Here is a 72,089-nt window from a genome sequence, read left to right on the forward strand (position 1 = left end):
CTGGCCTCAAAGAGGCAGATTTTCTTGCATTGTAGAAGTCCTTGGCAAATTATATAATGTTCATTAAATTTAAATGGAAACCCTTGATGTCTCCTGTAAAGATGTCCCAGGGAGTCAATTTTCAAGGAATTCATAATGTAAGCACCAAGTTATCGGAGAAGGAGACATTCACTGCCCAAGAAGGCCCTGAATGAATCATTTAGAGGTGGCAGCGATATGACACATTTTGGCGGTTATTTGTTAGACTCCATGAGCCCCTGAGCCAGACACCTACCTCAAGGAACAAATAAGGCCAGCCCCGTGCTGTGTACACCTGATTTCTTCAGGCACTTCCCAGCTTTCCTAGGGAAGTCGTTTGTTTAATCCCTAAAGTTAATACTAGTGTCAGAGGGCCCCAAAAAGGAGAGGTGACAGCAGCCTAAAGCCCTGCACTCCTGCCTGACACCAACCTTGGGAACTAATCCTTCTAAACTCCCACTTTTTTTGGGGGGAATTCACCCCCACACTGGTCTCGCCAGGGAAGGATGCCGTGTTAGCTCCTCCTATTACAAAACTGATCTGGCACATGCTGGGCAAACAGATCCCTTAAAATCTGAACCCTAGTCCTACCAACTTTTTGTTGTTGGGTTTTTTTGGATCCCAACAGTGGAATCTCCTCAATGTTGTTTCTACTCACTCCCTCTGTGCCACACAGCAGATACAGTTAAGGCTGAAACAAAAGACCATCCCATGAAGTTTTCCCCCTTTTTAATGTTTGGCTTCATTTTAATGGTGCATCTCCCTAAAACCTTTTTCAGCTGCTTGCTTTTAAAGTACACACATGTCAGTATGTAGCCACGGAGAGTAACTTTTCTGTCCTAAATCATTGTGCATTTATCAAAGACTGATCTACGTTGCTAAATGACGTAAAAACATATTATAAATACATTGCAATAATCTCCATGTAATAGCCATTGGCTTCCAGCATTGAATTTACTGTTATTTATATAAACATTGCCCAATGCCACACAGTTTTCAAATTGGGCTGTACTTAGTGTGGTAGCCTTCTGTCATCGTTACTCAGTAAGCAGACCAGGCAAGAGAAAATAGCTTCTTTTAGCAGACAGTCTTACTCCTCTCTCTCATAAAATGGCACTATTACAGAATAATCCAACAAAATAACCCAACATTTTGTTAATGCAGGATAAGAGACAGGATTTGTTTTTCATTGTCGTTATTTATAACTTTACTAATGTGCCCCGTGTTACACAAAAGGGCAATGCATCCCAAGTGCGCTGCAGCCAGAGCTTGCACAACATTCCCATAAAAACAATTTAAAACATGGAAATGAAATCCCGGGTCTTCCTCTCTATGGTTCCATAAAGAATTAGCTTTAATAAATGTAACTGGAGAGAGAATTGTCCTTAATAATCCTTCTAGTTTACATCTAAGTGTTTCAATAGCTTTTAACTGTTAAAGTATATTTAAAATATCCTTGATAACTTTTATTATGGGGTTGAGATGTTAAATAATGAAAACCCCAAAATCAACTCCATGCTGAGGAAACAGGAAACTATTTAATCAAGCTGGGCTCTTACATTGACAATAGAATTACGGTTGGTATCAACTAACATACATTATGCCTCTGAGGCAGGGAAATTGTGCTGGCTCCACTTTCAGATGGGCATAGGAACTGAGATTAGTTACCAAATGTGAATTACAGATGGAAACTGGTATTTAATATGCAGCATGGTGCTTTCAGAAACCTGCCTTCCTCCTCTGTCCTCACTCCTCATCTACTCACCCATCAGGACAGTTGTAAAGTCAGTGAGACACGGCATGAAACAGCTGATGGAAACCTGCACAGCAAAGCATGTGTAAGTACAGGCACACCTCAAAAAATTACACTGCTTTCCCATATCCACCACATTCCATGGATACCTCAAAGAGAAGAACCCTTTCTCATTCTCCCAAGTTCAGAGCTGTACAACAAAGGACCCAGTCACAGAGCAAGTTAACTGCAAGGGAATTGCATCCCAGGGAAATTCAAGCCTCCAAGTAACGGGGTGAACTACTCATGGCGTTCTTCTCCTGGGTCAGGACCACTCTGCATATCTTCTTAGCACCCAGAAAACCTACTACTGTCAGGGGACAGACTTTGCTGCCTTGCTGCCTCAAGGAAGAGGAAAAGATGACAGGCGAAAGCATTCCTTTTCTGAGAAAAGCATGCTGAAAAACTTCTGTGAGCACTGGAAAAAAATACCTATGGACAAGGGAGAATGCTCTGGTTTTCTGCCATTCTGGCTGCATTTTATTCTGTCAAGCATGAAGAGAAATACGCATCATGTTTTCCATATAAAAAATTTGCAGTGTTTGTCCTCATGCTAAATGCAGTTCTGGCCTGCAGTGCCGAAGAACTCCTAGTAATATTTACACAACCACAGAATCAGAGGAATGGTGCATTTAAAAGGACTGCAGCTGTCACACAAAAGACGACACACATAGTAGTGCATTTAAGAACATGCCATTTTTTTCACTAATTATACATTTTGGACACTACTGAAGAGATTTCTCTTAATGGCTACCCTGCAAACAGCTGGGATATTCATTTAGAGCTGTTCCTAAGGAAATACACTTCTCTGGAGTCTGAGAGTCTTCACAGCATGGTTCTTTCAAACACATATTTAAGCGGAGCTTAAAGCGTTACATGCTTTGCATAACAGATTAATATCACAATTCGAGAAATACTGCGGTAGTGCATTGTGGTGCTTTATTAGTGTTAGACATGCAATATTTATTTAATGAACAGAAATGAAAATATTAAGATAACATTTTAATCAAATTAAAGGAGTTGAAGTTGCAACAATGAAACAAAAAAAGTTTTTCATGCATTCTAAGTTTATAGTTTTCACATGTGCATATAGTTGTGATTCTGTACCATTATTTAATGTAGACAAACTACCATTGATTGCACGAGACGAAAATCAACTCTTAAGTTATAAGTAATGTTCATATCTTTTACAGACTTCCTATATAACCTGGATCTTCAGCTTTTTGGAGTATGTTGTAATACAAGACATCTGGAAGCTTCTAAGATGAATAGGAATGGCTCTACCATTTGTAACATCCAGTGGCTTCCTCCATGTAAAAATTATGAAAGATAAAGCAAATGCCCACCATGCCTTAGGAGACCCACGACTTCAGAAACAGATCTCAACAGCCTTCATAAACAGATTAAAGTGCTACCTATTGCATATTAAATACTTCCAGTGACTGTATTTACATTTAGAAGTTATAAATCCCTGAAAACAGGGTTTCATACTGAAAGTGCTGACAGACCCTTAAATCTAGCATCATCAACACAGCAGTGCTATAATCCTTCACCGTGGACTTCAAACAGAGGAAGTTAGTCAACATGCTTTAAATATCATCATTTTAAAAGCCCACAGCTAATGCTTCTATCGTATCTACAACAGTAATGGATACATAAAGAGCAAAAAAGCATGAGCTTACTTTACATACTTGATATAGGACAATAATTTTTCTTTAAAGCTGGAAGTGTAAACAAACCTCCAGTGCAGCAGTAAACATATTAAGACAGCAGTTCTGTTTGTTTTAAGATGCATGTAAGAAAGGGGCATCCTGTACAGAAAGAATTGCAGCCTAGTACCTAATGAGCATGATTTTCATTAGGTCCCCAAATCATGAAACCTTCCTAAATGCAAGGCAACATTTTCACAGCTGGAAAATTACAAATAGTTCTTGATACAGAGCCAGCAGCAATAAATGTAGTTATGTATAATCTAGGGAGAATGCTACATTCATTAGTAGGTGGAAAACCAAGCTAAACATAAAATACAGCAGCAAGAGGTAACATACATAAATATTAAACATCCTTCTGGAATGGCAGAAAGTTTATATTACTTACAACATTAAAGTATGGCCATGATATTTGTTCTTTAAAGTAAGTAAAATACATGGCTATGAGCAGAGGTGTTCAAAGGATAACTTCAAAGTACAGTGTGTGCATGGATGAACTTAAATGCTAATTTTTGAGAGAAGAAATCAAAATAATGTAGAGGTATCCAAAAGTTTCATCCCTACATTTCAAAGGGCAAGAAAGACTGACTGTAAGTGGCATGTTATTGTGGTTTTAAAATGATCTACAAGAAAGTTTACAATTTTATCCTATGGCAGAAACAGAATTTCCTTTGTTTGCAACATATAAATGACTCTGTATGAAATGTTTTCATTCAAAAGCTGCATGGTTCAAAAAATACGCTTGGGGTGAAGATGCTTTGCAAAAATAATCTCAAAATATAGAAAAATGTTAAAATTTTCTTTCTAAGCAGAAAATTACATGCATGTAATCTTTCCAGAATTGCTCCAAAAGTAGCCTGTATCTTTAGTTGTAAGAACTCTATAAAAATATTTTCATAGTTGTAAATGTCCCATTCTGCCTCTCTTAGTAACTTTACCTTGTCCTAAATTGCATTTGTCATTCTCCCCTTTTTCTTGACAAACTGTTAGAAACAAAAGGTGCTTTTATTCACTTACAGATCAGATAAAGACTAGATAGCACATTCAAAGCTTCACTAAATTTCTCCACTAATGCACAAAAATTGATCTTTTCGCTACCTTTAATCTGCTTATCATTCCTGGTATGCAAATATGTCAAATGATCTGCTTTTAGTCAATTATGCAGTTTGATATTCTACATTTACATTCTAAAAGGAGTGATTTCAGAGGTGCTAAATATAGTAGAGTTTCATTTTAATAATTATAAGTTGGCTCGCAAGTGAAAAGTCATTGGAGCATATTCTCTGGTTAGTTTATTTGTTAAACCCCATTGGTGTGTATGATTCAATCATCGGAGATACTACAGATGGTCTCATACCACTTAGTTTGAAAATGACTGTGGAATTCAAAACAATTGCACAACACTTCCCCATTAACAATATGAGAAAACCACTTGCTTTGGCCAAACATTTGAAAATGTTTAAGATCTTTTATGGAAATACTGAGTAACTGAAATACATCTTGGTGTAATTAGGAAATTAAAATCTAATTGAGTGCAAAACGTAACTTCCAACAGTAAACGTACCATAATGTAGTACATAACCTTTGGCACTTTGTATATATTACAATAAATTTACAGTAATTTAGATCTTAAGTGGGTCAAAAGAACATTCACGTGGTTTATGAGGTACTGGACTTGATAAATCCTTAGGTTGTCAAAAGAAAGGTTACCTGATAAGTGGGCCCGTTGCTGCGCTGCAAATGTCTAAATGCAGAGCACTACAATTAGGTGGGGCTTGAATCACTCAGGCTCCATCCAGGCACAATGATCTATGCTAAGGGATCCCAACGGTGGGCTGGGAACACTCAAACTGCATATGTTTTAGGGACATAGCACTAGGGAGATGGGAGGTAGTTGCTAAAAAATAATAATAATGATAATAAAAAAGAAAATAAAAAGAAGAAAGAAAGAAGAGAAGAAGAAAAAGCCAAGTATGAGTAAATGAAATCTGAGAACAACTGTACAAAGATGTACTTTTTTCTAACAGGAATAATTCTGTGCTGTCATACAATACTAACATTATCAAAAGCATTCAGATAATAGAACTTTTCCAACTTCTCCAGGTCATAATCATTCAAGATATTACTGTTTTTTGTGGTTTTAAAAATGAAAACATATTTAGATCTTTTACAACAACAAAAAATTGGAATTTAATTTTAGAATTTTTTTCCTGCCCAGCAACAGTGATTACATGGTGTTATAAGAAAAAAACCCAAACAGATCAGGTGTAGAAAAATAAGAGGAGGAAAAGACAGACAGTTCTCTATTCTCTGTACCTTATTTTAATATCATCTTACTGTTTCACAGCAACAGAGAATCCAATTGAGACTCTCAGGAAGAAAATTAAAATATCTATTTATGTTAATATTGTGAGGATTCTTCTCCTATAGTATTTTCCCATTATACATTCATCACTATATTTTGTCAATTTACTGAATAACAGATACCTTTTTCATATGTCATTTTACAATTATTAAATGATCAGGAAGACATTTACTACATTCTTTCACTTGCCTCAGTGAAAACTGACTTTTAGAAGTACTTACACACATACAGATTTTTTTTAAATCAAAAGCCTTTCTAAGTACTTTGTATGTCTTTAAGCAACATAGCCTATTTCTAAAGGCATATACTTCCTTGTCATAAGATTAAAAAAAACTAAGACAGATATGTATCATGTAAAACTCAACCTTAAATTGAGTCAGTTATGTATTTTTTGAATTATGTCTATTTAAGTCACTCTGTTCATTTCTCCTACATTTTCACTGTAGCAGACTTTGATTGAACAAAGTATTCATATCTTTATTCCATACTTTCCTCCAGTCCTACCTCCGACTCTATTAACACTGTTCAAAGTACTTTAACATATAAAAAGGCATGCAATAACTTCATATAAAAAAGATCCTCAAAACAACCTTATGTCATGAGCTCACTACCAAAGTTCAATAATTATACACAAAATTCAGCATTTAAGTGTAAAATAACTAACTCCAGCATGTGCCATTACTGGAATGGCATGGTATTTTTTACACTGTTATACAAAAAGCACATTGTATAGAACACAGCATTTACTCTGCAAGGACTGTGCATCACTGTTTTCCTCTAATATGTGTAGAACAAACTACATTCCATTGCAACAAACCACATGTAGGTTTAGTGAAGTGTACTACACTGGCTTGAAAACAGTGGTCTTGATGGCATGCTGTAATATCAGAATCGATATATTTGCATAATACCAATAATCAGTCAAGAAAACATTCATAACAGCACAGGCTTCCCAGTTGAAACTGCCACATGGTGAACACTAAGCTATTACATAAACTGCATGAACATATTTAATGTGTATTATTAACTGTACCATAACCATTCTGTACCTAAAGGTGTTCTCAAAAAGGAAAAATAATAATATTCAGGTAATCTAACAGAATATTAATTTTGGCAGTCCCTGCTAGTGTCTGGAGTAAAAAACAAACAACCCCCCGCCCCGTGCCATAGTCCTGTCCTCCCTTGATTCCTGAAATTTCTTAGGAGAAAAGAAATAAACAGAAGTTGAAAAGTTAATGTGTGATTTCCTTCCACTACTGTATTCAGCAGAAAGTACCATCAAGTATTGCTGTCTCAGCTTTTGGAAAATTTGCCAGCTTTTCGAGAAGGTTCATATGGCACTCTGAGAATACTAGGTGTTTCTTCCATTACTCGTACAAGAAGATTATCAATGTAATCCTCAAGTTCACGAATATGGGTGTCCTTCTTCTTAAGTTGCTCTTTATGCTTCACCAGCTCCTGCAAAACCTCTTCGTAAGTAAGGTTACGGTATCCTGCAGTGGCGTCAAAAGGATTTCCATCCTACAGGTAAGTTTAAGAAAAACAAGAGATTTTATTAAATAGTTCAGTGTTCTGGACAAATTGATGGGTTATCGCTTTCCATATGTTTCTCACATGCACCTCTGGACAGAAGCAACTTTCCTTAGGCAACACACCTCCATTTGCTCTAGAGCTCTTCCCTCCACTGGAGCAGACAACTGGAGACAGGTTGCCCAGTTCGAAGTTTCCCAAACTGTCATCTCAGAAAAAAATACCGTTCTCAGTGAGATGTATACACTGTCAATGACCGTACCGATCAGTAAGCACAAGAACAATTAGCAGGTTCACTTTGGGAAACCTTCATTACAGAAGAACAAGAGAAAGAGCCCTGAGAATTCAAGTCCCGCTGTAACTCTCCCAAGTTCTCGCCTTTTGAGCGTATCACAGCAAAACATTTACTTAGCTTTAAATGACATCAGCCCTCATCTGTCTTTCATATTGTATTTTTAGTCATCAGTGGTTCTCCAGGCCTTGGCCAAGATCATGTAACAAAACTTTTCGATTTAAAATTTTAGGTGAAACTAAAAGGCTGCATCTTGTTTGAACCAGAGCACTTACGACAGAAATGTGTACTACTGAAAGAGCCTGCTTGCCTGCTTGGATGCAGGAGGGGCCCAGAATTAAGCAGTAGGGAAAACATAATTGTTTCTGTAAAAATTTCTGACAACTCAGCAAATGCAGGTATTAGCAGAGATGGACAAATTAGTCCCCTTAACAAAAGGCAACAAGTGATCCAAAATACTATAAACTACAATGTCTTATTCTGTGTCAAGATTAGCTATGACTTCAAGTAACCAGATTATGAAAAATTTGGAAATGCTTAATTGAGAAAAAGATTGTGAGATTTGGGTTATAAAAGTACTAGCACAGTTAGACATGCTAAGCAAGAAGTTTTATCTGATTCAGAAATGGAGACATGTGGAAGATACAGAACCTCTAATTAAGAAAAATAATCTAATCTTTCAAATTCTGCACCTCTAACAGGGCAGAAGAAGAACACAAGATAGCTTTTGTTTACAGTAGAAACTTGTCATTAAAAATAATAAAGCTTGCACAGCTACCAAGCACAAACAACACAGTAAAGTCATATTAATTCCCTTTCCATGCTCCATTCCTTTTCTTTCCATGCAGCTCCATATTTGCACATTGGCATATGCTGAATCATTAAAATACACGTGAGCAAAGTTTTCAAATAAGCCTAATTAAAGATGATGGTGCAATAGGCTGAAGTACGACAGCTCAGTCAGCCTCTCTCCATCAATTATAGTACAGTAGGTCTCAAAAATATGTGCTTTTAAGGGTTTCTCACTACATTTGAGATATTTAATGTCACATTTATGTACCTGTATTCAGTATTTGAAACCTACCAAGTTACAAGACTGTAAGTGATCAATAACTCCCACTTTATTAAAACAGTTAACTTGAAATTTATAAATTGGTAATTGATTTCCAACAAGTATAGAAGAGATAACTATACTTCACTTTGTGGTCATTGTATTTTTAGCACACTTTCTTCTACAAGATGGAAATAAAATTTTCTCTTTATGGTACTAAATTTTTAAATAAGATTATTAACACTTCCATGTCTAAAACACAGTGTTTCCCTAATTTTCTGATTTGACAAAGGAACAGGAATTAAGAGGCAATGATGTCTTCGATTATTATATAAACTTTACTGGAAAATTGTGCGTAATACATATGCTTTAAAGATGTTTTGTCATACACATGCTCCATATAGATCTTAAGGGGGGGGGGGGGAGGGGGGAATAACCTATCACATTAATTACACAAGAAAACTCCAGTTAAAGGATGTTAGGACTTGGAAATAAAGCTTGTTAAAGAAGATTTTAAATGTTCCGTTTGAGCAAATAAGCGATACTTGAATGTGCAAGGAACAACTATATCTTTACAAAAACAGATACTAAAATTTTGATAAAAAACATTAATCTTATAATGAATTATTAAGGGAAAAAAATTCTGAATCATAAGCTGTGCGAAGAATGACTGTCTCAGCTACAGAATATTACTGGGGTACACGCTGACAGCCAGAGGAAACGGACTTAGATAAAATGAAGGCTTGGCAATTTCTGATCATCTCTTTATTGTTCTAATGAGGAATTCTGCTCTGGGAATACCATCTAAGCTACTTTCACATCTTTTGTCCTACTTAGTTCATCTTCCTTTCAGTTCTTAATTAGGCCTTAAAGAGCTCACACCGCCCTTTCAACTGGCTACTGCTCCCATTTAAACACTGCTTTCAGAGACAGGTGTTGGCACCAGAGTAGAAGACATACAAACATAATTACTAAATGTGATGCACAAGGAAGAAATATAATAACTTGGTGAGGGCTATTATTGCAGAACCTAATAATAAATTACTTCGAACACCTTAGAAAGCAATCTTGAATATTTGAAAAAATAATAATCAAATGGTTTAATTCAAAACTATGGCTGAGATATATTTTCTTCTCCACCTAATTTGTATTTTGTATTAAATGAGCACCACCTCATAATCCTACAACTGACATTTAGGATAGCTGGTATTGCAAAACAAAAATCATCAAGGATTTCTTTTATCACCTTTAAATCCTTTAAATAAAACAATTCACATCTTATTTCTTAAAAGAATTAAACAGATGCTTTTACCAGCAATAAATTACATGATTTGAGGTAGTGTATTTGCAAGCACATAGAAACTGTAATTATGGTTACTTTACAGACAATAGCTGCTAAGTTGAATCAATTTTTTTGATGTCGCTTTTTGTCAGAGATTAAGTAACCGCCTGGTAGAATTCAGTTTACTATCTGATCAAAGGCAGCCTTCATATACTCTGACATCTCCCACCAGTTAGTTACATTATAAAAACTTGGGCATTTACAATAACATCAAATGTTATTACAATGCATTTACATAAACCAGAAAAAAACCCAAACAGTACAAAGTCATATTTGCTTGTGAAACTTGTTTTCTATATATTTTAAAGATTGAAAACAAACCCACTTTTAAAGATTTTATCTATTCACAGAACAAATTCTAGTAAGACTGTATTTTCCTCCAACAAAAGACGCTGCATAGGAAATCTGTGGATTTTTTTTTGTCTTTTCTTAGTACACAATTTATTCTAGGTTCTTTTAGAGTCAAAAAAATATTTTGAGTAACAACTTCAGGTATTTCTTTTTTTAGTGTTTACTGAGAGGCTGTTCATTTATTATTTTGCATTATTACTCCTATAATGTATGAGTTCATTACTTACATTTTGATTTGCCATTTAAAGACTGTCTTTAGGTCTCCAACTATAGTGACAGAAAACTCCTGTTAGGTCAATTAATACATCACTGCCTAATGCAGAGTTCCTCACCTGACTACTACCTCTAGAGTCATCCGAAATACCCCAAAGCAACAGTTCTCTTTTTTACTTTGTGTGCAAACATCTGATATTTCCCTTCTTCTCTACATCATCATACCAGAAGTACACTAGATAGAGTGTAAAACTCTCCTTTACTTCCAAATTTAAATTAAGCCTGTAATTTCCTAATTAGATTTTCTGGATATGTCAAAAGAAAAAACAAAACCCCCAACATTTCCTTATGAGAGGTTAAACAAGATTAATAGCTTATCCTGTGTCAAGTGCCAATTAGTTGGCATTTACTGATGGCTTTCCATAATACCTCATAACTCACCATTGTTTTCCTGAGGTCTTCAATGCCGGAAGGATTTGTATTAAAACTGTGGAAAAAAAACCAAAACCCCAAATATTAGCGGTGCATACTTAGCTGACGAAAACATCTACCAGAAGACACTACTGAATGAGGCACATAGCTGTAAAATATTTAATATGATTGTTTTCTTGACTTGTTGAATTCAGGAAAAGTAGGGAAATATTCAAAGTTAATGGAAATTTTAATATATTAGTTGTTCATACTTTTTTGTATTTTCCATATTCTTTTTGTCATAAGATTTTAATAATTAAGAAATGCAAGAAAGGGTATTACTGATTAGGCTTCCCTAGCTCTTCTCTTATCTCTAGACTTACCTTGAGCTTCTAAGCAAAAAGTGGCACTTTAAATGAAATAGACTGGAAACAGGGATGAGATTGTTAACAAAACCCCTGCAGACTAGCATGTATTCCCAGCTTTCATGGCAGCTGCTAGAGGAGTAAGGTTTTTTAGAAATTCCAGTGTGATCATCAGCTCAAGCCAGAGCTGAAAAGCCATCTTAGGACAGCACCATTTGCTCCATACTTCAAACTGAGTAAATAATCTATTATTTTATAAACCTAGCAATTATCCCACATATCCAAAAACCAAAGCTGTTTCACGATGTTGTTGCGTTGAGATTTTTTTCTTCCTCAACTGCAAAAGTGCAACTGATATTGATAAAAACAGCCATTGTCTACGTGTCAGGCCTACTGGTGTCTCAGGTCGCTGTAATTATTAGCAAGTATCTTCAAAAATCAGTGCTGCTATGCTCTTATGTACTTGCTACAGCAAGTTTGGAGAGAAAACAAACTCTCAAAATGTGTTTAGAATTTTGATATCTCCCACAAATACTATTTACTTGGTAGCATCACAGCAGACATTCTTTCACACGACAGAAACTACTAGGCAGATTGCATGTACTGGCTGTCACGGGTGGCATTTGACTGAGAATAATGCAAAAAGTTACAAAAATATATTTACACTTTCTTATTATTTTAAAGGCAGTTTAAAGTAAGGAACATGTATTTTGTGACTGTTCATCGCTCTGCTATCTGAATTTATAAGCCATATATTTCATGGTATAGAAGTGGAAAGGACATAATTTACAAATGCATATTACATAAAATATAAAACCTGATAAAAAATGTTTACAATTTTTTTTTACATTAGAATTTTTATTCTGTACATTATTTTTCATTTCCAAAGAAGGCAGTTTTTTTGCTCATAGAAAAGTCTTGGGAACGATCTGCTGGACTGAGGATATTGGATAAAGATTGGATTACACCAACAGTCACAACTAGAAACCAAGAGGTGTCTGACAAATCAAGTTCTGGCTAATTCCCATTATACCTGTTTGTAACAGTGATCCGCAGCAGCCTGCTTAGTTTGCTGGAGACCAGTTTTGAATGAGGGGCCTCTTTCATCGGGTATTGTCTAAAAAGCTAAAGGCAGGAACCCTCCCTCACAGCCCGCCTTTTAGTTTCACACTGATGTGTCAAACACATGATGAACTTGCTTCATTCATGACTGCCTTTCGTGATCCGAGTACAAAAAAAAAAAAAAAAAAAAAAGAGTTAACTGAACTGGATCGAATTAGCTTGGTGAAAACCAAGAATGTCTCTATTTAACGAAGTGTGGCGTTAATTTGGGATATCTTTCTTTTGGGACTGTTTCCTCATGTTAGACAAGATATAGAATAATACAGCCTGACTGCTCAACTGAGTGACTTTCTGAAAGGTTAAAAAAGCAAGAACTTTCATTGCCTTGAATGACTTTATAGTTTCTGTGATATAAGTTCTAGGCCTCATTTTTCATAGCAGCAGCTTAAAAGAAAAGCAGCAGTTCTGACTATGAAAAGTTACGTTTGAAAATTAGAAATATAAATCACTGGCAATACAGCCTAATTTTATTTATTTTTTTTTTCAGCTAAAAAACCTGCAATTGTTTCTCTAACGTGGACATTTTAACTGCAATTACGAAAGAGCACATCTGCGTATTTTACATGAAGCAATTTGAATATACTTGCAAAAAATGAAAAACTATTAAACCAAATATTCCCCAATAAAAACCCAAACCCCATGAATACCTTTACTCATAGTTTAAAGAGATACGTGGAAAATTTACTGTTTCTCAGGGAAGAAACAGGTGCTGAGATTGCATATAACATTTTTAAAAATCAGATTGTCTGCCTGTAAGGTGGGAGCTCCACGGCCCCACTGAGCCCCACAGGGTTTCCTGCCAGTGCTTCCAGACCGAGGTGAGCGTGAGCAGATGCAGGCTCTCACTGTTGCACCCATAACTCACTGTCCAAGGACCATGTAATACCTCAAAAGAAAATACTGTAAAATTATGAATGCGTACATTTGGGGGAGTTGCATGTTTGGTGTACTGAAATTCATGAAAGTGTTTATGTTTTAATTTAAATTTCATCACAATAATATACCCCTAAAGCTACCATCTCACTTGATTACTGGTAACAGCTTACAGAAAACATGCCTCTAGGACTACAGCCCACATGCTGTACAACCATCGTAAGCCTCCTTTGAGCAGCCGTTTTCTTGACTTCGTAAAAGCATTCCGAAATCACTGATCTAAGCAATTATAAAAAATAATGTCATTTTTTTACTGTTACAATCACAGTTCATACTGATAGTGCTAGTTATAGTCCCATCTCTGTTTTTTCCCCAGGGTTTGATAAATTGGCAGGGAACTTTTGCTATGGAAGCGCAAAAAAACTATTCATAGCTTGGGAAAAAAAGTTTCTCTTTTTGGGTGTTGGTTTTTTTTTTTTTTTTTTTTTTTTTGAGTGCAGTTCATTGTGAACAGCGATTGCAAAAAACTGGCACTGTGGGATTCTACAATTATTGTTTCTCAGTTATGCCCAAACTAAATTTGCTCAGTTTACAAGTAAAAAGATTTTTCTTTTCTAACAAATGGACTTTCTGCCAACTCACTCTGAGAACTACAGTCAAACCGAGTTTCTCTGGCTCATCGTCATTAACGCTGTGTAACTCCCAGGTGCGGTTATGTCTGAGTCTAACACCCTCCCACGGACATATCTTTCAACCGACACAAACTGGCCTGACTACTCCTCCTCCTGCTCACTGAAAAGAGTTCATCCACCTTCCTGCTTCGGTGTCCCTCATCATCTCAAGAAAGCAAGCATCTTCTACCTTTCCCACTTACCCAGACAGCACAAGCAGCCCCCCTCTCCACCACCACCGAGTCTTGTATGCCTCAAGGTTATATCCCAGGTCCTATAATGATTTTTAACAGTTTTGTCTCTTACAACTACTAAATGTTCATTCACTCCAATCACCTTTGAGAAAGTTAGGAAATAGCCACAGGGAAGTAAATCACACCGGCACAGATTCAAAATCTGCTGCAGTACAACCAGGGAGGCGACGCTGACCATGCAAGCCACCAACTCCTACATCGCCCCCCTACCCCACTATAGGTAGAACCGACTCCTTCGATCTAGTACAGCAAACAGTCACATCCCCCATTTCACTCATCTGGAAATTCAATTGGTTTCCTTAACAGTTACTTTATATCAGATATTTTTACCAGATTAAATTATATCCATTACTTAGTTGCTTGGGAAGTAACTTCCTTTATATTACATTTTTACTGAATAATAAATAAAGTTTGTCGGAATTTCTGGGGTTTTAGTAGTTTGGATTTCAGTTTAGGTTATCTGAGATGAGAACCCTTTCCTATGGCTATGTTGCTATGGGGAAAAAAGTGATGAGAAATAAAAATAGTATAAGAATAATGAAGACAAACATACTGCAATGCTGATTCTGTACAGTGTTTTGAATGACTATTTCATAATCATAGCAAGCATATTATTTTATACTTTCTTATTTTCCCTATTTAAATATATTTCATTAGAACCACATTAAACTTACTTTTTTTTCATAACACCTATTTTTTATGAGGCAGCTAAATACTGCCGTTACGTGTCGATTAATTGCAGCTTGTATAGAAACTTCAACACAGTGGAGACGAGCGTAGGATGTATCACAAGCTCAAGTTTATGAATGCAGCTTGTAATTTTGTCTTTTGAAGTTTAATGGTAGTTATCAACATTCAAACATTAGGTCTAGTGGTTGCTTAAATATTTAGCTTCTAAATGCCCAGAGATTAAAACAATGTTTAAAAAAATCTCTGCTCTAAGTGATTTAAATGTTTTAGTGCCTGAACCATTTACTCTGACAACATTATGAATGGGAGTCACACTCCTAAATTATGCTGTATGGAAAGCATAGTTTCTTAAGGAGCAAAAGCATTTTACTTATCTTTTGCTATTCATATCAGTTATATGATCATTGTACCGTATACTAATAGAAATTAAATCTAGGATATTTGCATTAATCATTACTATTCAAAGTATTGAAATCTTCTATGTTAACTTGACATCCTGTAAAATATCCACTATATCAATAAGCTCAGTGTGAGTTTTTAGTTTTTTTTCCTTTAATATGGAATGTCTCTGAACAGGCAATTAGCAAAGCTCTACCATGTTCATTTTCCATCGGAGTTGCAATATTACTATTTCTCAGTCTTTGGACTGATTCTTATTACAGTGCTTATGCATTTTTCTTTGAATTCTCACAACACATATCAAAACCTTAAAATATTAGGATGCAATTCGAGTTATTACCAATGTACTAGAAAAACAAAAGAAATTAATAAAATCAGATACAGTTAATGAAATTCAGAAACTTTGCTTTCCATAGAATATTATTAGCCTGCTGTGTCTGGCAATGCAGACATCACTTTATACTCTGAGAAGGAATGACTGTCATGTCTGGCAGCTAAGCAAGTATGGAGTAAGCATATTACCATTTATTTCACAATCAGATTCTGGGGAACATCACTTAAGACACTTCACTATATAAATTGTCCTGCTGTCAAGCCATGTTCCATGGCCTTCTGGAGTTTGTGTAACCCCAGGAGGACACAAAAGGAGTATCAGGTTTTGTTGCTATCACTCCATTTTCTTAACATTACCATAAAGTCTCATGCCAGGAGTTAAGAAACTGGACCAAACCCGCTGAACTTTGAACATAAGGCACACTTCCCTTGCAAATAATTTTCTCAAACTACACATGCTTTACACAGACTTCTCTGGAAATGGTCTGTTCATGAGTATACTGCTGCACTCTACAGAGCCCTTTAAAGATGGCAGACGTTTCCGTGAGATAAAGAACGTACAGTCTCAGAATACAGGGCTTGATAATGGTCCTGAACAATACACACTTCAAGGAAGCAGCCTTTTCTCTTGTGGCTCACATATATTTCACATTTAGTGCAGTAGAAACACAACCATGCAACTACCTAGAAGCACAGCAGCTTTGAGTTAAAACAACTCAAAAGAATTTAACAAAATTTTAGCTTTATGTATGAACACCTTCATTTTGAAAACAGATACGAATCTGAATCCACAACAAGCTGGTGACCAGTTCTGAAGCGGAGACAGATCAAGGGAAGTGGAGGCATAGAGGGCTGCATTCATGAGCTCTATCAGAATGCTAGCCTTTTCCTTCCAAAAATATAAGTATCTTAAAATAATGGCACTTGTACTTGCACACTGCTGGACGCATTACTTGTGCAAATTCTTTTACTATTCAGGACTTACAAGACATTCTAAAATCAAAACCGATCTCACACAGTGTACTCAACTGAATTTTAATTAAAGTTTCTGGAAACAAACAACAACAGTTTTACATAAAATGTTAATATTTTAAAGCATATAAATATTCCTCCTTTCACTAGGCTGTTGTGCTGTGGTTAAAAAACTAATGAAGTTTTATTCTCAAGAGACCACTAAAGAACTGTTATACTAAAAGTTGTGCCAGCACTTCCATAAGAATACCTTAGTATTAGAGATCTGTAAGTCAACCAAAAAAAAAAATCACAGAATCATTTAGATTGGAAAAGACAATCAACCCTAAAGTAAAATTTTATATTGAAATTTCCAGAAACGTTTTTAAATGCTTAAAAAAAATAGCATTAATTTTGTCTTCTTATAATGAAATAGGAAAAAAAGAAGTGCATCGGTTTTACATAGCTTCTGCATTTATCAACAAAGAGGCTGCATATAACTATTTAATATTTTTTTTCTTTTAAGAAAATAGAACAGGCAGTGCACTTCGCATTGGTAGAGATAATAATCTTTGTGCATCCACTCAAAAAAAAATTCACATGCCATAATGTGCACCAACAGACAATGAAAGCTTGAAAAAAACGTTGTCATGCAGCCAGCAGGATGAACTTTGCAACTTTGAAAACAACGTTCCTGAAACGGACAACTAATTAGGAGTAAGTGATTGCTGGTGAAGAGTCTGCAAAAGTCAAGATTAATACTAGGTATTCCTATAATATCTATCTAAGAATGGGTTGTTCCAACCCACTCCAGTAATGTCCCAAATACTGTGACCACTGCTTTGTAGTAGCTTTGCAAAAGATTTCATTCTTCTCTCATGACATGCAGCAGTCCTGGCAGAACAGACTAAGAATCCTTTCATGACTTCTGCTTGTTCTGTAGTTCCCCCTTACCTTTCACATGCCAGTAATGTGTTTATTTTGCTGAAATAACGCTTTACTGACAGCTTTACCACACTGAATTAACAAATTTTAACAGTCTACAGTATAATTAAAGCACTGTCATAGCCTATCAATACTGTACCTAGACTATAGATAATCACAGTTGACTAGACATAAGTCTAGTCAAATTTCAGCAGAGAACTGACAAAAATTCATTTCAGGAAAAGCAATGCAGAAGTACACTGCTCTTAAAGACAGGCTAACACAGACAGGAGCAACAAAATTCTGAAAATATCACAGTTCACCTGTTGTCATTTTTTCACTAACAGAAATAAATACACGTTAAAATGTCAGAATAGACTTTATTACTCTAGCAAACAAGCAATTAAAAGTTAGAGATCAACATTTTTGAACAAGGCACATGAAAATTAAAAATAGGGGAAGTTGCACGGTAAACTGGAAAAGGATGACCTACTTGATAAAGAAATACACAGTCATTTCAACCCTTTGATCTGACCAGGCAACTGCTGGGGTTCACTCCAATGTAGCCGTGGCCAGTAACTATGTCTCTGGCACATTGTATGGAATAGGTGAGACTGAAACCATTTAACAGTCATTTATCTTTGATGAAGTTATTGCTCTAATAACTTCTCTTCACTGTGGTTTAAGCTAACAGGTTTTACTTTACAATGGCAGTTGACTACAGACAGGCACCTGCTCTACTAACAGCTCAACAGACAAGCAGTAACCTAGAAAGTCAGAGCAAAACGATAATTTTGCAAAAGCTTTTCTAACTAGTTAACTGTCACACATAGAAGATTTTAGTATTTGCTGAAATGTTAACAGATGTCAGCTGTTCTTTCGACTTTAATACGATCTGAACACACTGCGGTTATCAAGAGCCTCATGTTTTCATGGCACCTCACTTGTTTGTTTTTTTCCAAATCTAGTAATGAACATATCAAAATGCAGAGACATTGCTTATTTCAAACATTACATCCATAGGGAAAAATGAAACTGCAGATACTAATTTGTTTGGAACAGGCAACATTGGAGAGGCAGGCAGCTCTAACAGCTACGTGTGATGACAGTATGAGGGAGAGGCTGAAGAAAATAACCACATTCAGAAATGTATTTCTGAATTTGTAGACAAAGCAGAAAGATCCAAAATAGGTGAGTTTGAGGGTTGGATTGAGTTTTTGGGGTGGTGTTGGTGTTTGTTTGGGGTTTTTTTAGTTGCAATTTTTAAAGTAAGCTGAAGCAATAAAAGAGCACAGAAAAAAATAAATACTATTGTTACATAAATAAATATTGTTACAGTGAATCCTAGTAAGATACACGTCACTTTCTCCTCCACTATTCCATCTTCCACACTGCTTAGAATGCAACATACTTTTTGCCAGATCTTGAGATAAAAGCATAACCAGTATGTAGACACAAGCTTTATCTTCTTTTCTGTAAGTTTAACAGTACTTAGGTCATGGAAGTGCCACTTTAAAGGTTTTTTAAAATGCATTTCTCTGTATATTTATACATATATGTATACACAGACACACGCTTACATATAAAGTTTCTTAGAAAGCTCCCAAACATCTATCAATTCAGTTTCCCAGATCTGGAACTCGATCAGACTAGTAACAACCTGTCAGCTTTAAATATTGGACTATTTGTTTCCCTGTGTCCAGTGCCTAAGATCTTGTTAATTACCTAAACTCTCTTTCTGTAGGTCTTGTTAATTACCCGTCTCCTGTCTCAGAGGACCTTGTTAATAACTTGTACAATCTCTCTAAAAAGGTCCTAATAACACATTAAAATTAAAGATGCTTTTCTTTTAGCACTTGTCAAGTGGTGTAAATTGAGAAATTTTCACATCAGTTTATTAGCCTACTGTAGTGTATTTTCCTAAACACAAACAATTTCAGAGAAATGATGCACAAGGTTTGGTCGTGGCACAAAACAATCTTTGTTTTCCAGGAGTACCCTCAATTTCTCTAACTGTGTTCAATACAAAAACCCACGTGGCTCCTGATTGCAAATTAACCTTGAGAGCCATGACAACAGCAGTAATTGTAAGAATGAATGCAATTTAAGATAATATTAGCTAAAAGTTTCAAAGCAGTGGATTAAGAAGTAAGAAGACAAAACTATTATTAGTAAATGCTGGTTTAAAATACTAGACATATTGTGTGCTTAAAAATTCTTCATTGGCTGTATGATATAAATCCTCTGGAACAGGTTCTGTAATATTTGCAAAACCAGCAAATTTCTGGTTTCACTGTGAGACTGAAGCATTTTTAAATTGTCAAGAAATCAGCTCATAAATATCTATATTACTCCTACACCAGACAATAACACCCCCCCTAATCTTAACACTTATGTAATACTGAAATACCATCTCTATAAACCCCTTAAAAAAACACTAATTTCTCCACTTAGCATTCGTAAGAGGTAACAAAATATCATCCCCATTTTACAGATCAAGAGCAGGGAGACTAAGAGATTTAACCAAAGCCATAGACAAGCTTTTGCCAGAGCAGAGATTAATAGAAATTAGGGGGCCATATTTTGTGATTTCCTGACAACTAGTATTATACACAAACCAGGCAGGTTTATTTTGCTTTTCCAAAATACTTTTTAAACCTGCCTGAAGTAAAAATAATAGATAATATTAATGAAAATAATAATTTTCAGATAATCCTGGGACAACTGTTGCTGAACCACTTCTATGTTTTCTGTACCAGCAGCTGAGAAACACGTGGAAGAGGTATTTATCATTCTTTCAATTAATAAGTAAGAGTAATTAGTGCCAGAGTATGCATACAGCCCGTCAGCACTTAATGACTGGTTGGGTGAAGGGCTCTTCAGCAACTCTATTCTGCAACTCACCTAGCCATGAGTTAGTGATGTTGTTACGAGCTGCTGCCCTGCAAATCATTACTGCTTAGTCAACATTACCAAACAATTAATTAGGATGGACTTGAGGCTAACCCAAAGCTCACTAAAGTCACTGAAAAGACTCCCACTCACTTTACAGACATAGGTTCATTGGTGCTAAGAACCTGACCTTCACATTACGCACACGGAGGAGCCGAGTTTGGTCAATGTTTTTTGAGGGTAGGGAAGAGGGTTCATGTGGGGTTTCTTTTCTTCCACTTTGCATTATCTCCAGCCTGGTCCCACAGACTGAATGCCCTTTTGTGGCTACAATGTGCTCCTGGAATACATCTTCCAGTTGAGTTTCATCAGGAAGTAATCCAGTTCACATGCCTCGGGACCATTCCATCACTCAAACCAAGTGGAGTTAACTGGGAGAACCACCTGCAAAGCAAACTCCTCATCCACAGCAGAACACTAATTTTGGACACACATTAATAAACAGATACTGCCTGGTTTACTTTAGAAACTGTATCCATCCAAAAGAGCTTAATAGCATGTTGAGTAAATAAAAAACAACTCAAAACCCAAATTCCCTGTGTATGCTTTCTGCATGCTGAATTTGTTACTCAACCTCATTTATTTTGTGCCCACAGATTTATACAATTTTTTCTTCACAGCATTACTAGTTTGAAAAATTAAAAATGGATTCTATTCAACAAATCCTCCACAGATAAAAGGTAAACTTAAACTGTAAACTTATTAAATATGCACATTTTGTATTAGTTTCTACTTCAAAAGAAAATCATTGTACAAGACGTATTTGAAAGAAAGTGAACTTATTCTAAAAGGTTCTCACAGAAAATAATACTGGAGCATACAAAAATCAAGAGCTTCTAACTTAAATTATTGCATGCTAGATATTATTCCATAATAGTTGTTTTACAGAAAAGGTCAAAATGTTTACTGTTTTTGGCTTTGTGAAAATAACAGAATATCTGTTTGTCTTATCAAAAGTTTATGTTTACATAAAAGTCAAGAACTAGTAAAAGAGGCTCATACAAAGAGGGAACAAATGACTACAGTCCTTCTGAATGGGCACTGTGATGAGCTTTTTAATTACAAAATAAAGAAAAAAAAAGTCCATCATGATTACCACTAAAGATTTATATTTATCAAGATCTGCTGCATGCAAGAACTTCAAAAGATCTCACTACTTGTATCTAGCATCTGTCTGAATATTTTTTCATTTAAAATAAAATAAATGCTATGTAATTTTAATTGTTATTTAAATGGCTTCTCTTTAAAGGAGATTATTTAAATGGAAGTTTAACTTCTGACAAACCAAGCTACATCCTAACCTTACTCTAATCTGGATAAATCATTTATTAAATAAATAATATTCTAAGACTCTGTCTGTAAACATGTTATTTAAGACACTAGGAAATGACTTGACTCATAGAAGACTCTGAGAAGATAATTCACTGAAGTCTGTTTGAGCTTCTAGCAACAAAATCTTTTCTATAGCAGTTCCATTTCAGTTCATTTATCAAATTCACATTCATCATTAGTTTTGTTGAGAACATGATATAAGTTTAAATCAGGAGTGCATGCATTTTAACTTAGGAATAAAATTGGGTTGGGATACAATAAGATCAAACTGTTCTAAAATCTTAAAGAACAAGAAAACAAAAAGCAACTTTTTTTTTTAAGAAAATACTACTGTGTCATTAAGGAATTAACAGACAGAAAAAGCAAGTTTGTTAGAATCCTGTTTTCCATTTAAAACTGTGATTTATTTTAAAACCTTAAAATTCAAGTTTGAAGCATTTTGATTTTAAATTAAATTTCTACCAAACTTAAGTCATTAAATAGAAACATGGACTGTTAATTTCTGGCATTAATATACAGGGGGGAAAAATGCAAATCAATAAATGTTAAATAATTAACTGCTTAAACATTTATCTATTGGGAACACCATATGTAAGGGGTGTGTGTATATGTTTATATATATATATATACACACACACATGTATATATATAAAGAGAGAGACAGTGTATCTTCCTGACTAGCAAACAAAAACCAGAAAGGAAACTAACTGTGGGATACAATTTTTTTTTTTTTTAAAGGACAAGTATACTTTGACAAACAAAGAACAAAATGGATTATTTAAATCAAAGTTTCTTATCAGCCCCGTAACCCAATTCACTCTGCTTAACACAAACTGCTGCCTTGTACGCTGACTTGAATACATAGCAACTCAGCAAAGCTACAGTGAACCAAACAAATTCAAGTGTGGTAACTGCCCATGTGGGTGCTCCCATTTAGAAATACAATGGTTTTTAATTCTTGTGCTCTAACATACAGACTCTAAATGTTGGGTTTTTTCCCAAATAGTGATATCCAAAGGATTTGTTCTCATTATTCACAGTTGTTTCACCCTTTTATTTATTCCATTTCATTTTTCTTTAGCCTTGAAACCTTTCCCTCTAAAAACCCAACTTAGGGCAGTGTAATAATTAGCAATGAGTGTTCAGTGAAAGCGGACAACTTTCAGGAAGAACCTATCCTGAAGCATGAACAAGGTCTTCCACAAATGCAGGTACCCAAGAACATTCACAGTACATATTAATAATACAAACGTGACTTCAAAATGAATAAAGAAAAGATCAAGCTATATATAAAGTTCATAGCTTTTACTTAGAAAGATAAGCAATGATATAAACGTATATAAATCACAAAGGCTGTGTTCCTCAACACTTCACATTTTCATTTATATAACATGTTCAAGATACCAGATTGAAATACAGCAAAAACCTACCTTGAAGATGGCAACATGCTTGAAGGCTTGAAGTTTGTCATAAACGGATTAGTCGAATCATAATCAAAACTCTCCTGATGAGTTTCACCAAACGCACTAGGTGATTTCAAGTCAGTAGAACTGTCTGATCCCCCATTGCTAAGTTTATCTGACCTCCTGCTATCTTTTTTTCCAGTCACTCTTTCAAAAAGGCTAACTTTCTCTTTTTTCTCTTTTTTAATTTCTTTCCTGATTTCGACAGGTTTGGAAAACAGACTTATGTTTTGATCCCATGTTGCTGGGCTTTCTTCAAATGGATTCTTCTGTCTTGGCAGTGTAGCAAATTTTTGGGGTAACGAAGCACTCACATTGGTAAATGGGTCATTCTGTGCTTCAAGTGCAGTTTCATCAACTGTGCTGTCAAGCTGGTTCATTTTAGAAGTATCAACACTTAATGTTCTTCTATGTGGAGATTTCAGACTCCCTGCAAACAATCTGTCATTAGTATATTATCAATGAGACACTATATCATAGTTTATGACATGCAGAGAACCCATTTTAGCTTAGGTCTAGAAGCTTTGCAATTGAGTCTCAGTTCAAAACGCTGCAGAGTAGCTATTTTAAAAAAAATGAACCGCTGTGGCCTTAACTTTGTAGTTCAGAAATTATTATGGATAGACACTACAGCAAATTGTCATTTCCTATGTGAAAACTTAAATTCTACGAAGAAGATAGATATGACTAGTGTGCCATTCCAGAAAGCGACAGTAGTCTATCACTGCATAATAACTTCGAAAAATGTAAAGTATTTTCAGTTCTTTGTATAAATCAAGTTTAAAACTTTGGTGATTGTTTTCAACTTTTAAAATAGATTTTCATTTTTCACAAGATGTTATTTTGCCTAGAGTTCCTTCTAGAATGCAGTGCTTCACTACAACATACTCTCAAGTGAGGACGTAAGATAAATGCTGAATTACCCCACATTATGACCAATATGCTCAAAACCAGTAATTTATGAGTTATCACCAACTAATGGAAGTGAAAACCAAAAAAAAAAAGCAAACCCACCACCAAAACCGGGCCAGCAATAATTCTTAACTTTTTGGCCTTGTAATTGCTTCATAAACTAAAGAAACAGACTTTTGAATGCTCTAATAGCAGTACGCTGTAATTATAATGGTCACGAGCTTTACTTACCACCTTCATCAACTGAACCAAAAGATTCTAGCTGACGCCTGAAAAGATGAGAGTAGCCAACAGTACTGGATTTCATTTTTTCTGAAGAGACATGCGATCCCGTTAAATCTGACATCGAATGAGCTGAGGATAGCCGCTGAGGTCCCAAAAGGAAAGGTTTTTTTGGTTTTGACTTCATTTGTACTTCACCACTACATAACTCAACGTTTGCATCGGGTATATGAGTACTTGGGATGATTGCAGAGGATGTATCCAAAAATGTTCCATCGGTTTTTCGACCCTTCATTTTGTCTTTTAGTTTAGCAAAAGGGGATTTGGTTTTGTCCTTCATTGACAAATCAAACATACTTGCTGTCATGTTATTTCTCATAAACTGAATATTGACCTTTATTTCTCCTCTGTCTTTAGTTCTCTTCCCTTGTCTGGACTCAAGGTGAAACCACCTGAAAGGAGAAAAAGAGCAAGATGTGTTTTCCAGAGGCTAGCCATTAAACTTTGGTTAGTTGTTTAACGTATCTGACAAGTATAATTTAAAATATCAAAACCAAATTCCATATAAAAAATTAAAACATTCCTGTACTGAGAAACTTTTTTGTCTGTATATGTTTTTGAAGAGAAAACTTAATAATTAAGCAAATGTGAAGCTCTTTGCAGTGTTTACCTCTTTTGAGAGCCAAAATCAACTTTGTGGAAACTCACTGAACTTCATCAAAGCTTGGGCTCAGCAGAATTTGTATCCAACGTTGATTAAAAATACAAATACATCTTATTTTGCTATTAAAAAGAACATAATATTTTTCAAGTGGCCTTTATTTAGCAGTTATGTATATTACCTGAATGTATACTGCGTGGCAAATATTTCATCGAGTAATCTTTTCTCCTTTGATTTTGCCCAGGTTTATACGCTAGCAAATATTTTTCCCCTGTCCCTTTCTTCTAACCACTGGTTAAGATTTATGACAACTGCACTAGCCTAGCAAAGAAATATCTGAGAGCCCTGAACAGTCAACGACCATTTCAGTTCCGCAACTGGTAGCGATGTTGATGGTAACTCCACAAGCACCGTTGGCAGAACAGGAACACCCAGGTGTATCTAACAGCCACCCCCTCTTTTGCAGGTCACCAGTAGGATTAACTTCAGGAGTACTTCCACAGGCTTTGGAACACTGACATAAACCCCCACTCCTTGAAAAGAGGTCAAAGGTGTGATCATATGTTTCAAAAACCCAAGTGTGTGTCTTTGCCAGGTCCAACAAAGGCTTTATCATTAATCAAGAGTCTTATTCGTTCTCTATTGTGCTCTATTGTCCCATGGAAGCATCTCCAGAATTACTGCTCAATCTTCCTTCCACAGCTTCACCTAAATGAACAGCCAATCCCTTCTCCACACCCACCCTCAATAGTCTTTTCCTATTTCAAAAAGGGCAGAAGGGCATAATTCAGATCTGCCAGCTCCGCTGAAGTTCTTTAAACCCACTGTCAGGAGAAATGCATGCACACATACTAACACAACAGTGCATTATCATGACGAAGTAGCTTTTGAACTGGAGACTAAGAAATTAAATTGCCTATCAACACAGATGCAAAATTGATTATGCAGTTATGAGTACATTATTCAATACTGCCAAATATAGAAAACAAGGTCAGGAAAGGAGAAAAATAACCCTCAATTTCCTTTCAGATTTCGTAAGTATTTTTAAAGGTGACAGCTGAAATCAAATTTTCAGGCAGAGATACTATTTTTTGAGTTGAGAAAATACTTCTAAAAGTGACCTGCCAAAGAAATAACGAAACGATAAAGAATATTATGACTTTTGTTGCTTTGTGATGTCCAAAAGGTTTTACATCCCATACTAAACCGGAATATTAAAAAATATCAGACCTTCTCTGTCCTGGCACTGGACAACATGAATCTAGACCAGTAGATCAAGAAGTTTGAACTGGCAGGAGGACAATTAAACCTTTAGGAAGAAAGTTTTTCTTCTGTTGTGAGGTAACTTCATTTATGTATTTTAAATGAAATGCAAAACCTGAAATATGTTATGTGTTTGAAGAAGATGGATCGTTTTTCCTTTTAGTTAATAATGTTTCACTTCTTAGTAACTGGTTCCAGAAATACTTTAAGTCATCTATAGGATCGTTACAGAAAACACACACAACAGAACCAAAAGCAAATCTTTTTTTGTGATATATAATATCACAAAACCTGGAAGATAGCCTACTTTTTCCAAAACTCTTCTTTAAAATAAAATATGTTCATATATTTTCTTAAAAAAAATAAAAACACTACACAGCCATAACGAGCAAATCCTTGTTCAGACAGATAGATCTTGCCTGTGCAGAAAAAAACCCCAAACCAAAACCCACCCTGAAACTGAGAAAGTCCTCCCCATGACTCCTTTAGACAGACACTAAACATAAATATAAATAAGGCTTATGAGTGTTGTCAGGGGTTTAGCAGGCAGAAAGGACCTCACTTTTTTGACATTCAGATTTAAGGGCTCCTTCTAAGACTGTAAAAAAAAACTATTCCCCTTCTGCCTCTTTCCCTTCCCTCACAGGTCTCAAACACTAATACTGCATGTCTGGTAAGACTGCTGAATTTTCATGTTTCTACTTAGGAATTACCAAAACTTTAAACTGATATATGACACTTGCACTTGTTTTAAAACAGTATAGAGACAGAAATTCTTAAGCTTTTGCTGTGTGGAAGAAAGCCTTTTCTTCTAAAAGTTACTTTCACCCAATTAGTGACATTCTTATCACGAATCAACAAGCGCTCTGTGTCACTACCAGTACTCACATGCTAACTGTGTACCTCCACATGCTATTTTGACATTCACCAAGTCTGAAGGAGAGAATTCCAGCACACAGCTAATACATTGCCTTTGTAGCTTGTACATTTGTTTTCAAAGTAGACCTTGAAGAACTTGACACTAAAAATAAGTTAAGCTGGGAAAACAAAGAAAACTCTCCTTACCTTAGGAAGATAACAGAATGGCACAAGGGACTAGACCTCATACTTGCTGGGACCTGGTTCAATGCTACTAGTGATTCCAACAGAATTTAATCATAAACTCTTTACTCCAGCAAAATTCCTCTGGACTTCAGTGGAATATCTATTTGAATAACGATTGCTGGATCAAATCTTTGTAAAAAAGACAGATATTTAATTTTCATACGCTTTTCAAGGAGGTTTCTTTGTTACCTTGGAGAGTTTATCTTGGTTTAGTTATAATGAAGGTTCCATATGCTTCAGCTCATAACAAGACAATATGAGAAGCAGACTCAAATCATGATTTTCTTCAAATTCAAAGGCAAATAATTACTTTTTTAAACAGATGAGAACGAATGCAGGCAATGCATTTGTGTGGAGCTGCACGTGAATGAGCAACTGAGTCTATAAATGTTTCTTATTAGAATCTGTTTCTACAACACATGGGCGTGAGCAACAAATAGGAAAAACAGTGCTGTATATAATAGAAAAAACAATTGGAAAATGAAGTCCGCTGTTTTCAGATAACAACGTTTGGGTACTAAAATATTAAATTCCACTATACCACTGCCAATTTAAAAAATTGTAATGTATTATAAAAGCCAATAAAACTTGCTATTTTGGTTTTGTTTACAGTACTTTTAGCCACAATAAATGCTCCATTTGTCAGGCTGCCATGAGCTTATTCTATAGAAAGCCTGTACAAAGTAGGAAAATAGCCAATAACATACATGAACAAAACAGGGTGGCTTTTATGAGAGCAGATGCCCTTTTATTTAATAACCAAATATTACATCCAGTCTTGCAGACAGTCTTTATTTAAACAGACCTTGTACAAAGTCTGGCAAATTTTCCCAACTTCAAAGGAAGCCCTATTGCCTTCTGAATCACATTCATACTTCTTGCTCTCACCTTCAAATGTTCTGTAGGACAACGACCCCCATGCACCCTCTAATTTTGAATTTTCCCCTATGGTTTCCATCAGAAATAACACTTGCTTCTTTTTATCATCTGTTTTTGAGTGTGCTAATGGGCTTTGCTTGTCTTGTACAGGTTTCTGATCATTTTTATTTTGTAAGTATTATATAAAATTGCCACTCTGTATGCTGACAATGTTTTTGAACACGTCAAGAGAAGATCAACGTTCAAGGCTGAATAGGAAAATTCTTGCTGACCAGTCAGCCCCAAAAAACTAAACCCTTCTCTCAAGAAATACGGCTATTTTCTAACCATGACAAAATTTTGGCCATGCCTCTATTAGGGGTGCAAAAAGCCAACTCCCTCATTTCTAAGACAGACAATAACCATCTTCTGCATACTATTAAGGTAAACTGTGTAGCATTAGCAGTACTGAACCCTTTACCTTTATAAAGGTCTGACAGGAAGAGTGAAGGAAAAAAATCTGAATTTACTACAAATGAGCAAGTTACGAAAGTCTGGTCTGCCTATTCCATCTAAATAGCTAATCTACAAACATACTTATGTTTTCAAAACCATTTCTTCAACCGTTACTTTCCTCCCCTTTTTCTGTTTTCATTTTTTTCCCCATTAACTTGGCTTTCCAACTGACTTTTGCTTATCTGTACTATTCTAATTGCATCCTTCGTCCTGCATTCAACAAATATTTTGAAACCAGTATCTTGTTTCTCTTCGCCTAATAGCAGGAAGCCAATGTCACGTGTTACCCTCCATATCAGCCACGGAATTTGACAGTTCCAAGTCTTAGCCCTCTCTCTTCTTTGAAGAAGCATCACTCAACCCATTCTGTTCATGACGTGACATTGAGTAGAACAGATTGACAACATGGGTAAGAAAAACCCCTATGTAATTTTAATTACATTTAAATTATAGACTTAAAACTTTTAACAGCCTCCAAAATCACTGAGATAGTTGTCTACCAATTTCAACAGGAATTAGAAATCTTCTAGCCAGCACATTCAACTTGTGCATGACAGATGACCTTATGACTCCATCTTCTTGCCAGTGCTGAAGATGGAAAGCCTAAAGGAATTTTCCCACTCATTTTGCTGCCTCTCAAATACATCACTCTGCCAGTAAACATTTATTGAGCTGATCTAATTTTGCTTTGCTGAAATAATCAGATTGCATCTAAAGATTTCTGCACAATCTTGATTTTAATTCACAAATTTCTTTAGGAATTCTGCAAAAGGCCACATAATCATCACAGCATCCACAAGGCTTCTAACCTTGATTTTACAGGTAAAATCAGCATCCTGATCTGCTACGCAATTTTAATCTGCCACACAGCGATGAGAATTTTCTACACCAGCAGGTACTTCTAAAAATACCCCTGCAGAAGAGCATCAAAATCTCAGTGACAGAACATGTCCATCAGCTGTTGTGGGAAAGAAGTGGTTCTTCATCTTAGATTACTATGGTCAAGCTAGATACACTGAAGAAACTTGCTTCACAAAATCCCATCAACATAAACGTCCACAGCAAATGGATAAAAAACAACATCCAAAGCCCAGAACTGTCTAACATTTTCATTAGTAGCAAATGCACTTTGAAAAATGCAGAAGTATGCTTTGTGATAAATCATTCAGACACCATACTGAAATACTGCCCCAAAAAGTCAGTAAGGAGGAAAATTAGGGCAAGGGGCTGACCACTGGCTACATCATATATGAGGGGAAATGAAGAAGAAAAGAAATTATTGATTAAAATAACTGATGACATTCTTGAATACTATTACCAACCAAAATGAGGTACACAAAGCAAAGTTTAAAAATAAATACTACAGAGTCACATTGTAATACCACAAAACATATGGGAACTTACACCTAGCACAACACCCATCCCAAGGGGTTAGCTAACATCAACTGGAATCAAAGTAATTAAAGTGGTCTTAGATTACTTACTATTTTGGCTAAAGACTATGTGTGACTACTTTTATTTTAGAAACAAAGTAATTGAAGGTAGGAGAATGAAGGCCAGTTATTTAAGTTGGGCGTGTGTGCAACCATGTGTGTGTGCACAGAAAATGGAGAAGTATTTCAATCCAGATGGTGCTCAGACTTTGACTCAGAATTACGACTTACTCAGAGGATGTGCTTGCATTTGTTGTCGAAATGTAAATGCTGGGTATATTACTAGATAATATGTAAATACTGCTATAATCTCATAAAGCTACAATTGGGCTCAACTTTTTCTTTTCCCCCATAACCATCTTTTTCTTCTGTTCCTCACTACCAACTTTCCTTCATTATTTTTCACCTTCACTGAGTGGTACCACAAAAGCAACAGCACAAATCCATATGGATCCTCTAGGCTGCTCATTACTTCTGCACCTTTAACAAACTTCTAAGTTACTACTCTTCCCACTTTTGACTAGAACGGAAGGAGTTTTTTCTTTTACTTTAGACACATTTTGATAATTGCTGTTACAGCCTGTCATTTCCAGTACTATCGAGTTTTATCACCTAAAATGCATTTTTCTGGCTCAAACTAAATTTAAGACTCAAAATTAGTACATAATATTTATGAAGTGTTACATTTTGTAGAATTATTTTTAAGAAGGCACTATTCATTAACAAGCACTGAGCCCATGACATACAATCTATTTACTAGTTGTTTGCTAATTCATAATTCCAGTTGTATTTAAAGCCACCTACACAAGTGCCTGCCTCTTGCTTATGCTGTTACAGATGAGAGAGGGGACAGAGCAGAGGCAGTCAAAGGCGGAACCTGTCCATATCCAACAGGAAGGCTGCCAAGAAGGAATTCACATTAACTGGGAAGAAGTCACACAATTTCCGTATCTTTCAGGAAGCACAGCAGCACTGAAGAATTAGAGCTTACAACACAGGGGTATGGATCATGGTCAATCGTTAATTCTTTTTGTTTATTTGCTGAGCAGCTGTTTTTGACTATTTTATATGATCGATGCAAGCAGAGAAGTATCTTAGATAAGGGCAAGATTCCTTCACTGTATTATGTTTAAATAAGCATTTTTTACAACACTGCTGCAATTTGTGCCTGTGTTTGTTGAGGTATTATAGAAATCAGGGAGAAGGAGAATTAAGTCACAAATAAAAGACATCTCCTCCAACAACATTTCTGTAAGAAAAAAATCATCTACCATCGCCTGCCCTCCTCAAATTTATAACATTCCAGACAAGTGCTGCATCTTAAATCAGCTGAACATGCAATAAAATTAGCTCTCCAGGAAAGCTAATAAAGGAATGGACAATAAATAGACTGGAATTAGAGAACAACAAGGACAAAGCAAATGCTGATGAAATAAGTAACATCATGGAGAAAGCTAACGGAAACGTGTTCTTCTATTGCTGTGTTCATTTAGCACACAGGAGAAAAAAACCTAAGCAAAGTCATTACGAAAAACTACTGAAAAATACTTCAGTAAATTAAGAAAAGTCAGTAAATGAGTATTTTTTATTCTGTTATAATTCAAAAAGTTGTTTTGATGTTACACCTTGTCAGACTATCAGCAGGATTAAGGCAACTATGAATTGAAACTGAATTGAAATTATTACAAAAATGTATTTATGCTTTAAAACAACACAATAATTTACCATCATTTACATTTAAACTGCAAAAGCGAAAGAGGTATATTTATTCTGCAACAGCAGATCCCCAAAATTGTTGTGTATTTCTCAGGATGAATTACAAAAAAACCCCACATGATTATACTGCAAAAAATAAAAACCATGTTAGAAATCTATGATATAAAAAGTTATGCTAAATATACTTCAAATAAAGCAGTATCTCTCTAGCTTTTTGAACTGTTAAAAAAACTCCGTAAAAACTCTCCGCATCTGGAGCCTGGTTTTCAACTCTGGAGAAAAGAGCAGAAGTTAAAAGAGCCTGTCCATTTCCAACTACAGCAGAGATGCCAGAGACACAAATTTACAAAGTTAGCACAGTGTGATGGGCATTTTTGCACTAAGACAGAAAAAAAATGGACTACGATCCTGCAGATGCTTTGGCTGAAGTCTCTGGAAGAGACCTAGTTATGGACCATCTGAGCCACATCTGGATCTAACCGTTCCAGGAATTCTCATTTTTAAGAATTCAAAAAAATGTCAGTTTCAGAAAGAAAGAGAAAGGAGACTGCATGATGGTACGTACAAAATTTTCATTATCAAATTTTAGTAAATATACTGCTTTATTTCATTAAGTCTTGTGCCAGAGGAAGTTTATTAGAACACAAGATGCGCAAATCCTATCATGAGGCCTCTGCCTGAAAACTTTACTGCAGAGAGTATTTTTCTTGAGATGTACAAGTAACAAAAAAAGCCATACAGAAAGGATTATTTTTCCCTAACATAATGTTTCTGAAGCTGCAGTAAATTTTTAAATTTATTTCTTCCAAATTGTAAATTATTAAATAAAAAAAAAATACACAAAAAGCCAAATGTCACACACCCCACCGTCTTCCTAGGAATTCAAAATCAGCTGGTAGCCTTCACTTCTCATACCTCCTTACTAAAAAAGCACTAGGGAATTGCTGACAGGGTTCAGCATTGTGCGGAATATTAAATATCTTTTTTGCAATACCCTGGTGACTCTTGAGTCTGTCTCTTACAGCACCATATGTACAGCTGTGTTGGAAAGAGGAAGCTATTAAATATATTAAAAAGTAGAAATATTACCAATAGACACTTCATCAAATAACTGGATCCCATTCATCCCCAAACAAAGCAAGAAATGTTAAGGTTACATCAACATAAGAAAATAACTCTGGATTTAATAACACCACAAGCCTGTTGAACATATTTGAAAGTAAAAACATTGCTTAATAAAACAGATTAGTGTTTCTGAAACAATGAATATAGCTTTCAACCATCAGAATGCTTTGGTAATAAAGACATTGGACTTGGGTCTTGAAAGGCACTGGGTGTCTCAGTTCCCACACCATAGTCACGGCTAGAAGGTCTTTGGGTCCAAATATATTACCCTTATTTTACTGCCAACAAAGGACTAGGAATATTAAGTATCAAAAAGGATTTAATAAAAGGAAAAAAAAAAAAAAAAAAGGAGTGTTTTGTTTGAGATCGCATTTGCAAATATATTCTTGAAAGTTTGTCCTCCTCCCTTTGTATGTACATACACATAAAAAAAACTGCATCCACATCTCCAACTAATGCTTAAAGGAGACAGCAACGACATACCCACATTGCATGAAGGCACACAAGTAGACAACCACAATAACTTTTCAAAAGCATTTAAGCACTTAAGGACTCTGAATTATTTTTTCAAAACTGAGTTTCAAAAAGGAGATTTTCTAGGTTTCTAAGCACTAAAGACATGGCCAGGAAAACTGGACTTTTAGTGGCTCCTCTCTTGTAAGAATTTAAATCGGCATTAAGTGAATATGTGCTGCCAAAACTCCCACTAACCACTTATCTGGACTTTTACACTTATATAAGACTTTTACAAGTATGTCCGTTCAGCTCTAGAAGCCTAACACACATCAACTTTTAAAAAGATTTGCATCTTAAATGCTCAAGTAACTTCTGAAAATAGGACTTAGGCTGTTTGTGTAAAAATTTCCCCACAGGCCCCCATCTTCCGCGGTACAGCTCGCAGGCAAAGCACAGCTTCCTCGGGAAGCCCTGATAATTTCAGCAGTGGTGGAGGGAAGCACCACTGCACGCTTCGCCAAAGTTCCTCTCTCATACTAAAGAGGAAAGCAATGGAAAAATAAACAACACCTATGAAGCCCTGCTAAATAGAACTTCATATGAAAATACTGAAGAGATCTCAATGTTTATTTAAGTAGCACAAGGACTACGTTAATTACCCCACTTACAAATTTTTGCAGTAATTTTGTAAGACTCCAATACTACTTTTGCTAAAATTGGTGCAAAAGGATATGGTTCCTCAAAGAGAAAGAGGTGGTGTTACTCACAGTAATACATGAATAATTTACATTATTTCCTCCAGTTCCGGCATACATGTTTCTACCTAGATTTACAAAGTTCTTACAGTTAGCAGCATTTCTACTTCGTTCATTCACCTTTTTCCTGTAGAGCAGCTAGGTGTTTAAACCAAGGCAGTTGCTACTGACTTGCAAGATAATTACAACTGATGGTTAAAGAATATTTAAGATGCATGTCTAAAGAGCACTGAAACTTCCTGAATCAATGTAAATAGAAATTGGGATCCTAAGGCTACAGGCACTACCATGTATTGCATCAAGATAACTGGTTTGTCCTTAAAAAGGTAAGCAGTTAAAAAGTATAATACTTCAGACCATGAACACACAACAGATTCTGCATGGACATGTTCTCTCCTATTATACGGTTAATAAACATACTGTTTTGCAAAAAAAATAGTTTACAAAAAACCCCAAACACACACGCACACAAAACACCGAGGCGAAGACAGTTTTGACTTGTCTTTGGTGCTCCTTCAACCTCAGCCACTGCACATAGAAGCAGGACCAGGTTTTGAGATGGTCTGTGCAGAAACACTTGTCTGCCCAACAAGACCTGGCTGGTGTGGCTGTACTGGTTCCCACCTCCAGCTGCCTGCTGTGAGTCTGCTGGAGGTTCACGCCTCCCCAGCACAGTCAGCAGCAGACGAACGATGCCACCAGCCTCTTAAGTCACTTTAGTCCAGCAAGTTAGCACAGACCCACCATTACTAAGGGAAGGAATATCAGACTTTAACAGCTGAGATTGGGCACAGGAACCTTCCCACGCTACTGAACAGACACTAGAGGAAGAAAGGCACATGGGGCAGGGGCTTTTTAACCACTGCAGAAAGATTTGTCAGCGCTTATACATCATACAGCTGGCTTGGAGGTCTCCATGCTGTTCTTGGACTACTTCCGTGGGACAAGCATAGGTAAGACACACACAAATCACACAGTCACAGGCATGCCTGCAGTACACAGTACACCTACAGTTTATTCCCATGCATTTTGGAGGATAAATTACACTGGTACCAGAAATCTTTGTGCAACCATGTCCAAACCAGAAATCACAATTTTTTTTTCTGATTTAGTTGAAAAACCCCAGAGAGTTAGATATATTTACAATTCAGCCTAACAAACTGCTGTGATGCTTATATTTTTTTCCTTTGGGTTGTTCCCCCCCCCCCCCCCCCCCCGCAATATTCCAGTACCAGAATTTGCTGGCAAATGGCAATTTTATTTGACAAATGCTTACGTAGGTAATGACGGAGGCTACTACAACAGCAGAACTTTCAGTCTTCTCTGCCGAGGCCTCCTGTACAGAGCAGCCTGCAGGACTGCGGCCTAAGACTAATCAGGACCTGAACAGCACTGTGCTGTTGTGGTAAGCATTGACTAAGTCACAGTTCATTGACCATGAAAACATAAATATAAAATATTTTAAAATGCTTGGTTGCAGCAACAGAGGGAAAACATTTTTAAAGAGAACGACACCAGGCTTCGAGGGGGTCTGAGTCTCATACATGGTTCAAGCTGAGGTAGGAGCTGAATGGGGATATGTCCCTGAGCAGAACAAAGACAAATTTTTAGAAAAACAGATGTAATGAGTTCATGTTACACACAAGAATTTGTCAAAAAACGTTAATGTTATTGACAGTCCTTCCCCGTGCAGGGTGACCACTGTGATTACAGTAAACCTCTCTGGAAAAGGTCAGGCCACAATGACATATGTTAAGGGCTTTGAACACACCACAGAAGAGAGAAACATCCTAATTCCATTTCGAAGTATGCTGATAGTGAGGCTACTGCTTCCCGCCCGCTCCAAGTATAAGTGTACAAGGAATGCAAATTATAGTGAAAAAAACCAACCACCACTTACTCTGTTTTCCGTCTTTCCTTGTCTTCAAATACATCATTCAGACTTATCGCCACCTGTCCCAAAAACTTGTCCAGCCCCACCAGCGACCTGTGCATGACAATCAGGTACAGGATGTATTTTTCTGGATTCTCCTGCATGAGTAATCCAGGGAGCTCGAAGGAGGCCTCTTCTTTCCAGACGGGATCCAGGGTCTTCTCAGCCACCGAGGTGGAGTACTTCTCCTTGCCCAGCTGTATGATGGTGTAGGCATCGTTGCTGCCATTTTTACCTTTTGGCTTCAGACCTTTGGCTTGAAGGACCGTAACTTGCACGTGAGTTGGGAACCACTTCTGGGCTTGCTCTGCCAACATCATCTTTGAAGATCGCGGCAGCAATAACAAACACGAAGCCTGCAAGTCGTCGAGCTGCGGTCTAAGGGCACTTAGGGCAGAGACACCTGCCAGGGGCTCAGCGCGGTCCTTCCTGCAGCGCTGCCCGCCGCGGGTGGCACTGCCCACCCCTCAGGTTCCCCCCTCCCCGCGCAGCCCTACCTGCGGCTCCATGGCTGGGGCTGCCGTCCCCCCCGCCGCGCCACCGGCACTACTCCCCCTGCTCCCGGCCTGCCCCCGCCCGCCGGCCCCGCACCCCTCCCGCCGCTGCCGCCGGCCCGGCTCCCCGCCGCCCCCAGGGCATCCCCCGGGCAGGGCCCCTCCGCCCGGCCCGGCCCGCAGCGCCGCGGCTCCCTCAGCGCGGCCCGGCCCGGCGCGGGCCCCGCAGGCCGCCTCCCTGCCCCACACGCCTCGGTGCCTCAGGGCGGCGGGGCGGCGCGGGGTGGGGGCTCGCCACCGCCCCGCTCCTCGCGGGGGTGTCGGGCCGGGCTGCCGCGGCCGGCGCGGCCGTCACGGCGCTGCCCGCCCGCCTCAGCCTCTCGCCGCGCTCCCCCCGCGCCGCCGCCCGGCCTGACGGGCCGGCTCCGCCGCTTCCGCCTTCCCCATGCTGCCAGCGGCGGCGGCGGCCTCAGCGGCGGTCAGAGGGCAGAGGGCAGGGTTCGCCCCCTCCCCGCCGGGGCGGGCGGCCACCTCACTTTGCCGGTCACCCGGGGCTGGCGCTGCCGAGGGCACCGGCTCCCGCGCTTGGCGGGGCTGCCCGAGGGTAGGGGGGAGAGGCCGGGCCTCCCCCCCCCCGAAATCCCCTCACGGGCAATTAGCTCATTTTTATTTGTAGAGGGGCGAGAGATCTCTACTGGAGCTGTGGAGAGGAGGCATCTCCTATGGACGCCTATTGTTGTTATTAGTATCGTCATTATTTTATGTTGTACCTGAGAGGGTGGCTGTAGACCCCCCACATCAAGCCCCCGCTTGGCCCATCCTGCTGCGAGCTGCTTTGGGAAATTATTTTCCACCTCATCCACCCACCCGTGGCAATCCTGTTGGATTTCAATGAGAGGCTGAAAATAATTGTCAGGTGTTTTGTGGATACATAATTTTGTTGGTGGTACACCTGGAGGCTTCGCATGTGTGTGTATGTGCACACCTGTAAGCAGAATCGCAGGTATTAACTTCACCTACACAAAAAACTAAAGGAAGCCCACGGGCAATGAGGGTTGCAAGGCTGGGCGTCCCACCCCCATGAACCATCACAGGCCGGGAAATCAGCAGCCAGGTCAGATAATACTGCATCCACCACAGCTCGTGGGTTAGTGAGCAACAAAAAGCTTGGGAGACCTTCTCTTGTACTGCTGAGGAAATTAAAGCTGGAGGCCATTAAATATCCTACTGCCCACAACACTTAATGCTGAGCAAGTTATTGTCCAGGGTCAGAGAAGGTTGGGGATCACCTGTCCATGCAGAATCATTAGTCTGATTCCCAGTTCATGTTACCTCTGCACACAATTTAAGTAACTACTTAAATGACCCCCTAAGACTGCGTGCTGCAATAATTAACACAGTGCTGGCACTTCTTTCTCACATCGTATCTGATTTTTGTTGATGTTGGAAAGTAGATGGTCTGGTTGGAAACGATAACTTCAGAACGTGTCTTGGGATCATATTTAGACAAAAGCATGTAAATGATTATCTAGGGTAATAAGTTCTTCAAGAATTATTGATGCTATTATTATCCGCCTTAGTTTGGACTGGTGAGATACTAATGGTCAAATTAAGGCTGTGTGTCAATTCTTTGGGATGCATCACCATCCCACTCACCTGAAAAATCACTTCCCCTCCTCTGCAGCTGCCAGTGTCCCACATCCTCAGGTATCTTTCCCAAATGTTTCGCAATGAGCTGTCAATGAAGCCCCCAGGGCGAACTGCTGTGCTTGGGAAAAGAGTAGCAGTATTTCAGGCTGGAAGAGCCGGGAAGTGTTATGGTGACAGTGTTCTGCAGGGGACTTAGACCATGGGGAAAAGCCACGGGGTTCTTGTTGGAAACCAGGGAGACATATGTACATCACATTATTTCTTAAATGAATTTTACCACATGCAAATTCTGTTTTAATAGAATACTCTTGATTGCACTAAATAGAAACCAAGCATGATGCACTCATCAAATCAAAACAAGAAATGAATTTTAGGTAGGCAGAATGTATTTATTTAGTCAGAAATTTGAGTCAAACATCATGTCTTGCATGCTGTGTCTTAGGAAAAGTTTTATGAGTTCTTATAACAGGCAGGATTTGTGCTTTTTCCTTGCCTTTTATTGGTATTCTATAATTTATTGTTCTCTCTTTCTGAACAGGGGCTGACTGGAATACATATGGACACAGCTGAACAGGGGAAGGTGGAAGAACTTTTGTACCTCTGCATACAGTACATCAATACAACACCCAATCTGCCTTTCCTGCTTTCAAAAATAAGCAGCTTATTAGTCCTCTACCCCTTATGCACAATCTGGCATGTGAGAAGAGGAGAGAGGAGCCTTTCTCACGTCTCTTCTCTTTGCTTAGCTGGTGGAGTGGGCACTGGGGAGATGCCCTCTCAACACGCCCACCCCGGTGCTTGAAGTGAATTCTGCTCAAAGGTGCACCAGATACATTTTAGTCCCTCTTATACCCCTCTAGAGTCAAGATGCAATCTGGCCTTTTGATTTGGTCCTCTTTGGAATAGGGACATTGTCATCTTCTTGAATGTAACGTGCGATATAAATGACAAAACATCTCAGAGAAATAATGATATCTCCAGCAGCACAGTGTCCCCTGGCACTGTGTTAGAGTGTTAATCCAGAAATGACTCAGATTCCCATTTACTAAACCACAGCCACCACTCAGTGGCTGCATGCACTGTAGGTTTTGCTCATCGCTGTCTGTGATTTAGTGAATATTACATTAGAAAATCCATTTTGTTTTCCATGTACCATTTTGGTTATGAGGCCATACTGTTCCTTCGCTTTTCCTTTTCCTCCTCATGTTGAGATCAAGCATTGTAGATGCAGGACAAACTCTTTAAAAACAATGTAGGTCTCCTGGGCCAGAAAAGCCTGGAATAACAAGTGATACGGATGAATGGCACACATGAGAATTAAAGTTCCATATTAAATGCACCATAGATATGCACTGTTGTTCTGTGATAATATTTTTTTAAAACTCACTCTTGTCACTGTATTGTGCTTTCTGTCCAAGTCCACTCACTCCGAGGATGTTCTACCACAAATTTTTCAGTCCTTGGTTTTGTTTCTTTTGGAAGATTTTAAGCTCAGAACATTACATTTGGAGTTTGCTATCAAAAGTAGCTCCCCTTGAGTGCTATATTGTCATAAAAGGATTTCTCCCAGAGGATGGTGGGTAGCTCCTGTATGTGCTCTGCCTTGTCCCTTTTCTCTGTCCTCCCACCACCCACGTAGGGTTGGAGAAAGACATCTGAGAAAAACAAGTCCAGAATTCTTGCTGCTGAAGAAAAAGCCATTAGAGCTGTAACCTCTGGCCTCAGAAAACTGTTTCTACATTTCTGATTTGCAGCATCTGTGCTATGCTCCTGGTGGCTGCTCCAGCACCCCCTCTCCTTGTAGGCAGTGATGAGAGCGAGTTTAAAAAATGATTGTTTATCACAGAACAACAGTGCAGATCTATGGTGTATTTAATACAGAACCTTAATCCTCATGTGTGCCATCTATCTGTATTACATGTTCTTCCAGGCATTTCTGGCCCAGGAGACCTACATTGTTTTTTAAAGAGGGAATTCCAAGCATTATGGGGGATTTTTTTTTTTTTTTTTTTTTTTTATTTCAGTAATTTGAAATACCCTCTCAATTCTCCCTCTTGAGCCAGCAGTACATCTGATTAAACATCAGGCTTGATATTCTGGCTGCCCTTGCAAAAGAAAATGCAAGAAAGTATTTTCCCTCTGCTGCTGAGACAGTTTCATCTTCTGCTTCTCATTTCCAGTTGCATACTTGCTAAAGAGGATCAGAGCATTTATGCTTACAGTGGTAAACTATAGGAGATAATTTGGTGATTTAATTTCTCCCTGATTTCTGTTTATGAAATAGGAAGCATTTTGTTATTTTTTCTGAAATTGCCATCTCTTCTTTGACATTTTTTGCTGAATAATTCTTCCTTGGCAGATTTCTGGTGATGCCTTTGCTTTGAACATAGTGTCATTGTGAGGCACAGGCTGGTTTCGTCTAGACACGTAACAAGCTTCTGCTTTCTGCCTCTTTGACTAGCTTTCAGTAGCTGTTTCAACTGTCCAGATTGCACATTTTCTGGAAAGACTACGCAAATTTTGAGACTGAACTTTGTTGTCTGTTAACTTTATCTTAGCTGCTGTTATTTTTTCAATTAGTGACTTCTTCAGGAATTCACTGGAATTAATTGACTGCAGAAATCAAATAGCTGGGCTCAAACCCACCACTGTGAATTGGAAGGTTTTTCTCAAGCTACTGTTTTTGTCTGCTCTCTTGGTTTGAGAAGAATTCATTAAGCTGAAAGTATTATGATGTAAATATTAAAAGCTAGATGAATATTCATCACATTTCTTTCCTGAACCCAAATTTTGCATCGCAAAATGTTCAAGGTTTTCTGAGGGTGGGTGAGTTAGGCACTGTCCTGCTCTATGTGCTGTCTTTTACCTTTCGCATTCACTTTTACGGAATATCTCCTCAGAAGGAGGTGGCATTTGGCCTCTACACAAGAGTTGAATCTTCTCCGATAGCTCTTGACAGCCTTACACACACCTCACTGGTACTGAGCTCTTGGGTACCGCCACTCTCATTGCTTCTGTGCTGTTCCTGTCTCTAGCCAGCTATGGGTTTATCCCACCCTCTGCTTGGGGTGCAATTTTGGGGTGCAAAAAGTCTCTCCCCTGCCTCATTCTCAACTGTTTTTCTTGCATTACTGTAATAAACAAGATCACACAAAAGACAGCAAAGGAAATGTGTTTCTAAAGAGGGGAGCAGGGGTTTGAAATCAGGCAAAGGCCCATGGAATCGTCCATTGTTCTGGTACAAATCTGGTACTTTTCAAGCAGAAACCTGGAGTCACAGATACAGTAGAACTGTATGCAATATCAGACTTCAAATAAACCCCAGGTACCACTAAGAATGTTGAAAACATCATCTTTTTTGTTCATTTTTAGCTGAACTTGTCTCACAGCCTTTCAACACTGCCATCCATTGTGAAGTTCAAAGAGGCTTAAATGCTGTACAACAGTCATCAAATGCTATAATTAAACTTGCCAGTCATTCAGACTTGACCCAAACTGCCTGTGTCTCAAGACGTCAGTCAGCTGTCTGGGTTAGATTTCAATTCCGTCTTTTAAAAATGTGAAAACTCCGGGTTCTCAGCATCTTTCGCACAAATTATAAGCAAGCAATCCATTTTACTCTTATGTCAAAGGCACCCATCACACAAAATCCTTGGGCACTTCTAATCTGAAATAGCCGTGGGATACCTCAAGCACACTGAAGGGCAATTGCCCTGTCCTAAGCCTAGGTAGGGTTCAGACTGTCTTCAGCAATAGCTCCACAGGGGACAGAACCAGTCACATGCAACTCTTCTAGAACTAAGCGCTGAGGGCTGGGTTCAGATTTGTCATTGGCTCTCCAAAACCTTCATGGAAACCTCCAAGCTCACCCTTAGAGAAGTACCTGTTCAAAAAATCATAGAAACACAAACCAGGGCTCAAACTAAAGAGTTATATTAGAAATGGAAATTGGCTATGTGACATCTATTTTTAGACTTAAATATGTACATTCTTTTCGTGTTTTCAGTACAGGTCCAATGCTTGAAGATCACAAACAACTTTTATGCATTGGAAATGGACATAAATAATATAAGGAGAGTCAAGGATAATTTTGCCATCTCTGCAGAGAACAGTGTTTCTCGTGCTTGACAGAACCCAGGAAACATTAGCAATGGAGACAAGAAACTGAAAAATTATAACTTTCTTTCTGGTTTTGTAATGCACTGGGAGAGTGGAAAAAAAAAAAAAAAAAGAGATTTTTATCATTGTCTGAGTATGAGGCTTCTTCAGAGGTATTTCTCCTGGGTTAAATAATTCATGCATTTATTCTTTCTTTATAGGTCTCCAAGGATCTCAGAGACTGTTACCTCAGAAATTATCCGAAGTTATCAACTCTCTTAAGGAGAATCTCAGCAAATACCAGAAAATTATGTCCTGAAAAAGAGTTCTTAGCAATGGAAGTTTTGAACTTCTCTACTTCTTTTCCCTCTCTGGGACCTCAAAGTGCTTTACAGGTCCTACATATTTAACATCAGTAGGCTGCCATATGAGGGCAAACAAAAGGGAATTATTTGTAAGAAGAGCAAATTGTTATACTTACATCATTCCTTTGTGTACTAAGTCAGCAGTTGCAGCAAGCAGGTGAAATACCTACCCACCTTAAAACATAGCGTGCTCCCTGAAATGAGTGAAAAGTCCTCCTTGAAGTTTGGTCTTCTTAACTAAAACAACACATTTATACTTCCTGCTCATTCCCAAGACTTTTTCCCAGGCTTAGCTGCCCTGAAAATTTCTTCCCAGGGATTTTCTTCTACCAGAGGACTACCCCGTGTCTTTTCTGTTGTTGAAGGGTCTAATGGAATCCACCTGCAGCACTGAGTCAGCCGTGATTAATCTGCAGTTAACTGCAGGGTCTCAACACCTCCTGTGTGTTGGTAACAGGAGAACACTTCTTCCCTGATGACACACATGCACACGCACACACAAAAAGTAAAATAAAATAACATAATATAAAATATTTTAGGAAGGAAGGAAGATTGATGTATTTGTTACACTTAGACTTAACATGTCTTCTTTCAAGCCCTGGTAAACCAAGACGTGGATTTTCTAAGTCTTTACCCCACATTGCAGAGCTGATATAAAGGCCAGAACAATATTTGATATTTTGGGACTTTTTTTTTTTTCTATTTGAGTGATAAATAACTCAGATTTTATATCAACTTTGTCTCCTAGCAATATAAATTTCAATTTGGGTTCAGCAAGGTCTTAATATAAATATGTGATTAGAGAAGGAATCTAAATTAAATTGCTGTAGTTAAGTTTTATGTGTGTTCAATGTATGTACTCCAAGCACTCTTTTCCAATGTTACTTAAAAACCTCCTTTCTTTGAAGCGTGGCTTATTCTTAGAAAACTCAAGCTGCTCCTCAAATTCTGCTCCCAGTAAGAGACAAATTAGATAAAAACAACTTATTGAGAGGAGAGATCTTGCAGAGCTCATGCAAGTAGATGTGGAGTGCTGCTTGACAGCCTTCTATGCCTTTTTTTGTAAGAATTATCCAATACCCAGTCATTTAAGATATAATTTCAGTTTTCAAAAATATCTGTAGTGCATCTTCCCAACACCAAAAGTTGGAAGGATTGTGAGGGCTATGGGGATACTGCACATTTATTTTGGCACTGCCTAGTGCTTCAAGCATCCTGGAAATCAGCACTGGGTATGTTCTCATAGTCTGGATGTAAATTAGCCATATGTGCATTAGTGGCATTATTTACAGATTGAATTGTGCAACTATACTTATGGCCTTAGATGAATTATTTCTATATTGGGTCCAAATTTTGCTGTCATTTACAGTAATATAAATCTAGGATCACTCCACCAAAGTCAGTGGGGTAATTACTTTGACTTTTCTCCAGTGTTACAGAGCAGAATTCAGCCTCTGTTTATTATTTGCAGCTCTAAAGCCCTTTCCCCTATGCTAGAAATCTGCCGAGGCTCTTCTGTCACTTTGTCCACTATCACTTTAGAATTGTGCTCAGAAAACGTGCCTGCTTATGAAAATAAAGCAATGCAGTCAGATTTAGTTGATTTTGGAGTCTGAGTAAATAAAAATGAAAACAGCTACCTGGTGTTACAATCTTTTGTTGGATATATAGCTTTGTCACGCTCCTTCGTCTTTGCTTCCAAAAGAGGAACTGCTGTGGAAGTTTGCCACTGGAGCCATGCCTGGTTGAGCCTCTCTAAAAAAGTCAGTCCTAAGAGTGTTAGGATATAGATGTCACTCTCAGAGCTTCTTCACCCACCACTTTGAATGGACCTAACAAAAGTGATTTGTTTTCTTACTTTGGTCATTACCATAGGGTTTTCACTGTATCTTCATGGCTTAAACCAATGGTGCTCCCTCCTTTTCCATTAATGTTTGACAGCATTGTCCATCTAACTGTGAAAAAGCATCAAATAACAGTAAAAGATCTCTATAGCAGTGCTTTTGAAACTTTCCTCTGCTAGAAAAATATGAAATCAAAGATACTAGTCTCAATAGAAAAATAGAAACCATGCTAACACATCAGCAATTCTTCTCTAGAAACACTCTCACTGACATTGGAGTAAATATGACTGTCCATATTAGAACACAGATGTCTCATCATCAAGCAACATATGATGTTGAGGCATACCAATGTTGGATGCAACTTCGTAGCTGTGGTTGAAAAGCTCATGTAAGAGGAACACACTGGGATACCGGTTGTATCTTTTTCAACTCAGTATTTCTAATGAGAAGAAGATGTCTGAATGTATTTTATGTAAGTCATAATCATTTGAAAAAATGCATTAGCAGGCACAGGTCTCATAAGTGATTTTAAATCATCTCCACATTTTGTTTTCCTTCAGCTTCTCCTTTGTTTCTTTGGTGCTGCTCAATCTAATTTTTTCTCTCCTCCATACTACCACAACAGCATGTCCACCTTAATTTCAGTGATAGAAAAGGCTATCTAACTATATGCTCTACTTGGGCAATCAGATGTTTTTGCTTATTAATTTATCTCAGCATCTTTTGTACAGTGTCCTGCCACTACCTGGGTCCTTCCATCCCTAGTGACAATATCAAGAAGTCACGGAAATTTTTAGATAAGACATTCAGAATTGCACCATTGCTGGGTTTGAGCAGAATGAGAATGCCTAGAGAGTGCTGACTAAAGAGGCACAAGACTAACATTGCTGTGCAAATAACCTTTACTCAGCACAACTCACAGGCCGTTTTAAGTACTAACTTCAATATCATCCCAGCCAAGATACCACTTTTCAGACTCATCCCTGAAATTACTTAAATTACAGAAACAGAGATTCACTTCAACATTTACGTATCCAATATATGTTCCCATATAAGACATTTTTTCAGACTTTTCTATCCAGTGGTAAGCCTGAAATTTAGGAGTTTGTGAGAGAAAGGAGGAAGAGAGGTAGAGGAAAGATTACAGCAGCTGGGCTGTGCATGGCACCGGTGGGGTTGGACAAAGCAGATTATCGGGTTCCATTTTTATATTTTCTACAGAAAAGTCTGGGCATGGAGGGTATTTAGAGGGAGCTGCACACCAAGCCAAGCGCAGGTGACAGGGCTTCCCAAGAGCATCAGCATTGCTGTGAAGAGAGGGCTGTTCAGGATGTAGGTTATTCTGTGGTTCATATGTAGATTTTGCCAGCTAGTTCAACTGAATAAGACTGACCTTCCCCAGCACATCCTTGGTCCCAGGGATCATCACGATTAACAGACAAGCCCCAGCCAGAGTGCCTCACCTGGGAATCCTGCACCCAGCCCAGTTCACAGATCTCCTTACGTCAAAGAGCCATCCAGTCTTGACTGAAAAGCTTCTGGGGTGAAGAACCCACAATCCTTTTGTAGAATTTTTCCTGATGGCTAATTAACCTCGCTGTTAATCCTGCCTGTTTTATCCAGAATCCAAATTTGACCATTTTCAGCCTCTAGGTCTTGATTCAGTTTCATGTGCTAAATCACAGAGCCATTACAAATCTTCTCCACATGTAGGTATTAATATATCATGATCAAGTCCCTTAACCTTTCTTTTGATAAAGTAAACAGATTACGCTGCATACATCTATCCCTACAAGGCAGATATTGCAGATCTTGAAATCATTCTTTTCTGATCTATTTTCAATTTTCCATGGCTTCTTTGAAGTGTGAACACCAAGACTAGTCATGATATTCCAGTAGTTTTCCCACCAGCTCACACACAGCTGTACTTCTTGTGCCAGAATCCCTGGCCCAGTAATTCTGCTGCTAGCTTAGGTTTAGGAAATTCAATCTAGGGTATTAAAACACTTGCTATATATTTTCCCTGCATAATTGGAAAGCAGTGAGAGATCAAGCAAAGGAACAGATCTGGGGGGAAAAAGTTTCCAATTCTCAAGCTAATTGTCCTGAAAAGTTTGGAGAAATTTACTGCAGAGATACTCTCCCATAGAGCAACCGAATGCTGACTGTAAGTCTGTTTATGCTTTGGACACATCTGTATGGCAGCAGCATAAAGAGTGTGGCATGCTGTTTAATATCTGTCAGGCTTCTTTTTTAAACCACTTAATAAGCATGTATGTAAATTCTACGCAATAAAAAAGTTCTAACAACTAGAACAAGAATAACCTTTTATGTGGTGGCTCCCACCCTTAATCCCAGCTTCTACATGCCAGCTTCTCCCCCCACTTTCACATCCCCATTTCTTGACAGGTGCCAGAAGGTTTCAGAATTTTCTTGCGGCTTCACCATGGGAACTGCCATTTCACCAGGAATGAATTTGACCCGCTGAGCAATAAAGCTGAGGCAAAACACTTACGCTCTAGCTGGAATGGGGGAATTGCTTGTCTTTCTGTTGGCATGTTCTCCTCTGGCAATTTTTTTAGCGAAGGGGAGCTCCGTGTTCAATCAGCTTCCCTCTAACTTCACCTTGAGAAACAAACAGGGCTTTGAAAGTGTCGTTTTCCCAGCAACAGCTGCTGGTTTTAGCATCCAACAGTCTTTAAATCCATAGAAGGCTAGTTTATATGGACAGGGAAGCATTAAATGCTAGGAAATGAGGGTCTTTAGGTAACTATTCCAGATCTGCTGTATCTGCAGTTACAGCAATTGGTGGTGTAGGTGGTGTTCTTTTACTGGCTTTTAATGAGACACATTTATTACTGCCTTGCGATAAACCAAAGTAAAGCCATAAAAGTGACTTTCATTGAACATTCGTTTGAGTCCAGCCTGGGTCTTATAAAGCTTCATTTGTTCAAGACTTTAGTTTTTGTTTTACATGCCTGCCACCTTTTTGGTAACAGCTGTTATCTCCTTCGATAGTTACATAAAATAGGCTTACCTGACAGGTTACAATGGAAACTTGTTTGATGACTGGTGTGAGACAGAGTTGGGAGTTGATCCTTCATAATCTGCCAGATGAGTTGAGTAACCCAACTACTCTGTACAACTGGGCAGAGCATGGGTCTGAAACTGCTCATGTCTATTTGCAATAACTTCACAATAGCTGAAAACTGTAACTGTGTAGGTTGAGAACAGAACTGAAATTTTAAGAACGACATTTAATCCAGCAGTCTGTATTCGAGAGGTGCAGTCCCAGTGACTTAGAGAGATCTTTGATAGACCCAAACCTTCAGCCATAGCATGGTGATAAAAATAAATATGCTTTTCTAGGTCCAGCAGTGAATCCACTATTTAAGTCTTATGCATTCTCTTCACCTACCAGACTAGTTTGCATTTCACTAAATATGAGTTCCAATATTGCAGCTAAACTGTCTGGAAATATTCTTCAAGAAATGTTCTTAACAATTCACCTCCCTAAGTTAATACCTATTTAAACCTAAAAATGAATTTAGATTTGGAATTTCCTGGATTCCTGTGTTTGTCATGCAAATTTTCAGTGCTGTTCTTTTTATGATAATATGAAATAAAGTAGTTTCTTATAGTGACATTGTAAATCATTTGCTTTCTATTATACACAGCTGGTTTTGTTACAGTAATGATTTTGTATGGGTGCACACTGCAGTACATATTAAAGGCAATAAGACATTCTTTTGCAGGGCTCATATGCAATTGATGTTTCTGGAAATATAACAAGATAATGACAAAACAGTAATTTATTCTAATATTTTAGCAAGGTTGGTTTTTCTCTCTTCTCCCAAAATGCACCTTCTCATAAGCTGCCACCCACCCCCACCCCAGCAAATCCTTATTTTTCCTGTTTACAGAAATGACTCCCCACCCTTGCAGATGCAGATTACAGTTTTTCAGCTCACTAGAGATCCAGAATCAAAATCTAAACCAGCTGGTGTTTTCAGGCGGGTGTCTTACTTTAGCTTACTCAAAAGAACACAAGATGAACGGTAAGAATTAAATAAACCACAAATTATTTTGGGGACTGTCTGGTTTATATTAGAAGTAAACTTTTCACTGCTGGCTGTTGTTTCAAAACTATTGCCTCTATTTTTGATATTCATCCTTGGGATCTAACACAAACTATGTCTTACTAGTTTAATCCATTGTTAGGCCATGTTTAAGTATCTTTTATTATAGTCATGTGCTATAAAATAGTTCTCACTGGAGTTTGCTGGCTCAAAGCCAAAGGGTAATACTGCTTCAAGTGGCACAGCACAGTATTAAAGGAATATTTTTTCCTTTGGTGTTGGTACTTACCAATTTCACACCTTGAAAAAAGCCTAACTACATCAAAATGGGATGTATCTACTTTGAGTGCAGGGACTGGAAAAATATTATAGCACAAAAGGAGAGCAAAGAAAATATTTCAACTGTATGAACAGCTTATTCATTTTTGTGCATGATTAACAATCTGTGTAATTCCTTGCTATAGAGCTTAGGAATTAAATACAAACATTTTTCAATCTTCTGTTTTCAAAAGTAATTTTGTTTTTAACTTGCTGCAGCAGGACCACTGACAGGACTACAATGACCGTGGTTCAAAGTTAACATTCAATTAGGTCATTTGTATTTAGAAAATTTTTTTCCTCCTCTGAAATAATAATTGAATGAAGGGTGTAACATCTCCAGTTTCACTTCTGACAGCATTTTTCCCCCCCTCATGCATAGCCACAATCATGCAAACACTACCAATAAAGTGAGCAAAGAATGATAACAATGCTTAATAATGTGGACCTTCAAATCTGCAAGCATTTTGGCAGGAGGAGATTCTTTCCCTGATACATTTCAGAATATTTCCAGGTATGGACTGGATTCCAGTGGGGTGATCAGGGATTAGGACAAAAAAATTGCTACCATTACTTCATCTCTGTGGTTTTTACCAGCACCTTCATTTTAGGGTATTATGACATTCGGTTCTGTTGTTTCTATTATTCATGGTGAAAACATGCCCAGAAAGGACGGAAAGAGACTTTTAGGAGCAGTTAACCTCTGCAACTTCCAAGGAGAGCACTAACGTTCAATATATGCCAAATGCAGGCCCATTAGGTTGAATAATGAGTAAGTACATCTGAGACTTTGTACAAGACAAGATGAAAACAGATTGGCCAGGCTATTGTACCACGCTTTATTACCTAGTGAAATGTAATGTGATCCATTTGCAGGAGGAAGAACCAGAGATGCTTGTTTCAGAATTCAATTGTTCCGCAAAGATCTAAGTACCCTAGTGTTGTTATTTTTATATTGATTTTTATGAAACACGTGTAGTTACATTTTTACAAGGCAGTAGGTTCTCTTAACAATGGCAGCAAGACAGGCAGTGCAAATGTTAGAGGGCTGAGTACATTCTTCTGTCAAATGACAGAGGGCAAGAATATATAGTTTAACTTCAGCCCTGTAGCAGTAAAACCAGAACCAGACAGCCAACACCAGACAAGTTGCAGTCGGTGTGGTTCCTGGAGAGGTGACTCCCTGCTGTCCCTGCATCCTCCCAGTCCCAGGGCAGGGATGTCTGACAAAGTGCATCAACAGACAAAAGCTGGGGCAAGGTTCACCGTGCACTGCCTGTAGTGGTGGAATTTCAGCTTTATATTTGAACCCGGCTGTTGATCTCAAGGTGTGGTATTCTTTGCTGTGCTTTAAATTTGCATTCTAGAGATTTTTATGTATTTTTTTCTATTTTTCAGAGGGAGAATAATTTTGAATTTTGATCTTGCAGGCTTGAATTTGCAATAAGCACGTTAGTGAATGGTTATGCTTGTATCTTTAAAAGGAAAATGCAGAATTTCATTAGCATAACTTCCACTTCATATTTTTTTTCTGCTGAGCCCCTCTTGAGTTGAAATAAACAAACAAACAAACAAAAAGGACAAAGAGATATTGTCAGAGAAAGCAAAAAAAGAGGAATGGCCCTGAACTTGGCTGTTATGTAAATCACAGGAACAATGCTGTTGAGGCTCGGTGTTGTTATGTTTGGGAAAGTAGCCATTAAGCCACTATCAAATAAGACACACATATTTGGATACAAAACTCAGCTTGCTGCATACCTTTAGGAGAGAAGAAGAAAAAAAAGCATCGTGCTCCATTATCACCGACTCGGAAATATTTAATATGAAACAATAGTTTATAAATAAATTAACCCAGGAAGTCAGACAGTAACCCAGGCCTTTTAGACTGTTACTTTATATCTTATGTGCAAGTGTACCTTTAAATTTTATGGAGGTATATTCATAATTACTGGTGCTTTTCTTACACGTTTCTCTTTCAGTGTTAGAAGACACTCTGCTTTTTAGGAAGCCCCTGTTGAGCATGTGGAAGGTATCACCAATGTCACAGATCCCGAACCTAATTCATTCACTTTTCTGTCTTGTTTTCTTTTTCTTTTTTTTCAACATTGTTGCCTTTTACTTTTCTGTGCAGACTCTACATGTCTAAAATCCTATGAACTGACACACCCCTTTTTTTCTTTTATTTCTTTTTCATCAGTATGGTATATACCATATCTTCAGCAACTCTTTTGAACACAGGTCTCGGCATCTTCCTCCTCATCTTGCAAACAGCAACACTGTCTTTTGAGTAGGCTTAACCTCTTCTTGATATTTCTGATATTTCTAGAAGAAAAATCCCCATTTTAATTTCTTTGTCTTTACTTGCACATGGCTCAGTCTTGTGCTCCTTCAATCACCTTCTCCGTTCGTTCTGACAGAAGACCTCCGGCTTGCATCCAGCTCACTTTACATTTGTGTCTAGAAGCAGACTTTGCTCCAATTTTCCTCTGGTCCCAGTCACTCCGACAGTGGCTACAGCAACCCAGGCACGAAAACCAGACACCTCCTGTATCTCTACTCACATCAGCACACAGTGGTTTTTAGCTCAGTACACACTGCTCAGGCAGAAGAGCCATCACGTTTTTCAGGATGTGACAAGCGATGCTGCAGTTTCCACTGGTAGTCACTGGAAACATTATCTGCTCCTGCGGTCTCCAAGCAGCAGTTTGGAGGCTGCAGCTGAAGGTTAACATCCCTTCCTTCCCAGCTGTAGCCCTCAGAGGTCACATATAATTTTAGTACTTGAAATGTTGCCTTACACAAAGCGTTACAAGAATTGGCAATGCTGGACATAACAGGGAGGGACTTCAGCTGCAGAATTCATGTTGTGATGCAGAGCCACAGGTTGGAACAGGAGCGTCCAGGGTAGGGCTTTGGTTCACACCAATTCCCAATGCACAGCATCTATATGAGGAAAGAATCTTTAAAAGTCTTTGAAATATTTCTGAGTGCAAGAAGAGATTCCAATGGTTTAAACATGTTTGAAAATCCCAAATGCAAAGCAATTGTGGTTCATTATATCTCATCACTTCCTCACTTTCATACTTTTTAGTCTGCTTTTAAACTCTGAAGCATCTGAAATCCATAAATTTTAATTTTTTTATATCCATTTAAACACCATCGTAGACGCCATTAAAATATCCATGCATTGGAAATCTCAAGAAACATAGCTATATAATATGTTTAAAGATTTATCACGGTGGAATAGTAGATGGAGGCAGAATAGCCTGAAAACCAGTATTTAGAAGCCTGTAGTTATAATGAAGAACCTTACCTGCTGTAAAGTAATAGTGTAGGGGTTTTATTTTATTTGTGCAAGTATGCTAGCTAAATATGTAAATTAAATAATTGTTGGCTTGAACCAGGAAATCTCTCCTATTTTTTTTTACTTTTTATTTAGAAGAAGATATGAGCTGTCTTTACACAAGAGTTGTTTTGCTTGCCCTGTCCCCAGAATCTGAGGGTTCTTGAGAACTGACTTTCCCAGAGCACTTTGGTATGTGGACTTTTCACCACAGCTACTGAAGATTGTCACTAACCCACTATTAACCTAAGAGGGATCACAATCTGTTGTCTAAGGAGAAAAATAAAATATATCTGAGGGTGTCCTTCTCCCCATATTTCCTGGGTGGATGTACTTCAGAGACAACTGAAAGGTGATATTATCCTAGAGCCCAATTTGGGGACACTTGCTCAAGCTAAACTAATCCTTTGCTCACACAGTCATCTTAGTTTGTTCTGTCCTGAGGGAGAAAGAATTCAAAGGAATAATCAGGGGATCTTTATTCAATAACCTATCTTTTATAGTGATACAGAATTTCTAGGGCAAGCATGAAAAACAAATAAAAACATGAGGAAACACAGCAGTTATTTAGTTTCCATAATATTTGACTCTGCTGTGGCCAGTAAGACTCCCTGGGGGCGAAGGTGCCTTCCCTGGGGAGCAATAACTGGGGACCCTTTGGGCAGCACACAGCAGAAGGCTCTTGGGAACAGAGGTCGTACCTATAGCACAGCATTTGAGTTTTATCTGAACAGCAGAAAGCTTTACAGCTCACCTGCAGCAGTCATTACTAAGGGTCAAATAAGCTCATAGTTCATGGTGAACCCCCACCCCCCACCCAACCTAGCACCACACGACCACATCTGATAGACATATGGATGGGAAGGTGATCTGAAAGTCAGCTCTTCACAGCACGAGGGTAAAAACTTCCAGGTGAAATCACAGGTGTTCATCAAATTCTTTTTAAAACCACCCCAAAATCTAAAAAAAAACCCCACCCACCAAAAAGGGATTCTTAGCCCTGTCAAAATACAGTGAAACATCTAGTGGTGTCATGACAGTAGAGCACAGAAAGGAAAGAAACTGTGAAGTGAGCAAGACTAATGGGTTAATTAACGATTATCCTGGTTATCTGGAGTGGAGAACTTCTCTCTTTACTGAAGCCGTGCTGGAGATTAATTGAATGACAACAGGGCTTAAACTGACACTTCTTTGGAGATGTTGTTAGAAGCTGGCTAAAACTGCTGCCCTCCAGGCTCTGCTAGCAAACTGGTATGTGGTGACTGTTCTGGTTATGGACAGATTGTCCTCTGACCACAAACTGTGCCTAGTTATACCAGTAGCAGCTCTTCTGGGGATTTAGTTTTACTCATAAAGGATGTCAAGACGCTTTAGAACAGAAGCGTTCCCCAGCTGGGGCAAACTGGACCGGCGTAACCACGCGGTGGAGCAGACCTGTGTTAATGCTGGGAGGAAAGTGTGTAGCATGGGACAGATGAGTTGGGTTTGCTGCTTTAACTCTTGTGGCACAGTTAACATGGTACAGCCTGAAGTTTAGACGACCAGTTTACACATGCACACGTGGCAGTGTAAATGTCTTGAGCAAATCTCAAGATTTCCAGCCTAGCAGTAGGTTTTGCTCTGCCACCTCTGACGAGCAGAGCAAGGCAGCCGGAGGGCCATGACACCTTCCCGAGCCCTCTTCCTGCTTCCCATACATTTCAAACCATTTCCCTGAGCCACTGCTTCACCTGAATTTTATTTCTAAGGAGCTGCTGCTAGTTTCAGAGTTGATTTACCAGTGGCAGCTCAGCGACATGAGTGCAGACGGGGATGTGATCAGGTCCCGGTTACCACCCGATCCCTTTCCCAACCACTGTTAATCGATAGCGCGGTGTAATGACTCTATCTGGTTTACAGTTCACTGTCCTGTCAGGGTGCTCGTCCCTCTACAAATGGCAGAGATCCCGCTTGCTGACCCTTGCTGCAGAGCTTTGCAGTAGATCAAAAAGATTGATGGTGCCAGTTGGTAGTTTCAAGACCCAGCTCTCAAAAAAAAAAGATATTTTTTAATTATTGTCCAACCCTATTAGGCGTAGGGTTGGATAACATGTGTTTCCTTTTAGAGATGAACTGCCCCAACGGCAGCCGCAGAGCACTTTTGCATAACTCTTTCCCCCTCCCCCTTGCCCTATCTTTGTGCTGATGTGTTAACGTGCAGACATCCCGCTAATGGCATGGATATGCCTAATCCTAAAAAGTAACTTTGACCCAGGCTTTTCTCGAGTGCTGGCTTGGGTCTGTGTTATGTCTCTGGGGAGGCTGTTTCCCATGAGCGGCCGGCGCTGCCAAGTGGCTTTGGGATCTTAACTCCTTACTGCCAGGTCTGATTTCCCTTCAAAGGTAAATCTGTCTCCCTTTACCCCACCAAATACCATCCCTGGTTTGACCCAAAGGTTTGGTTGATCTTCTGCTTGGATTCTCATCGGCTTTATCCATATTTTTAGCTTTTGATGGAGTTTACCCACTCAAGAGATGTCAGCAGAAAGGGTTCACAGGCATTGGTGGTGGTCTGGCATTTGTCCCAATGTGTCTTTGGGCAATTACCTGAGGTCACAGTGGTAGGACAGTGAAATTTGTTTCTTTCTCACAATGTATTTCTTGGATTCAAGCAATAGTTTTCACGTGGATAAAAAGATTTGGAAAGGTCTCTGCCAAGTAAAGCTGGGCACGGCACTTCACTCACTGGGTTGCGGCCATCGATTAAATTGGGGTGAATCCTGCAGCCTTTACCTGTATCAGTAATTTGGAGCCCTATGAGTAGACTTAGATCACCTGGGTAATTACAGATTTTTCAAATGCAAGGTTGTTAAGGATCAGGGCTGTCATTTTCCGTATGACCAGAGCAGAGGTGACACACGTGAGAAGGGTTTGCAGGGTGAAATCTTCATTTGCACTTCTGAAATGATGGAGTTCCCTGTTACTTTCTTTGCTGTCTGCCCCTGCTGCTGGTCAAGCCAAAATGTTCCACTGTTCAAATACCTGGCAACAACTATTTAATTTGACAATTTGTAGATGGTATTCCTGTATTACCCTTTAGGACCTTAATAATAGGTTTTTCTTTAGTGAAGCATTAAAACATTAAAGGCCATAAATTCCATAGTCACCTGTATCCATTTATTGCTAATTTATTATGGAACATATCATAAAACTTTGCTTGACATATAGGCCTCTTCATAACTATAAATCTTTTTTCAACTGTTTAGATAACTTATGCTTAAGTTCAAGGAAAGACCTCTACGAACAAATATTTAAAACATCTATTTATTATGCAATGGTAATACATACAAACTACATGGCAAATACTGAGAAATATTACTCTATATTCAGATTTATCACTTCAAACTTTTGGGGGGTACATGTATTACAAAGATAAAATAAAAACTATTGTCAAGTATCTGCTTTATTAAGAGGTTTAAGAGGTCTGACTGAATATAGCTGCTACTACAGTTAACATCAAACATATAAATGCTTATCTTCGGATTAGGTTTGTCGTTTGCAACCTGGAACCACTGAAAGGATTGTAAGTGGGCTTCATACAGGAGAGCTCACCAGAACAAACCCGAAAGTTTTCAGAATGCAATTCCAGATCAAAATAGTGGCTATAATATCATTGTTGCTAAAGAGCTTGACCTTGCTCTCATTAAGTCAATTTTCAAATCTCAGTGATGCTGGATCAGATATATATACAGAAATAATTTTGACATTTCATTTACATTTCTCAGAATAATTTTATGGGGTTTGATACTGTTTATAATTTGCTTTTAAATGACCTGCTGTTGTTTATTTTATGAAAAAATTGTTCTTTTTCTCTCACACAGTGTATAAATTCAAAAGTTTCTTGGATATATCAAACCAGCTTTCTACAGAATACTGGTTTTGGTTTTTTTTTTAATATTTTTGCCCTGGCTGAGTTATTAGCATATATATTTGCTAATAATACATATGTATTATTAGCATTTATAGTAAACCAATTGGTTTTAACAGTAATGCATGTGCATATGCCCAGCCAGCTTCTTTAGCAAGAAGTTGGTTTGCAAAAAAAACCCCTGTTTGGCTGTCTTATTAAAAGACTCTGTTTTCTTAGTTTTTTTCTGCAAATCAGTTTGCTTGCACGTGGAAGGTAATTTTCATTTTTGAAACACATTTCTCTCTTAGTACTGTCTCCATCAATTCAGCTTGATACACATTTGCATATGCTCTGTGGCCTCAGGATTTTCTTATAAATTGTTAAACTATGTGACCAAAGTCACGGTGAAAGGCCAGAATTGTACAGTGAGCACAAATCTCATGTTGTTATATTAAAGTCAGAAAAAAAGGGATGGAGATCTTCTACATACCTAGACAACATGATACTTTTTAAAGTGAACTCATTCATAGTAAAATAATTAAGACTGTACAGATTTTTTTGTACTTGAGAGAACCAAAAACCAACTTACCCTGATGCAATCGTGTCATTAGAATCCAAATGAAAGCAAAGCAACTGGTTCTTCCAAAATATACACAAGTTGTTTACTAGTTTTCTATTGACTTCATCATTGGTTTGTTAATAAAGGCTTTCTTCTGGAGACAGGACAGGGAGGATTCATACTACAAACTGTTATATCTACTCAACAGCCATGCAGGGGAGGGGGCTGGCTGTCCACTGACGCTTTGGCCCTGTCTCTACCTCCCAGTCTCACTTGCCAATTTCTGCTTTGCAGAACATCTCTGTATTTCCCCCTTTCTAATTTTCTCCCTGCTTTTTGCTTTGTATTTTTTCCTTACCTTTTTTCTCATTCCTTTCCCCCAACGTCCTTCCACTCCCCATCCCTCACCACCACCCCACCCCGCCATCCCCCTGCTCCATATGCAGCATACAGAGGGAGCCCTGGCAGCCAGCTTCATGCTGTGAATTTAGCACAGTATCTCACAATAAGCAGCAGCTACCATTTTTGATGGGACTCTTTGTGCCCCAGACTCTTCTTCTGGGGTTTATGTGTTCGTAAAAGTATTCAGAACTCACTGTGAAAAATAATGAATTGATAAATAAACCTGGTCAAGAGAGGAATGCCAGCAATTTGTAAGCTTAATCAAACTAATTATCTTTTGATTAAATTATCTATAGCAGACATCATTTGAATATTACTTATGGACTCTGTGTGTCTTTGCAACAGGCTCCCAGCATGTTTCTAAATTCTACAGCACCACAGTAAATAACGTTTTATATTACTTCCCAAAAGTCGAGCCTGATGGATTGTTTAATTAATTATATTGCTGATATCTGACAAAATAAGCAACTTTCCCAGTTATTTACGGTCTTAGATTTCACTAAACTACATAATACAATGCCTCTTTAAATGCTGTCAGGTGCTGTGAAAATTATCAGCCTCAAGCACTGAAGCCTGGGGAACAAGACAAAGTGTAATGCTAATACCATGAATTTCAGTTACTGATACCATCTTACCAAAATAAGAGAATTACCTTTAATAAATATATTCCAGGACAGTCTGTGATGGGACTCAACAAGTCAATTAAGGATTGTATTCAAATGCTTTGTTTTTCTCTGCAGAGAAACTCCTGGGCCAGGCTCCCTTCTGGCACAAGTCTGCTTAAGTCAACAAATGGAGTTACACCCGAGATGAATTTGCCATGCTATGTTTTTCTAAATAGATTAGGGGTCATTTGAAAAGCTGTAAATAAACCTTTCAAATTCTTTAAGGCAAAAAGAAACAAATCTGCAAGAGGAAGAGGAAAAAAAAAAAAAAAAAAAAGATTTATTCTGCTTTCCCAGAACTGCAAGTTTCCAGGTGTTCACCTTTTGATCTGGCTACAGGCAATGATTTTCTGAAGTGGTTTCTGATGGTGCCTGACATCATTTATGGCACTCTTGAACAATCTTGTAATGTGCTAAACTACACAAAATTAAGTGAGTTAGTGGCTAGCTAAGAGCAGCAAAAGGGCCATGGAAATCAGAAGCACTTTGCTACTTGCAACAGCATGTGTAGCTTCAAAGCAGCATTCTTTGATTTGATAATGAGAATAAAACAATGACTATTCTTAATTATTAATGGTACAATAGGGTGAGAGGCCTCTGGAGTCTCACTGTGCTTGACGCTGTGCAAACACAGGTAAAAGAAAAATAAAAAATAAAAATGTATTTCCTAAAAACTTGCAGCCAAACTGAAGGCAAAAAGCAATGGAGGCAGCAAACCATAGGAAGGAAAAGGACAAGCATTTGTCCACATTGTCCACACAAAGTGTGGGCCTACATTAAGCCAGCAGAGCTGTGTGCATGGTCAGACAGGCCACGTGACTCATGTTTGAGTAAGTTTTTGAATATAGCTTATTCATAGCTTATAATTAAAAGACAGATGAATCCTTCCCATGAGCTAAAGGCACGGCAGAACCGGACTTCACTGGTAGGCGGTGCACCGCTGAACCAGCGGGAGCTTTGCCGTTCATTTGCATGGGTGAAAGCACAAATGATGTTGTTGAGTTTCAGGCAAGCAGAACAGAAGTTACCTCTGCAGTCCTTATGAACGGGATTCGACTCAAAACGGTTCAAGAGTCAAAAGTGGCACAGCCAGTCACCTATGGCAAGTCAACGGCATTTGCTCAGCTTCGTTTCTTCCACGTGAGCTGCAGTTCGTTAGCTTTTCCTCTAACAAACTGCTGTCAGAGAAGAAATTTTCCATTGTGCCCAAGGAGGAAAACTTTTGGCGGTAGTCTGCACCTCAAGATTTTGTTAAATGTTTTAGCTCTGCTGGGCTCAACTTAGTGAGCTCTTTAGAGAAGGGAACTGAACACCTGCGTGGTGGTGTGTGGAGGGAGCAGAGGGCGGATCCGATATGGAAAACCTGAGGATATGAGCTATAACTTCTGTTAGCTGGAATTTCCTCAGAGCTAAAGGCTTCTCGTGCAGATTTGTTGTTGTCTAGGCAAAGGCTGATAAAGAAATGTGATTATCTCTTTGCCTCCCAGTGTGGTCACCAACATGCAGGAGGTGATTCTCGTGAATGCATCTGTGAGACAGAAATCTGTGCCACGCTTCAGTACCCAGCATGTGAGTGAGAGTGAAATGCTGCAGTTGTGTCTTTTACAAAACATTTCATCTATAAATAACTAATTAGGAGCCTTGCACAATTTGTCATTATCAACATTGATTCCAAAGTTTGAATTTGTTAATGACATTTTGAATTCTTCTTTTATACCAACAAAGACTGTAAATGCTTAGCCAAATTAATAGAATTTGCATTGTCTATGAAATCTCTTCTCCCACTGAAAAAAGTCTAAGAAGAGAAATATATATTTGAGATCCTAACGTGATTTTGGTAAGTCTTTTCCAAGTGCTTATTCTGCAAATCACTAGATTAATACCATTTAGAAAGATCAGGCAAATGAAGCTGCAATTAAGAGAATTAGTTAAATCCATTATAGGCTGCTGGCCTTACTCCCCAACTCAGGAAGGATTAAGCACCACACCCAAAGTCTGTTTGATCCTATCTTCAGGGCACTATTTATTAATTACACTTAATTATTCATGGCAAACCCCAAAATGAAGCCGTTGAACACTAATCCAGCTGTTACCTTTCCCTCAGTTCTGAGGCTTCTTTGGGATGCTTTTCGCATCTTGTCTTTCCCACCCATAGTTTTACAGTGCGTTTGCCCAAGAGCCCCTTGCTGCAGGACCGGGCTCGTTTCTAGAAGACGACAGGTCACTCATGGGTGCTAAATCCAGAAAGCACCCTACAGCCAATGTCAAGCATTATAGAAACAGAATATTTATGCTAACGGGCTTTGCAACCTGTGATACTCCTGGTATTTATGGAGAGTGGTGGAGAGTTAGCACCCTAACGAGAGGATTCACAGCAGCTCAGCTAGCTAAAGCAGCTCAGAAACACAACCAATAGCAAAAACAGTTGTTTAGGATTCATCTCTAACCAAAATGTGTATTTCAAAGTGAAGTCTTCCACTAGTCCCTCTCTGCCATAGTCCAGTGGCTGGTGTATGTAAGTGGAATATGGGTAGCCTGTGACTGAAGTCCTCTCTTTTATTTGGAGAAGGACTATGAAACCACTGATGCTTCCAATAAATAAATCCAAAGTGTCCCAAAGGTGATCTCTTCTCTCTTATCCTCAACAAGGCTTGAGATACTCAGGGTTAAAGCAACGCACAGGCTAGGTGGCTGAAGGCAGCCCAGCCCTTCAGGAGAGGGAACACCCCACTGCAACCCTTGATTAGTTACCAATAGTATATTTACTAGAGTTGCAAAGGAATTATAGTTAAACCCTATAACTAGAGTTATATAGTATGGATTATATGTTATTATTGATGTAGAGTTATGGCTCAGATGCTATTAATTGCTTTAAGGGTAAGGAGGTCATTTAATAACTTTAGCCACCCAAGTTTTGCAGCTTGTCAAAAACAAGGGCAGTTGTGTGGTTGCTTTTTTTTGTGGTGAGGATCCTTCTGTATGAAGATCTGAATGGAGACAATCGAAATGTTATACATATAAAATGTAAACAAAAAAAATCAGCAAACAGTGAATTTAAATTTCAGTTGTCCTGGTCTGAGGGCAAAACAACAAAGGAAAACACTACACACTTATCTGCTTCCTATTTTCACTACATGACCAATGCTTTTAACTTCAGTTTCTTTGATTATTAATGATTTTCAATGTCTTTTTTTCACTGTGGAATACCAACAAGTGGTAAAAAGTGTCTGAAATGTAGATTCCTCCCATGTTGTTGAACACCAAATCTCCCTTTTGAAATCAAGCTCTTCTGCAATCAGATTTAAAGCTGGTTTAAAAACAAGAATTATAATGTTCCCCCACCTAAAGCCATAATAATCTCTATTCCTGTCTCTGGATTTGCTGTTGTACCATGGCTTTTAAGTATTTACCTTCTAGATATGAAGCTCCTTAGGACTGCATAATACCTTATTATTATTACCAGTCCCTCAAGTCATAATGAACTCTGGATTATAGCATATTCTATATTTAAGTTTCCAGGACAAACAATTATTATATGTTCTTTGTACTGAAATTTAAAAAAAAAAGTCACACAATTAGTTCTTTTCTGCTCACTAGACAACAAGAATTGATTTGCAATCTCATCACTGCAAAAGCTTGGGAAAACCCTAAAACTTGTATTTTTCTTTTCTTGATGGAGGGAAGATATTTCACAATTTCATTATTTTTATTTACTAATCCAGAGAGCTGACACAATCTACAAGTGTTAAGTGATGTGATTGTGAATTTTAGAATGAGGTTGTGCTATTACTCTAAAAAAACCCCAAAACAAACCTTCATAAAGAGACTAATACCCATTTAGGTTTCCTACAACATATACTATTTTTTTCTGCTTGGAAATGCTAACCTGAATGGAAAGACTTTGGTCATTTGTCTGGGATTCTGGGTCAGTGGTGTGTCCTTGGACAAAATATGCCAGCCTGATTAAGACCTGCCTAAACAGGGGCTTGACTGCTTTGGTTTTACCTCCAGAGCTCACAGAGGAACGTTGGCAGTTGGCTCCTGTAAGAATAAAGCTGATTTCTGGCACAGGTTGGTTTGTTCTTTCCCTAGCACCCAGCCTCCTGCTCTGAGCCCCTCTGTCTGGCCTAAGAAGTCACGTTGACTCAACTAGGCCAGGGGTGCAAAACGACCTATCTTACATACTTAAATTGGCATTACTTTGCTCAGCCAGAGATGCTGAAATCACCTTTCACACAGAGTTTTGATTCATTCTTGATAGGAATTAGCTCGCAGACATTTTCTTTATGGTCTCACAGAGCCTGTGTATCAAGCCTGGTCAGCTCCCAAAGCTTTAACGATGTGAATGGCTTATGCTAGTTTTGCCATTATGGACACCTAGAAAAATATGTCTGATAATAGCTAAAACAGGGTATTTTTTACTTATGAGCTGTTTCATTGGAAATAAATTCAAATCATACCTTTGTACACATCTGTGCAGTCCCAGTGATATGAAAAAGTTTTGAGCTGATAAAACAGATTTTGGAATCAGCTGATGGGATATAACATTTTTTAATTATATTTCAAAATCGGAAGGGTCTCCTTTAGACAAATAACATCTATAAGATGTATTGCCATTGTCCTGTATCTCTCTGACATTGCTCTTTCTAAGCCCCTTTTACTACTTCCCCATTTCTTAAGCTGCATCCTGCTGGATACTGAACCTTCCTTAGTACATCTTTTCTTAATAATAAAGTAGATTTATGTCAAGAATAAGAGGCTTTTGGCCAATTTGTTTAATTAGTATTTGGGTGGGTGGAAGTTGTTGGATTTTTTTTTTTTTTTTAACATTCAACCAGCTTCCTATGAAGTTTCTGTAGCATAACTTGTTTTGTTGTCAGGCAGTAGCACTTGTTTCACCAGTCCTTTGTTTTTCAGGAACTCTGCATTCAGCACATATTGTGAATGCTGCCAAATATAAATGGCTATAAGAAGTCATTTGGTTTCAAAGTTGCAGTTCTAGAATAAATGCTATATGGAGAGGGAGGAAGGCACTAAGAATGTCCACAATGAGCAAGTAAAAAGCATGATTTTCTCTCAAAAGCAAGAAATGGGAATATGCTCATGTACATCTATTGTCAGAGCCGCTATTTTGCCAGTGCAGCTTCTAGCAGGGCTTCAGTCTCCCCTACAGGAGCCGAACTAAATTAAGACCTTGTACGTCAAATACAGTGAAATATCTGGGGAACATGCAGCTGAAATCCTTATCCCTGCCCTCTTCTCTGGCTTATCTTCACACAACTAACCGTCAGCTCATTGCTTTGCGCAATACGAAGCGCAATACATTGTATTTTCCACCCTCACCTGTAGAGCCGGGATCCTGCTGCTCTGGTGACGTCAAGCGCAAGTTAAGCACCTTTTTTCCATCTTTCTGAAGCAGATTCCGAGCCAGGAGTGGAGCACAGGCACCAGTCTGTAGAAACTGATTCCCTGGCACTGGAGTATGCTGAAGCGGAGAGCACAGATGGGGTGGATCAGTGGGGTGGGGGGTGGGGGTGGGGGTGAGGATGGTAGTGCTTGACTGCTGTGCAGGAGGAAGAGCTGCAGCATCGCTTCGTCTGCTAGTGCTGCGTGGGTGTTCACATAATGGTGTTCAGTCATCAGAGCTGAACTACACACCCACACCAAGGGCTGGATGATACAACAGCCTCTGTGGGGGTGGATTAGAAGATTGAGCATATAGAGAATTCAGAGCCAGTTTTTTTAGATTTGCTTTATGTTGCAGCTAATCATTTTCCAAAAAAAACCCACCAACCTGTAATGGAACTACTAAGAAACTCAGCCTGAAATCACCTTGTCTAGGTTTGCTGGATTTTAGATGTTGAAAGCCAGGATCTGGGATGTAATTGTGTAACATTACATGACACATCAGGTGTCCTAAATCCCCCTGAATCATAGGCACATAATTTAGGAGGTGCCTTAGATGCCCTGGGGAAAAAAAAAAGAAAAAGATTGGAAAGTCTAGAGAAGAGTTCAGATCTCATTGATGAGTCTGTGGGAAAAGGGCTCCGCAGCCAAGTGCCTGAAAATGGGAGGGAACTGGCCCTGAGGTATTTCAGGGCAACAGAAGGTGTGAACCAAGTAATTCATCTACACCAGAAACGAAAGCCTTTGGCAGGGCTCGGGCTTAGAACTTGTGACCATGAGACCTTGTTGATTTTTTCCAGTGATATCAGTTTTCTTCATAAACTGCATTACCTTTCCCTACAAACCTTGCCTTGCTTGCTCCTTCGAGCCCTCAAGTAGGTGAGTAATCCTGTTGACTTGCAAGCTCTTGACTTGTAAATACTCATGAGCCTTGTCTGGTCAGGGTCCAAACGTTCTTCTAACCTGCAAGCAATTACGGAAAAAAGTCCTGGCTGAATAGGAAAAATTGTGGCGCTAAAATATATTTAAAACCTCCCCTCTCCAAACCTCAACTGGCAAATGCAGCGAGGCAAATGGTCTGAGTCCCAACTGTTTAGTCTCCCCCATTTATAGCCCCCATTATATGCCAGTTATGAAGAAGGTAGGCAATCACTTGTTTGCCCCACAGTAAAACTATACTCCAGCGCTAACAATGCTCTGAAAAGCAGGCAGCTCCACAGAATAAAATAGTGCATTTTTATATGCAGCTGTGGTTTACTTGGATTGTGGCAGGTCATTGTGTCTGTCTGATATTCTCTTGTTCTAATAAACCCTATCTACAAAGTAATGGATTCTGTGACCCTTATTCAGGTAATTACTTTTTAATTTTAGTTTTCAAGGATTTGTATTCAGACTTCTTGGGCAGATGCAGAGCCTGGCCTGCCTGTCCCCTGGAGGACATGTGCTTTGTCCCAGGTATATTCAGGGTCACTAATTTTTCCTCTGGGACTCATGGAAGTCTTCATTTCACTGTGGCAGGTTAAATCACTTTAGATGCTTCTTAACAGACAAGTACATGCACTCTCTGTTTCATAGACAGCAAAGCACTTTGCCTGGCAAAGGAATAGCCTCTGGGAATCCAGAGACCTTGACCTGTTACCATACAAGCTCATCTCTTTTTCCTTTCCTGCTTTCATTGTATGTTCTAGACCCTGGCTAAGTAACCTTCCCTATCTGGAAGCTGCTCTTCACCAAGGCAGGAGAGATACTGCTTTGTTTTTCAGTTACAGTACTTTGCACCTCCATCAGAAGAAATGTTTTTGTTTTCACGTAGTCCCCTAGAGTTACCACTTAGTGTTATTATGGTCTTTGCTCAGGGTAACACCGGTTTGACAGCTTCCCGTTTATTAATGTTGTTAAATATGTTAATAAACATGACATTTATTATTAACATAACATTCTTCAATTACATTGGTACAGTTTTATCCAGCAAAAGCAAACCTGGGCCAAGTATATCTTTAAAATGTCTGCACACATGCCAGTGCCAGCCAAGGGTGTGACATTTTTTGTTTTTTATTTTTACAGTTTTTAAGAACACTTCACACTGGCAAAAGCTTTCAGGGAAACACAGCTTATACTGGCAGCAAGTGGTTTTTGCTCATACAGCTTGCCTTGTTTGCAGAACTGTTTCAGGCTGGACCAGAAAAGCACTTCTTGGCCAGCACAAGCTGAATGTGTGCCAGGGCGTACACAGCCCAGCCTCACCGGGCAGCTGCAGCTGGGTCGTATCAATCCACAAGCCAGGACTTCATCAGGCAGTGCTAATGGGGAGCTGTAGCCCCTGTAGCTGACCCTTATTTACCCCCAGTAAACCCCTTCTTGGTTCTCATTAGGAAAGTTCACCATCATAGCTAGGTATCAGCACACCATTCCGCCTTTCAGTTTTTAAAACTTTTCTTAAAGTTCAGGTTCTTAGTGCTCAGGTCCACAAAATATGGGGTTAGTATGTGTTTTTCCCCCATAAAGGGAATGCCACACTAATCTAAAAAATTGCTTATATGCCTGTTCAGCTTGCATGATCTGCTTTTTAGCTTCATAAATAAGGAAATCCCTTGCTGATTTTTCTTGGTATCCCCTTGGTGCCATCTGAGAAGCACAAAGGAAACAGAGAGGACCGAAGGCTTTAGATCAAGAAGAAATGTCTGGTCTGGGAGGAAAGCAGAAATTTTTAACGGAGGGGTTTCCATTTGATGTGGGACATGGCATAATTCCCTTGTCCTGGAGATAAGGGACACTTTGTGTAATAACCCTACCTGTTGTGATAGAGAAAGGTGACTGTTCCCTGCCTTGAAAAATGTGCCGTTTTTCTTTTGTACAGCTGCAACTATTGCTTCCCATGTTCTGTGCTGTTTGGGGATGAGACTGGACTATCCCTCCTCTGAGGTGAGATGACAGAAGCAGCATCCCTTTCCTGAAGTACTTTTGAAATCGCTTAGTACTCTAACTGCACAGATACCTTGCACTGAAGTACGCCTGGGGCATTTTTTCTCTCTGAAATGTTGTTTTAGGTCTCTAAGCAGCTGCTGGACTATGAGGTTGTGAGGTCTTGTCAATGGTAAGAACTGCATCTCAAAATGCCTGTAAATCTGTAACTCCTGTGGTAGGGTAAGCTTCCACAGTGCTCGCCACACATTTCTATGGGAATGTACAAACCCCACGTAACAGACGCCGCAGATTTTTCAACTTTGAGAACAGCAAGAACTTGCATAAACTTTCTTGCATTTTACATCCCCATCTTTCATTGTGAGATATTGAATCGTGACATCAAAGAGTTAATGTGGACAGAAATGTTTGATCTCTTGCTACTTGAACTCATTACATTTTGAATTCTGATACTGTTACAGTGAAGCTGTAAATTTATCTTGAGGTAAGCTAGCAGAAAGGCACTATTTTCTAGTTACTAGCAGCCATTCTGTTCCTTAAACGAAATTTGGGACAGATGTGTCTGCCTTTTTATTTCAATGAATGCAGGGAGAAAATGTATTTTATTTCTTATTAAATAAATTTGCCTGTTCATCTCAGTATGTGGGACTGTCAAAGTTTATAAATTTGGCAGTATTTTAACATGATCATTCTGTTTTTCTTTAAACCAAGTTATTAAATTGATATATTTTTATAAAAAGCAGAGGCTGACGGAAATTTTTTTTCATCTTTTGACATTTAGTTGACTCTTAGGGAGTTTTAAGTAACACTGTATCTTAAATCAGAGTGGCAGAAAGATAAAAACTCTTCCAAAGACTGCTGAAAGCCAGTGGAGGGACAGGGCTGCACTTGTAGTTTGTTGCAGTGTTGGTGAAGCAATGCATGTTTGCTTTTCACCATTGGGTTTTATGTGTTAATGCATCCTCAGAGTTTAACTGACTCATGCTTTTCTCTGAGCTTCTCTCACCTGGATGCAGGGCAACAAGAGACAAGCTGTTCTGCTTATAGTTTTAGAAATCTCACTCTCACTTCTGCTCAGGTGGCTTTAAATTTACAATCCCCATAAAGATGCTTGACAGCACCTTCGGCAGCGGTTAGTCTGGTGTAAATACAAACTAGGCACAGGCCAGACCCTGCAGCCCTGACTCACTGCAGAAAAGACCCCAGTCCCTACGTAAGCTGTGGAGTCAGAGTTCATGTGCTGGGGTGGATGGGCTCTGCCACGAAGGGACATGATTTGAAGCTGAAACTCTCTCTTGAAGAAAACACTTGGGTTTGGGTTGTAGAGTGACAAGCTGCTGTGACCAGGTGAGTAGGTCTTCAGAGACCTTCAAGCCAATCTTCAGACCAAGGGCATACAAAGAGATAGACTTGTTTTCTCCCTAGTCTTTGCAATTACAATGAGAACTGTTTCACTTTCTAACAAGTGAAAACAGGATTTCTGTGGGGAAGGGGAAAAAAAGTGAGAGAAAAGAAAAAGTTATTAATTCATGGAAAGGAAGATGCCAACATGGAAACAATGAAATCAGTTTGCAATGAGCAGCAGGTCAACCCTTCTGCAAGGAGCAGCCGTAGCTGTTTGTACTCTGCACAACACTGCACGCACCTCCTGAAGGATGAACACCACAAAAGTAAAAAATTAAACCACTGTATCAAAATTTGCATTTGTTCCATTGCTTCTGGTGGACAAATCTGTTTAGTTATATCCTCAACTTCTTTGTGTGCTTGATTCTTCTCTAGCCTGGAATGGTTCACCACATAGGAAAGGCCACTCGTATTGGGGGAATTACTTCCTGTCTCCATCTGCATGACTGGGAGCAGAGTCAGACCCACAATCTGAACATTCTTTTAAATCACATGTTTCTAAGAGTCTGCCCAAAAGAGGTCTCTCTTCCCATTTCTCAGGGCTGAACAAGTTTGAGCTCAGATAAAATTTTTAAAGGAATTTTAATCTGATGAGCAAGCTCAATATTTCAGCATTTGCTGTAATCCCCAAACAGGACAGTCTGCAAATGTCTTTTTTTAGACATTTTAGAAAAAAACAAAAAATCTTTCCATGGGCAAAAACTTTTAAAAATTGTTTATCCAGGGGTCTGGAAATGTTTCTTTCAACATTTCTAATCAAAAGAAGGTGTTTCACATGAAGAGAAAGAAGGTCATCATTGTATCATGGGAGACGTAGTCTGGGCAAAGAGCAGATCCCTTAGATCCAGCTGGGCTCCCAGGGGAAATCTAGTTCTGTTCCTTGAGAAGTAAGTCAGGCAAATATAAATTAATGCTGACTTAGTGCAAAACAAAGCTTCTCAGCTAGACTCCAGTAATAACCCACGAGGCTGACAGTATTGCTTCCCACTCAAAATTCGCCACTGATTTGTTGTGTGGCTGGATGCGGCTTTGGATCAAGCGCAAATTCTAGCAGTGGGAAGAACAGCAAGATAATATCAGAGAGAAGTGCTGGGGCCATGGTAAATCACTGCTACATGTAAAAATCAACATGTGTTTAGAAGCAAATCTCTGATCATGTTTCAGCCTGAACTGGTGGTCTGTATGCTGCCGTTAAATGCCCTCTCCTGTCTTCTGCTATGTTGTGATAGAGAAACACCTTCCAGGGGCCACTGGAAAAGGTTTATCCCAGCACAAGCACTGCTTAAATATGTTTAAATGTTTATCTCATATCTATCCTCTGTCAAATAAGAGTAATACTATTCACCCAGCTTTGTGAAATTCATTGATATCCTGGGTATCCATTGATATCCCGAATCAAAGATATCCTGGTATGTATGCCAATATTTTTTTTTTTCTTTTTTCCACCCCCTAGGAAATGAGAAGTCTTTCTCATGGTAGGACCTGCTGTGGGACAGGAAGCAAACCACCAAAACAAAGCGACAGATACATCTGCTTCAACTGGGTGGCTTGTGTCCTCCCAGGCCAGTCAAGGTGAACCTAGAGTATCAGGTGTGTAAAACACAAAAAGGAGCAGTTACAATCTTCGTCATGCCACAGACAGGAACTGCTCTTCTGAGCAGGAAATGGGGGGAAGGTGCAGTCTAGTCAGGGTCAGATGGGCCGTAGCACTCAGTAGAGCAGATAGCTCACGCAGGGAGGTAGGACAGTGTGGCTGGGCACCCTGGCTACCATCCCTTCATGCCCCATGTATCTACAACCGGCATTCGTTCAGTCAACAAAAGCCAACAGCATTTCCAGAAAGAAGAGACCCACGTACTGTCAATGTGCTTCACTTCTAAGTGGCTGGCCATGCCACACTGGCAAATTAAATGGAGAAAGAGTGATAATAGTTTAGCAGTGAGAACAACGCTTTTTTTCCACCTCTTATCTGGAGATAATGGTGGAACATTGCAGGGGTTTTTTTTCACCCTCTTTCCAGCACCTGTCCTTATTTGTTGAACAATTTGTAGCTCCATCTGAAGTATTATCCTGCTAACGGTAGGAGGTATTTGCAGTGCAGCACAACATAATCCTCCCCTCAGAGATTAAGACTATTACCTCATTGATGCTCCTAGTCTCTGCCAGCCTTGGCATACCAATGTGCAGCGTGAATGCAGGTTTGCAGCATAATAGCTCACTATGCTACCAGCTAAGCCACTGAATGCTTCTACAGTCATTCCTTTTATTAGGAGAATGACATGACAGTAATAATGGATAATGAATTCTGTTAATGAGATGACTTATTTCAAAAGTAAATAAAGCTCAGGTGTCACGTGAATGAAAAATTTGAAATATCTGCAAATGTGATTTAGTCAAACGTTCCAGGCAAGAAAACCCCCCCAAACCAAAACAACAACCCACACAAACCTTCCTTTGAGGCAGCTGCGATTGTGTGGGTAAGATTCCAGAAGCAAGAAAGGAGAACAGTAAAGTTGTACATGCAGCTGAACTCCGTCCCTGGTGCAGGTTGATGGATTGCACAATCACTCATGCTCCAGTATAGATGTATATGGCCGCTTTAAGGGTATGTAATGTCTTGCACAGTGAGGCTGCGCTCCTTGTGTTCCTGGGCAGGAGCAGCTCCCAGCAGGGGCTGCCTCAGCACAGGGTCCCCAGCAGCTCTGTCTCATCCAGCTTTCACTAAATTTATCACAAGAAGCTCTTAGACTGGTTGAAACAAAGCCAAGGGAAATGCAAATATCCATTGCTGTTTCTACTACGTGATATTTATTCCTTTACCAAGTAGTTATGTTTTTCCCTCAGTTGCTTCCTATGAAGAAACGGCTTCCACATCTTTCTATTTAACATGGAAACACTGGTGTCATCTTCCTCTCCTCGTGTTCTCAAATGACTGAACTGCATTTTGCTTCGTTTTTGCAGATGAATTCACCATGAAGCACAAACCAGGTTTGTAGTTTGGTTTATCGTATGTGAAAATGTTACCAACAACATCAGCATCATGCAGAGCTACAAACAGACACCACCAACGAGAAGTAGCTGTGGTGAGGATGCTAATATTAGAACTGCCAGACAGCCTTTGTACAACTCAAGGTTTCTTTATTGACCATAAAAGCAACAGAGCATCAAAGAAAGAGACTACTTGGTGTCTACAGGCATATTTATCTTCCCTAAGATATTTTGCCCTGATGTGAACTCTGGTTACTGCACTTCTTTAATACTTTTATCCTCACAGTATGCCTGTGGGACACAGAAGAGCTACTATTTGCATTTTACAAACAGAAAACTGAAACATCAAGGGAGAAAGCAGCCAGGCTGATCTCCTGCAGGCCCAACAGCAGAAATTGCATGTGTAAGCTCGGCTGCCCGGAGGGATGTGACCTGGTCCTGCCTTGGCTTTCTCCTGACGCTTGTTCCAGCACGATAGCACATAGCACAGGGCTTTGCGAGGTGTGGTTTCATGTGTCACACATTAACACAACCAGTGGGCTCATTTGCCTACCTAGCATGTTTTGTGGATGGAGGGAAGGCTTTAAAAACAAAGGGATGGATGAAGAGTCCAATGTCAGGTCCCATAGCTTTGGCCCTCTTCTTCCATGGTCTTCGGAGAACGACATGGATTTTCACCACCTGACAGCTTGCTGGTGCTCTGGTTCTGGTGGTTGAAGCAAAGCCATTTTTGAGGACCCTAGAGAGAGCCCAGACTGTGACAGTCCCTGTGACCAGGAGAGGCAAGACAACCATGGCATCCCAGAGGATATTGTCCAGTGTGCCAGGTAAGTGTCCATGCAGTAGCTGGCCCACACCAGTCTCCCGCCTGGCACAGCTGCGCTGCCATCGGTACCCAAGGCAGCTGCTAGGATCGGGTTTGGGGATGGCTCCGTGGGTCTCCTTCCCTGGGACTGAAGGTGCAGCGTGGGCTCTCACCGGAAAAAAGAGAGAAGCAGGTTAAAATCTGATGCCTATATGGGCTAGGGGAAGGAGGGAAGATATGGAAGAAGTATGGAAAAGATATGGCAGTGGAAGAAGATTCAGGTGCACAACCCGATCTTTATCTCAGCCCTAAGGAGTTGCTAAACTGGAGTAAGGATTTCACCCAAAATAATCACAAAAACTGGGCTATCCTTCATCTTTCAGCACAGCTTCTTTTTAAACCCAGGAGGGAAAGGTCCCCAGATGATTGCAAAGGGGAAATATCTGTGGGTCCCCTAATCAGGAGGGCATCCAGCATCTTGTGAGACAGCTCCACCATGGC

At 38.9% G+C, this 72,089-nt stretch overlaps 1 protein-coding gene across 1 annotated transcript; it reads right to left on the bottom strand.

Moving 5' to 3' along the window:
* Window positions 1-2,724: 2,724 nt before the first annotated feature.
* On the bottom strand, window positions 2,725-36,879 carry RAB11FIP2 (RAB11 family interacting protein 2). The gene is made up of 5 exons (XM_037400224.1): window positions 36,325-36,879; window positions 24,547-24,989; window positions 23,371-23,833; window positions 11,105-11,150; window positions 2,725-7,405 (listed from the first exon to the last, which is right to left on the bottom strand). The coding sequence occupies exons 1-5, from the start codon at window positions 36,675-36,677 to the stop codon at window positions 7,178-7,180; spliced, it is 1,533 nt and encodes a 510-aa protein (XP_037256121.1). The 5' UTR covers window positions 36,678-36,879; the 3' UTR covers window positions 2,725-7,177.
* Between the last annotated feature and the right edge of the window lie 35,210 nt (window positions 36,880-72,089).

The sequence above is a fragment of the Falco rusticolus genome, chromosome 9 (genome assembly GCF_015220075.1).
Source record: "Falco rusticolus isolate bFalRus1 chromosome 9, bFalRus1.pri, whole genome shotgun sequence".
NCBI classification, from domain to species: Eukaryota; Metazoa; Chordata; class Aves; order Falconiformes; family Falconidae; genus Falco; species Falco rusticolus.

Excerpts from the sequence above, each read along its gene's own strand:
- RAB11FIP2 (XM_037400224.1), bottom strand. The coding sequence starts at position 36,677 with ATGATGTTGGCAGAGCAAGCCCAGAAGTGGTTCCCAACTCACGTGCAA. Across the intron at positions 23,834-24,546 it reads TGGTTCAGTTGATGAAGGTG|GGAGTCTGAAATCTCCACAT; the intron begins GTAAGTAAAGCT and ends GATTGTTTGCAG. Across the intron at positions 11,151-23,370 it reads AGCATGTTGCCATCTTCAAG|TTTTAATACAAATCCTTCCG; the intron begins GTAGGTTTTTGC and ends TTTTTTCCACAG.